Source organism: the organism of the source record quoted next, unplaced genomic scaffold, assembly GCF_019419815.1.
Source record: "Pyrus x bretschneideri cultivar Hongxiangsu unplaced genomic scaffold, Pyrus_bretschneideri_v1 Contig27, whole genome shotgun sequence".
Taxonomy (NCBI): Eukaryota; Viridiplantae; Streptophyta; class Magnoliopsida; order Rosales; family Rosaceae; genus Pyrus; species Pyrus x bretschneideri.
This window is the reverse complement of record NW_025999579.1, coordinates 3,420,499-3,481,659: the sequence shown is the minus strand read 5'-3', so window position 1 is coordinate 3,481,659 and position 61,161 is coordinate 3,420,499. Positions and strand designations below refer to the sequence as shown.

Genomic DNA, 61,161 nt, shown 5'->3' with positions numbered 1-61,161 from the left:
AACAAATTCTCATTTGTCAACTCATCGATTCAAAGAATGAAGCTTTACGAACAACTTGCCATTTTTAGATGTTGGGGGTTGACTTTTGTGCTGAATTGTTTATCTGAATTGATGAGGGTTGTCGGTAAGATAGATAAATCAGATGCCCACTTGTTCTGTTGTTTGCATAGAAAATTGGACAGATTATAAGAACCATATATTAGCACGACCAAAGGTAGCTGAAACTCTTCTCCCAAAACGCGGGAAATTAATCGCCGAAACAGTGTTTTTTTTTTTTGAATATATTGATATTTTTACATTAAGGAAATGGGGAGTTCGGTTAAGCCACACAATGATCAACCTAATTTGGTATCGATTTCTTCATCCATGAGATTCAAACTTAATACCTTTTACTTCCAAACGAAAAGGAATACTACCAGACAGTAGTACTAGTTGACTTTGAGAAAACAGTTTTAACTTTTAACTTTTACTTTTTGTTCCTGTTTTCTGGTAAAAGTCAACCCTGAAGCTTTCCGTTTGTTGTTGATGCTGGCAACAACAACATCTAATCTTTCTCAGCAACACTCTGTCTTTAATTGTCAGTTTTTGACTTTTTTCACTAACGTGTTTTTCCTGTTCGTCAGCTAAAGTAAGTCAACGACAACGTTGTTCAGAAACTAAGAAATATTAGCGCATGTACTTAAACCAAAGTCGTTTTCCTACGACTTATAAACATCCCGTGTCATCGATAAATTGGCACTAGGGCCGGTTGCTCGACACGGGCAAAACATTTGCCGACCGGCCTTTGTGATACTTTGCTAGCTTTGATCTATTTTGTGACATGGTTGCTCGACCGGCCTTCATGATACTTTACTAACTTTGATCTATTTTGTGACATGGTTGCATAATTAGTTTTTTTATGGAAGAATCGAGAATTAAAACCTAAGATCTAACCCTATTGACGTGTGTAAGGTGATCGGACAACAAAGACTAGAACTCGTTGGCACCAACTACAAAGACTAGAACTCGTTGGCACCAACTGCCACCACTAGTCGACCTACTGCCATGTCAAGAGACACAACGTCTTGTTAAGAGAACGACACATATAGAACTAGTTACAAACTTTTAAACAAAAACAAAGCTCGATAAACAGCACTAAAGCGTACTCTATATACAACTTACTGTCGTTTTAGTCACCGAAAACTAGAGTTTCTTTAGTTCGTTTACATCCCCTGTTTACTTCGGTGTTGAAACTTTGGTAAACGTGCGTTGCAAGTTTCAATTGTTAGGTTTATTTTTAGTCTTTGGGTTTCCTCAAACAACATATTGAAGAGTGAAGAAAAGTATTGGAAGCAGCAGTCCTGAGTTTTTACATTGCATAAAAGCAGCCATACCAAGTAAAGGTCACTAGGGTTTTACCGTTTTTCCCGGATCTCAAGCAGACAAAGGCAATACCAGGTTGCTTAACAAGAAGAAGTTGTGTCTGCTTCAGCACGACAAGAAGTCCGTAGTTCGCGCAATTGTAAAATGCATTTGGATTCAAAAACATATGGGGAAAAACTGCTCCGCAATTGCTTTGATAGTAAGAATCTTCTTTTAACCTCTTACGCTGCGAAGAAGAGCAAGCAACGCTTACCCCTTCGTAAGAACGAGCAGTGCGAAATTATTTTAAATAAAAGATTGCTACAAATTGTACATCCTGAATTTCTAACCCATTACACCCATCTCAACATCTGATATTGTTTTGAATTCACCGTGAAACGATGCATCAGGAAACTAAGTTGATGCCAACGGCAAGAAAAAGGAATACCACCGGTCTCCATCTCGACTTCAATAGCCTGTGCATTTGTGTTTCCTTTGGCTACACGCATGCCATCCTTTTTCGATGTTCTTTCTCTTTCTTCGTTTCTATCTTGGTGCTGACTAACCAGCTGGATGTCTACCTTCAAGTGCTCCGAGCACCTTCATGTCCTCCAGGAAAGCCATATAAGAGTCATCTATGCTCTTGCCTTTTGGTGCTGACGACGAGTTTGCTGACTCTGGTTTAACAGGAGGAGTTGCTGACTGGGTAGGTGCTGCTGTGGTTGGGAGTGAAGGTTTTGCTTTTGCTTTTGGGGCGGCCATCTCTCTCCTTACCCGAACAGATGCAGGAACCTAAATCCAGAACCAAGAAACAGGCTGGGGTCATGGAAGGAAATTGGCATCTTGCAATATTATAGAAACAAAATTATTAGATAACATGAAACAAGTGCTAACCCAATACCAATGTCTCATAAATCTACCGATTTTGTTGGCACTGACGAAGCTTGTCTATAAAATTTGATAGAAGTTTAAACTTACCACCTCTAATTATAACAACAATAAACCTCTAACCCACCACGGCCATCTCACCACTCCAATAATCTTCCTTTAAAAGGTTAAAATTTTAAAGCAGAAATTAGACACTACATTGCTTATCAAGTTAGGTGTTACTTGTAAAAACATGCAAAGCAATAGAGACTTGCGTTGCATCTTACTGACAGCGAAAGAGAATAAACTCACCATGGATGTAAGTTCTGGAGTGTGCTGACAATGGAAAGTGAAAGAACACTCCATCTTAGTATCAGTACTCTAGCAATAACCTTAGAGACAATTTATTTATAAATAAACCAAATAAGAAGCACTCAGATTCTCCCCGATGATCCCTGACAATAAAGGATTCTGTCCTTGCTTCTCTTATTCTAGTTCCATCGAAGTTATCTGAAACTCTTGCTCCTAGCCTGAACTTACGGCTCCTTGTCCAGCTTGAATTATCAGTAAAAGAAATCTCACCCACAGGTGCAACTCCGTCTTTAAGATTCAAAACTACCTCTCCTGTAAGAAGAGGTTTCTTTCCATCCCTCTCTCTTCTTTTCATGGGTGATGTTTTTGTGTTCTTCCCTCCAAATTCGTTCCTTTAATGGAAGTATATTATATCATATTTATATTAGTCTAGTAATTCTTCTAATTTGTCACTGTGCACACGCACAATTACTGTTTAGGCCTTACTTTGGGTTTTTTTTTTTTTTTTGTTATTTTATATTTTCGGGACACATGCGGAGGTTCACATGATGACAGTAGTATAAATAAAGTAAGTGGCCCCAACAAAATTTGTAACTCTCAAAAAGCTTCCAACCAATTTCCGCGATAAAAAATTAAGCTTCCTGACATGGACTCTTCCCTTCCGGAGTCCGTTGAGACGTCAACAGGTTCTTGGTTGGAAAATGTTGTTAATGACGCTCCGACCCATGCTCTGCCGGGGACCGTGAACCCTGAGTCGGAGATGCACCGCGAGCTCATTACCAATGAATAACCAGAGCCGACCGGCCAAGAATCGCCTGTGACGGCGGGCGCAGTGGCCGTGAACCCTGAGTCGGAGATGCATCGCGAGGTCATTACCAAAGAATCGCCGGAGGAGAAGCACCTCGGCCAAGAGTCGCCGGTGAAGGTGGGCGCAGTTGCCAAAGAATCCCCGGAGGAGAAGCACCTCGGCCAAGAGTCGCCGGTGAAGGCGGGCACAGTTGTCGTGAACCCTGAGTCGGAGATGCACCGCGAGGTCATTACCAAAGAATCGCCGGAGGAGAAGCACCTCGGCCAAGAGTCGCCGGTCAAGGCGGGCGCAGTTGCCAAATAATCGCCGAAGGAGAAGCACCTCGGCCAAGAGTCGCCGGTGAAGGCGGGCGCAGTTGCCGTGAACCCTGAATCGGAGATGCACCGCGAGGTCATTACCCAAGAATCACCGGTGAACGAGGGCGCCGTCGCCGTCAATATCCACAATCCGCACCCCGCGCCCCATGAGCCCGCCCGTGAAATTTCCGCATTCTCCTGGATTGTCCAAAATTTGATGCAAGCATCCAGGTTCTTGGCAGGATTGATCGCATTTGTGGAAAGCTGGGAAGCCTTTCCACAACTTGCCGCCGCAAAGGCATTCTTGCTCCCTAAACTGGTGGCGGTTAAAACCATCGTGGACCTCTTGCTTCTTGTGTTAGGGGTATAGGTGAGTAAAGTACTTCGTATGTCTTCTCCTCAAGTATTGTTTTCAGTAATAACATTCAAGCTCAATTTGCAAAGGCACACACAATACAATCTCAGGGAATTTGAACAAGTGCAAAATTTTGACGTATCATTTTCTGGTAAAATTCGACGGATACACAAAAAGGACACACCTGCTGGATATACAAGAAGGGACGAAGTACTTTTTACTTTCTTTTCTTTCACCTAGATACCCTATATGGACAAGAAGGTGGATACCTGAGGAGAAGACGGACGAAGTAACTTACTCACCTATACCCCTAACACAAGAAGCAAGAGGTCCGCGATGGTTTTAACCGCCACCAATTTAGGGAGCAAGAATGCCTTTGCGGCGGTGAGTTGTGGAAAGGCTTCCCAGCTTTCCACAAATGTGATCAGTCTTGCCAAGAACCTGGATGCTTGCATCAAATTTTGGACAATCCAGGAGAATGCGGAAATTTCACGGGCAGGCTCATGGGGCGTGGGGTGCGGATCGTGGATATTGACGGCGACGGCACCCGCGTTCATCGGTGATTCTTGGGTAATGACCTCGCGATGCATCTCCGACTCAGGGTTCACGACAACTGCACCTGCCTTCACCGTGCTTCCTGAGTTCTTGATAAGCACTGGCGAGAAAGAAGTCCTTCATCCAATGGTTATTGAGCTTAAGGCTATTCAAGACATCAACTGTAGTGCACAACGACTGCAGCTCCGACCAGGTACTCCAGTGCCAAGGGTAGCTATTAACAGACTCCACAAGAACTGTAAGAGCAAGACTCTTGCTGCCTTTGTCTTTGAGCACAAGGCCATACAAGTAGAGTCCAGAAGGATCAATATGGGATTCTTGCGAAGGGTTGATAACTCCCTCTCGAGAGAAACCAGTTCACCATTCACAACATCGCTCTTTCCTAGGGGCCCCTCAAGTTCCATCATTTCTTCCTCTTTCCGCTTTTCTCCAGCCTTCATGAAGCAATAAAAACAAAGAAAAATATACAATTATAAAATCTGAATAAGTAGGTTCATAAAAATCAAGGATTTTTTAACAAAAGCCTGTTGACTAACAAGCTTGTTTTGCACAAAGCATTGTGTGGCTTTCAAGTGCCACGTCAGTCTTGTTCACGGGATGTTCTCGGCCTAGTTTTTCTTTGGCTTTATGGATACACTTCTCGGAGAGTGTTGTTTAGGTTATTGTGGATGTTGCACAGCTTATTTGAATTGGAGAAACAAGAACAAAATTTCTCGTTTCTCATTTGATTTAGTGAGCGAGTGAGCTTGGGTGTATTTGGGTCATAGGGTTCTCGAGTGATACACACTCGTCAGTGCTCTCTTAGAAGACTCCGTCCTCTCCGACTGGACATAGGCTTGCTAACGCCGAACCAGTATAATTGTTGGTGGTGTTCTTGGTTAGATTACCTATATACTACGTATTCTCAACAATTTTAAACTTGTGAAGATTCAAATTCATGGGCGATACACATCGAAAAATCAAAAGACTAAAACTTTGATTTCCAGAGAGTGAAAGAACAGAGAAAGTTACAAACCAGATAAAGAGCACGACTTCTTTCCGTTCTGATCACGAAGCACATGAGCAGCTCTTCTGTACTCCCTGCAGTCAAAATGCCGTCCACAATGTCATCTTCCTCCATCACCGGAGTGGACACATACGACACGCCGGCAGCCGACGTCGGGGTGATGTCGTTGGTGCGGAATCTGCGCCGGATGCTGGAGCTCCCGCGCTGGAATCTCGTGTTCGCACGCGTGAACTTTACCGGGTCTTGCTCGATGATGCCGACGAGCTGCTCTGCCGCCCTGCATAATTATTGAAAAGACGACGCATCAATTGGATGTAAAGAATTGAAATTTGAAATGCGGATTTAGGGTTTTAGGGTTTTGGGAGGTACCATTTGGAAGCGGCGTAGAGGCAGCGATCGCTCAGCTGTCGAATCGCAGTTCGAAGCTCGATTCTGTACTTCTCTTTCGAACTCATCTAATCGACTGACTCGCTCACTCACTGACTCAGCCAATGCTGCAACAGTTTGCCGGGGGCATCTAACGTGCGCCGTGAATGACGGTCGCCGCTGACAGCTGCGCCACCCCGCGCTCTCTGTTTTCAGATTTTTCAAAAACAGGATTTTGGGTTCTGGGAGGGCTTTTTAGTATTTTAACTTGGATGGGCTGGGCTGGTATTTTTGTACCCGTTTCTACGTAAGCCTGTTTTAAATTTACAACCGTTCATATGGATCTAGCGGTCTAAAACGGGTACTCACCTCGACCATTCGTCAGCAGAAATTCTTAGATACAACCAGCGGACCTTCCTTTGCGATTTATTAGATAAAAAGAAAACAATTGTGAATTTTGAACCACTGATTGCCCGCAATTAAACACGATTGATTTCATTCGATGTTTCCCAGCTTGTACATGCATTTGTTGGGCTGCAAGCCTGCAATTCATTTTCTAGGAAGAAAATATTCAACCCTTAAATTAAGACATGAAAGCAAAGCTCAACGCGAATTAACTAAACATAAAATTAATTACAATATTTATCCTTAAACGTATATTTGTTAGATATTCATGGTTGGCTTTTACAATATCTATAAAATGAGCGCTGTGAACTATTTGCTTCGAAAAGATAACTTTTAATAGTTTTTCAAATATGTTATGTGACTCACTTAAACTGTTATGTCATACTTTTGTTAGTTTGATTGCTGACTAAAATATCCGGCTCAAGTACAATAAAACATTTTAAGAAAATGACCTTACTTTAGTCTAAAGTTGGGGAGGGGTAGCATTGGAATCGTAGAATTCAAAGCCAGATGGGTAGAACCGTCATTTCGACACTCCAGCGGGCCTAAGCGCTGGAGGCGGAAACAGACCCGCAAAGAAGGCCTGCAAAATGCATAGTCCGTCCAAAGCACAAACCCAGCCCCCCAAACCAATGGCAATTCCGCCAAAAAACTAAAAAAATGCCCATTTGTTTGGCTGCTTTAAGAACATGTTTGTGCTCATTTTCTTTTTTTTGGGTTATGCTCTTCTATCCTCTATGTGTCTCTGTTTTGTGGGGTTTTGGTTTCATTGCATCTTTCAATTTTTCTTTTTTTCCTCTTGTCTTCATGTGCCACTATTGTGAAATTCCGTTTCTAGATTTCGCTTATTTAATCTACGTATTTGTATTATTGAGATTTTATATTATTTTTCAAGAATTTATTTTAATTTGTTTGAATTTAGATTTTTTTATTAAACTAGTTATGAAAAGAGAAGTTTGGAAATTATTTATTTAAAACTCGTAGACATTTTGAGGTCACAATTTATATCTTTGGATAGAGCTCGATCTCACAAACGCGTAGACACAAACTGTTCGTGAAACGAAGCTATAACGAATAAAGTAGAGACGTTTTGGTATTTAAAAAATTAAAAAAGAAAAGGAGGGACTGGATGCTGCCAGATGGCAGCGGGAGCAAGAAGAAGATGAGGTTGTGGGAGAGAAAAGGAGGGGAGGAGTGACCAAAGAGAGGGGGGAGAAAGGAGGGAAAATGAGAGACCCCAAATGGGTCATTTTTGACATGTGAACCACCATTTTTTATCCGGCCATATCTCCTTCATCTGACTTCCGTTTTGGGTGATCTTGATGTCCATGGAAAACTCTTGACGAGTCCTACATCTCTGTAGTGTTAGATTTCCATTCGTGTTTTCCCATTTTTCTAGGTCGAAGCCATAAAGTGCCGAGGGGGCCAACGATGTGCTTCTAAGTTCAATTAGATGTCCTGAATTTGTATTTGATATTCGTATGACGTGGTTTGATCGTTTGAACCTAATTTCACTATGATACATTACTTGATCAAAATATGAACCGATGATTCGACTGTTGGATAGTCTCCAAACTTTCATACAAAATAGAACATAATTTTTGAGGATATTAGGAACTGACGGATTGGGAATCCGACTTACGGATCTTCCCGAATTGGATTTCTAAGTTTGCAAAACAAATTGTTAATCCCCCACCTAATTCTAGCAATTGGCGGAGATCCGACCGTCGGATCGTAGTGAAATTTTAGTATGTTGTTCTAGAAGTATAATGTGTATTTCAGGAAGTTACGGATCTGAAATCCGATGTGCGGATCTGTCGGATCAAATTACATAGGGTTGTGGGCCTCACCGACGATCGAGAGTTGACTTTTGGTCAACATTTCTCAAATCATTTATAAAACTAAAATTAGTATTAATAGAGGCATAGTGATGCTATGCGGGCTTATCTTGGTGAGTGACTTTAATATATGTAATATGGTGATTACCCGATTCTTTATATTAATATCTTTTGTGGATATGACTTGATTTTATAAATGTGCTTTCTGTTAAAATGTGATTTTTTATAATTGGCCATCGATCTATTTTTATTAAATGTGATTAGATTCATGGATTGGTAATATTGGTGAAAAAGTGATTCGAATTGCATATTGAAATGTTTGTTAAATTGAGGGCTAGTAAGGGACTATGACTCTGCTTGGTTAATCTGCGATTGGGGGGTCATTAGTGCACCTGCTTGGTTAATCCGCGATAGGGGACCATATTATTTATGGATCGTGCTTGGTTAATCCACGATAGGCGATCCTTATAGCCATGTATACTTAAGAGTGATCATGCTTGGTTAATATGCGATGGGTAATCACTGCCTATGACCCTACTCGGTTAATCCGCGATAGGGGGTCACTAGTGGTCGTGCTTGGTTAATCTGCAATAGGGGATCAATTTTCTATGGATCGTGCTTGGTTAATCCGCGATAGGCGATCCTTACATCTTTGATATGACCATACACACACACACACTTAGGGGTGATCATGTTTGGTTAATCCAGGATAGGTGATCACTGCCTAACAGATGCGTATGAGTGACTCTGCTTGGTTAATCCGCTATAGGGGGTTACTGCCTACGTGGTTGCTGCAGCGGTGGTTCTGCTTGGATAATCCGCGATAGGGGGCCACTTTCTGTTTGGTTACTTATGTAGGCTTCGGCCGAACTGCGTCCTTCTAGCCCTAGTTTTTAATGTACATATGAACAATTATTTTTAAGAATCTTGTGGTTTGAATTAGAAAAATCGTTGGATGTCTGGGTGACTCCTACGGAGTTTTCAACGACTTGATTATGATTCCATAAAGCATGATTCTATACTTGATGTTTATCAATTGTGATCGATGGTTTGTTTTAATTAAATATCATATACTTGTATTATTGTCACTCACCCGAGCTTCGCAGCTTATCCAAGTGTTTGATTTGCCTAATGTGCCATCTCCTTGATGTAGGCATGATTGTACAATGACAGGTCTGGGTAGATTACAAAGAGCAGCTTGGTAATATAGTTTCGTTGAGTGGTCCGGAACCCAAGATTGTTGGATTCTGTTGAGTGGTCCGGAATCGTTGCTCTTGCTCATTTCCATAAGGTTAGTCTAGAGCCCTAGGTTCGAGTGAATGGGAATTACCCCTAATAGATGTTGTGAATGTAAATTAGAATTTCCATGTTTATTACTCATAATCCAAGTAGGGAATTATATAGAGTTCCTTAGTTAAATTCGTGAAATGATACGTTATCGCATTGATTGATTAACATAAATAAATGCTAAGATCATGCATTTTTTATTCATGAATTGATTAATTGACGGGGTTGCATAATAACTTTGGAAATGGATGTTATTATTATTATTATTTTAGTTGATCAATGTGGCTTGAGAAGAATATTGTGCTTCATCATTGGTTCTTTGACATATTGCATGGTATGCATTGTGATATATTGTTGAGACATAGCGATTTATATGATGGATGCTCAAGTGTAGTGAAATGACGAACTACGAATGACTTGATCCCTATTGAGGGTAGGTAGGCAGTCTAACGAGAGGTTAGATGCAGTCATAAAGTGTACGAAAAATTACTACGCAATTCGAGGCATGGGATGTGCTTGGTACATATCCCGGAGGCGGGTATGTTAGATATACGGTTATTTGATGACGACATGCATCGATCCTGGACGTATGTCGGGATCGGGGCGTGACATCTATAATAGTTTTCGTAACTTTCCATTTGCACGTCCTTTTGATAAGTGATGTATAGGAGTTATGGCTTCCTACAATTCAAAGGCAGTGGCATTAGCATATACTTAGGTATTATGCTTGGGTAAAATGAATGTTCCAAGTGAATGAAATGAGCAATGCATTGTCCTTAGCACTATTGTTTTGTTTATTTTGGCATTAGAATAAATAGAGATATGTTCTCCCAAACGATTCTGATTTGTTTGGTGTGCATGCTCTTTGTCTGGATTGATCATAAGTTGTTGTAGGGATAGTTTCTTTGCTTCTCTTAATTATGTTCATGGCTTATATCTCCAATTTGATTGCATATAAGATTTATTGAAGCTTTGAATTTTCTGATATTTTCTTCTTTCCTAAAGAAATGAAATTTATTAATGTATTTGTGAAAAAGCTTTATATTTGTTTGGGCTTATGTCTTTATAGTTAGTTGAAATGATGCTGCCATTTCTATAGGTACTTTGAAAGAAACAAGGTTCATGGCGTGATCGTATACGTGACAAAAGGAATTGACATGGATGACTTGGGATAGGTCTTCTCAAATCCGGTTCATATACCAGATGCAGAAGTCATGTCGACATAATCTGAAGTCAAGTTGAGATCTGAAATGGCGATGAAAGGGGCGGACATGGATATCGGCATGGAACATTCTAATACTACCGTTTTGAGTTTTGATATGAAGTTACATGATGGAGTTGACAACGAGGATGCACTGAAGTTAGTGGAAAGAATCTTCTGCAGTGAAGTTAGAGGCCGAAGAACTTCCTTTGTGGGATCATTTATTCTGAGTCATCCCTCTGTTAAAAAACAGCACTTCCAGAGGGTATCCCCAAGTCCATGCTCCTTGATAGAAAGAGCTTGAGTATATTGCCTGTAGTTGACCAGTTCTTCATCAAAGGGAAATTGGAAGGGAAGATAATTGAGATACTGGCAATATATAAGAACGGAAGATCAGTTGGCAGATATCCTCACAAAGATTGTTTCAAGTCATAAGTTTTCAAGTTTCTTACACAAGTTGGGCATGTGTGACATATATGCACCAATTTGAGGGGGACTATTGACTTTTTGTGTATATTCCTGTAATCTTGGGATTTTTAGTTTAATATGATTTTATGTCAATTATTTCTTTCCTTATTTATAGGATTGTAACATCTTATAAATCCGTCCTTGAGAGATGAATAGAACACACAATTATTCCAAAATGGCATTCTCTTCTGGAAGCACTAAGGTTTTTAATTTTCGACCAGTTCATAATAAAAGTACTTCTAGTATTCAAAGGGGATGCCATTTTCCTGATTCAAACTCATTGTTACCATGCATTTTAATCTGAATTGGTAGCATGATTTTCGAAATCTCGAGGCCAACTCAGAATGATAGCCATTGTGGAAACATGCTGATTGAGTATACCTCTATAAATCTATCCAAAGATGTTAGCTTTGTGCAATCATCATGCATTTCTGTTTGCAGTTGTAGTGTCCCAGAGTATAGCTTTCTCGACACCCGTGGATTGGGGGGGCTTATGAAGGAAGAACCTAGAAGCTGTTTTAGAAGTACCATTTCCAATGAACATCCACATTTTTTTTATCTCGCAACGGAGTAGAATATATAGTCATTGACAGGCGAAGCAAGTATGATGAGTAATTTTGTTAGTGCACCTCAGGTATATGCATCAGACACTCTTTCTCTCGCAATCAAGCCTCCCCCATCGATGATGGAACCCCAAACGAGAGCGTCTCAGATGTATTCGTTCGGGTGACACAACTCATGTCCATACTCGAGACTCGGTACTCCGAAGACACTGCGATCATTGTCTCACCAGATTCAGACAATTTGACTGTCCTTCAAGCTGGTATAATTAGACTTGACTTGCGCAGGTAACTCGAGGCTCTCTTCCTTAACACGATCGCTATTGTCATAACAAGAATATGTGATTGTTATCGAGGATTGTAAATGCTAAGATGTCATGATTTTTTTTAGTTTCAGGCACAGGGTACTTTCTTTTGCACAAGGAGAAGTCAGATTTGTTAATACCAATAGTGTACCTCCTTACAAGCAACCTGCGTCAGTTGTGTATAAATGCCTAAAACCACCAAATTGTAACCAACGTTATTTCTTTTGATAGACTGAACTTTACCGGGCTTGCAAGAGGCTTGTATCTCATTTGGTTAAGAGTATTCACTCTTGCCCAGTTGCATTTGAGGTCCTAAGTTCGATTCTCCCATCCCCAATTTTGCTCGCATAAACAAGAGTAATGCCCTAGGGTTCTGATTTTAGACAATTTAGTAATAAAAATCCAATTATGATTGTCCTCAATCGTACTTCTCCTCAATTCAACTCCCCTTATTCCGATTCCGGATTGGTGAACCCCTCCACTCACGGCAGTGTGCGCTCATATGTTACTTCGTTGATTAGATTTGAACAAAAACTTAAAGTCATGACTTAAAACTATTACTATGGGATTTTTCTTTCAGAATAATTGGATATTCCTTTCTTTTTAATCCTTTTTGCTTAGAAAAGAATATGAAGGATGTTGGATAGGCCCGGGCCTATTCTTGTCTCTCTTTGGCACCACCAGTAAAGTTCACACATAGGGCCAAGTACAAGGCTCCGTTAAGCTATAGCATTGGGGGAGTTTTAGTTCATTAAGCTAAAAAAATACTAATTGTTTGACCTATTTTATGATTTTTTTAATTGTCGTAGCCCACCTAGAAAATGAAAAGTCTGAATCGTAGAAGTGTTTTTAGGGAAAATAAGAGTTAATAAATGATAAATAAACTCATCACTTTAACCAACACTAAAATTTAATGAATTAAAACTTCAATACAATAGTATATTCATTTGAAAGTTTGAAGGCTAGAACCTAAAAGCAGACTATAAAGTTCTTACTGAAATGAAACTACATAGCTTTAAGTAGGCAACGAAAAAAATTGAGCATTTGATTTCGTAGTAATAATTTTAACTTAGGCCACCAACCTAATAATTCCTGGCTCCGCCGTTCCGTCTCATCATCCCTGTTGCTGCTTGGTCTTCTAGAGGTCTCCCGTAGTTGTTTGCGTTTAGGATGTGGCGTCGGCCACCATGGGTGCATATATGGAAAGACAACTCGTCGGTAAAGAATATGATCATAAATGAGCTCAGTTTTCCAAACCACTTTTACCGTTTTTGCGCCAATGTTATACATAACAACGTATCCAGATACTTGTAGATACAAGATATCCTCATTATTTGGGTCAAAACCGAGATTCCTGATCTTTTTCTCCTTCGATTCCATGGTCAATGGATTTTGCGAAATCATCCAGTCCAGGGAAACTCTGCCTAATAAACACCAATATTTGCCAGCGTTATTGGCCTCTTCATCTTCCAAGTACTCCCAAACACTCAGAAAAATTGGACAGTTTCGATTTTGAGCGAACTGGCACATTCGCATACAATATCCTTTTCGAGTTCTTGCTTTAATGGAATCTAGGATTTGAAAATGTGAATGGATGGGAGTGATGAACTGATCATCTTGAGGCCTACGAATGCAACGCCATTTAAGATGTTCAATATCCAAACCGATCGCCCAGCCAGCATCAAAGTTCCACCAATACAGATTTCCATTGTAAGCAACCGCTGTGCGATTCAAACTACTAAGTGAAATTCCTAATACAATATGTTCTGTCCATTTACCAGTCTCGGAAGCGAAAATCTCGAGCTTTATTTTCGAGGGCTGCGGCAAGGATGAATGAGTTAATCGCACGATCCTGTACCAACTCTCAACGTTAAGTTGGAATGTATTACTTTTTTCCTTTCGGCTATCGTTGCCATCTTCCCTGCATTCCTTCTTATAGTAGTAGGGTTCGCAGATGAATCCGACCCACGCTTCCTCTTGGCAGCATTGATGAGAAAGGGAAGGAATAGCGTCCCATTGCTTGGTGGATGGATTGCAGACGTAGTAGTCCGAACTAGTCTTGGCTGCGCAGCATAATACTAAGTCCCGACATGCCGCTACTACAATTGGTTCCTTGTCTGGTGTGTCGACAGGCCTTTGAAAACAAGGGAGGAAACTCAAAGAAAAGCTGCAGCGGCGGCCTTGGTTTTCGGGCACCAGAGGCTGCTCGGAGATGGTAAAGAAATCCCTCGAATCCCTTGGATTCATGAAGATCAGAGTAGTTGGCTCCGGCGTCTGCTTTTTATCTTGGACACACAAAAAGCATAAACGAAAGTAATCATCAGAGAGGAGACTGAACCAACGCTTGGAAACACACCTGCATTGAACTGCGGATTCGAGGGGAAGTCGACAAAGGATTTCCACCAATACAAAATCAGGGAGATCATCAATATAAAACATGATCCTTATCGTTTGATCGATGTAGTTGTGATTGTGCAGATTGTTTGATTGATTGCTAATGGCACTTACTAATATATAGTGTGTTTGTAATCCTGGTCATCTTTGGAAAGGTATCCCTTATGAAATAGGATTATGAAGAACAATCAAATTAGAATTCAAATTGGAAACAACTAATCGAGGATTACATATTATTTATTTATTAGGCTAAACTAGATCGGAACGATTCGTCAAATCCTAATTCAATAAAAATTCTTCTTTGTGGGATTCTTCTTTGTGCGATCCTGTCAAAAGGGCATACCTCATACCCATAAGACCCAGTTGCAAAATGAAGTCCATCTCCACTGAAACAGCATCCAAATTTAACAAATATGCGATCATTGTTATACAACTCTGAAATTTTCTCAAAATTCAATTCTCTGAAAACACAGAAATTTTAATCCTCTCATCTCAAACATTCTAATTCGATTCCAAACCATCTTTCCCACAATTTTAACTTATATCTTGATCGGTATCTTCCCACAAATGGAACATATCACCATCCGAAAAAAATATGAAATGTTTGGATGATATTAAGCATGTTCAACTGAATATACAGTATGGGCGTTCATAGAAATTATAAGATGTAAAGACAAAGGGTAGACTACCAGTAAGGTCCTCCATGTTTGGTGGCTTCATATCAAGGATATTGAAACACTGGTCAGTGATCTCAAGATTCCACAAGTTTATTCTAAGGTCATCCGCAGAAAGAAATGCTTCACTCCTTCTTTAGACTGGGATGAATTTGATGAAACAGTTGAGTTGCAGAGAACCGGAACAGAGCGAGGCACAGAATCAACGGTGAAAAGCTCACCCGAAAACAGATCACACCTCTAAAAACCATGACAGAAAAGAAATCAGGAATTGAAGGTTTTTATGCATCATGGTCTCACTATAAGTACAGAATTTTAAAATTGGAAACTTTGTATTTTTTTATACAACCAATACTTGGATAAACGCTCCTACTCACTTGAGCTACAAACCTCTTGCGGAAACATAGAAAAGGGAAAGAAAAGGACTTACTGCACAAAGTACTGATTTCAAAAGGGAAGCACAGTCAGAATTGGAGATGTTCATGGTTTGGAATTGCTTCTGGATTATTGAATCTTCAGTGAAGTTGCAGCAAGCAGTTTCATTGTAAGGACAAAACTTGAGTGGATCACTCAGAGTAGAAGGTGCCCCTGCAATCAACTAACCATTTTAATACGAGCGATATTTTTCTTTGAACTAATCTAAACCGCTGGGAAGAGGATTCGAATGTAAAGCAGCAAACTTTGCAATACAAAATTAACAAAAAGGAAGTATAGAGAAAAACCCACTTGAATCAATACATAAAGGATGTGACGCTGAAGGATTGAACAGCAGCAGCAAGCTGCAAAGGAGAATGCCAATGTTAGCGCATGTGCTTAAACCAAAGTCGTTTTCCTACGACTTATAAACATCCCGTGTCATCGATAAATTGGCACTAGGGCCAGTTGCTCGACACGGGCAAAACATTTGCCAACCGGCCTTCGTGATACTTTGCTAGCTTTGATCTATTTTGTGACATGGTTGCTCGACCGGCCTTCATGATACTTTACTAACTTTGATCTATTTTGTGACATGGTTGCATAATTAGTTTTTTTATGGAAGAATCGAGAATTAAAACCTAAGATCTAACCCTATTGACATGTGTCAGGTGATCGGACAACAAAGACTAGAACTCGTTGGCACCAACTGCCACCACTAGTCGACCTACTGCCATGTCAAGAGACACAACATCTTGTTGAGAGAACGACACATATAGAACTAGTTACAAACTTTTAAACAGAAACAAAGCTCGATAAACAGCACTAAAGCGTACTCTATATACAACTTACTGTCGTTTTAGTCAACCCGAAAACTAGAGTTTCTTCAGTTCGTTTACATCCCCTGTTTACTTCGGTGCTAAAACTTTGGTAAACGTGCGTTGCAAGTTTCAATTGTTAGGTTTATTTTTAGTATTTGGGTTTCCTCAAACAATATGTTGAAGAGTGAAGAAAAGCATTGGAAGCAGCAGTCCTGAGTTTTTACATTGCATAAAAGCAGCCATACAAAGTAAAGGTCACTAGGGTTTTTACCGTTTTTCCCGGATCTCAAGCAGACAAAGGCAATACCAGGTTGCTTAACAAGATGAAGTTGTGTCTGCTTCAGCACGACAAGAAGTCCACTGTTCGTGCTATTGTAAAATGCATTTGGATTCAAAAACAGGGATACGGGGAAAAACTGCTCCGGCAATTGCTTTGGTAGTAAGAATCTTCTTTTAACCTTTTACACTGCGAAGAAGAGCAAGCAATGCTTACCCTTTCATAAGAACGAAATTATTTTAAATAAAAGATTGCTACAAATTGTACATCCTGAATTTCTAACTCATTACACCCATCTCAACATCTGATATTGTTTTGAATTCACCGTGAAACGATGCATTAGGAAACTAAGTTAATGACAATGGCAACAAAAAGGAATACCACCAGTCTCCGTCTCAACTTCAATAGCCTGTGCATTTGTGTTTCCTTTGGCTACACGCATGCCATGCTGTTTCGATGTTCTTTCTCTTTTTTTGTTTCTATCTTGGTGCCGACTAACCAGCTGGATGTCAACCTTCAAGTGCTCCGAGCGCCTTCATGTCCTCCAGGAAAGCCATATACGAGTCATCTATGCTCTTGCCTTTTGGTGCTGACGACGAGTTTGCTGACTCTGGTTTAACAGGAGGAGTTGCTGACTGGGTAGGTGCTGCTGTGGTTGGGAGTGAAGGTTTTGCTTTTGCTTTTGGGGCGGCCATCTCTCTCCTTACCCGAACAGATGCAGGAACCTAAATCCAGAACCAAGAAACAGGCTGGGGTCATAGAAGGAAATTGGCATCTTGCAATATTATAGAAACAAAATTATTAGATAACATGAAACAAGTGCTAACCCAATACCAATGTCTCATAAATCTACCGATTTTGTTGGCACTGACGAAGCTTGTCTATAAAATTTGATAGAAGTTTAAACTTACCACCTCTAATTATAACAACAATAAACCTCTAACCCACCACGGCCATCTCACCACTCCAATAATCTTCCTTTAAAAGGTTAAAATTTTAAAGCAGAAATTAGACACTACATTGCTTATCAAGTTATGTGTTACTTGTAAAAACATGCAAAGCAATAGAGACTTGCGTTGCATCTTACTGACAGTGAAAGAGAATAAACTCACCATGGATGTAAGTTCTGGAGTGTGCTGAGCCAGAGGCCTCTTCACAACAGTAGATGCTGCAGATTTAACATATGAAGGTTTCTGATGGGCAGCCACTCGAGCAGCATAATCATCTTCTTGATAAGTAGGAGGAGGCCCAGGTGGAAGTGGTGGTCTCATCATTGGGCGAGGTCCAGGGGGAGGACCGTATGGGGGCCTGGGGATCATTGGGACCATCATTCCCGGGGGACCTGGTCGAGTGGGAAGTCCAGGAGTGGACAATGGTGGCCGCATATCTGGTGGAGGTGGGGGTGGAGGAAAACGTGAGATACCTGGGGGCAATACATCGGGATGTAAATTTGGAATAAGGGTGGATCCAGGAACTGGAGGTTGTTGTCTTGGAGGAGGAGGAGGAGGAGGAAGAGGTGGTGGAACCATGTTAGTAAAATCCTTGGTAAGTTGAGCATTATTGGTTTCAGCGTCAGATGTTGCACCTCCCGACTGATTATTTGTTGACTTAGGCAGTAAACCTGGAGGTGGAGGAGGAGGAGGAGGAAGCATGGTATGCACCTACAAGAGGAGGAGGCATTAATTTCACAAATATAAAAACTTAATAAAAATATTTTTGGCCTACAAGTTTGAGATAAGCCTGGCAACGGCCACACCCTTTTTTTGGGCATACCAGTCATGTATATGCAAGTAACTTCCATAATTTGCTATAAATAATATCACCCACTATTTTACGCCTCTAATAATTCTTATTCCTTTTAAAATATAAGATATCGGTCAGTGGACAATAAAAGAAGCTTACCTGTGTGGAGTCCTTAGAGGTTAGATCAGACAATGAAGATTGATTTTGTTCCTTCTCATTTCCGCTGATACCAGGAGGAGGAAGCTGGGCGGACTGTTGAAAAGGTGGAGGGGGAAGTAGGGGGTGATTAGAAATCTGCTCTTTAGGCAGGGGTCCTGGAGGTGGGGGTGGTGGTGGTGGCGGCAATGAGATACCTGGGTTTGTAGCTGCAGGGTTAGGCGGCAATGGAGGCGGAGGAGGTAGCGGCAAGGACTCAGGTATGACAGAGCCATCACCAGGGCCATTGTCACCAGATTCAGCCAGAGGTACAGCGTCCTCTGACTCCATTTTAGAGGATGATGCAGCACCACTTGACGAAGCAGCAGATAAGGGAATTCTTGGTCCTGCAATTCAAATTCCAGAACTGAATAAGCGAGAGAAAGTAAAGCGGTCACAACAATACACAAAATTAGGGTGGGAGTGGGGCTGATCCAGACCTATTGACGATTTAAACATTGGAGGCTTTCCAGGTGGTGGGGCACCAGTAGGATTCAGGGTCGGATGGAAGTAAACTGAGTCCTGCAGGAGAAAAAAGAAAGAAATGTTGAGTTTTATATATTGAAAAAGAAAATGAAAGGACAGAAAATAGCATTTAGAAACCAGTAATATCTTACCTCAGGCATCGGATGCTTCGCTCTCTCCTCTTCTTCTGCAGTCTTTCGTCTTTTAGGCGGCCCCAAATGACTGACCAGAAAAAAAAAAAAAAACTATAGTTCATAAATCAAAACAAACAATTACAGAAAATGTATTTAGAGTTTGACCACTAGCACAGAAATACAATGGGAAAACAGAATGTTCACCTGAACATAACTGGGACCTCGCCCTTTTCTTTCTGTTTCTCTACATATTCCTGTACGAAAGCGTCTGATCATTGGATGTATGAAACTTATTCTAACAAAAAAGCCCACGGGATTAATGTGAAGTGAACATAGAGGACCCTGAACGACTCTGTGGCCAATCGAAGATCACAGCGCAGCATTATAAAACAACGTGTCTAGTTCAATTAGAAAGAAATACATATAATGAAAAACAACAATCATGTTGTAAGTGACAATTACCTTCTGCTTCTTTATAACAAGGTTAAGTGTATCCTCTAGTTGCCTCTTCTTGTGTTTTCTTGCCTTGTCAAGAGCGCCATCAGCCTCTGCGCCAATCAGTGAAATACATCAGTGTGTATGAACAGGAAAAGCAGCATGATATGGCTGCAGATCAAAATCAAACTAGTGAAAATAAAAAATCTAGACAAACTGAAGCAAGAAGTAAGGCATAATAAAGCATGAGCTGAAATTTTCCTCCAAGAAAAAATACATTCTTTTCTACATGAATACTATTCCGAGCATTCAAAGTTCAAACAATCAACTTTCAATAAATTTGAGCATAAAAAAGATCCAGTATTACACTCTATAGATATATAACAGCTATAAGTTATAATCATTCTTTCTATAAATAAAAAAGGCTCCATAACCAGAAGCCCGTAAGCAAACTGTGACTTACTCATCATTTCCAGCTTATCAATCTGCTCTTTCAAAGTATCGGGATCCTTCTTCAAGATCCCCACCTCTCTCACCTTCTTTCGTTCTTTTTTATTCTGTTTGTCATATACAAAGTCAGAAGTGTAAATAAGGATTTAATCAATGCAATATGCTTGTCAAGAACACCAAAAGAAACATATAAAGGGAGTTTATTTTGGAATTGCATAATTCTAAGAAGAGGAGGCACAAGCATACGCTATCAAACACACTTAACAGAAAGAAAAAAAAGTCTCGCAAACATAAGGTAATACTGATTAAGCATCATGGTCATGCATCCGCTTCCCATATACGTCTGCGTGTGCACATATATATACTATTCTCGACCTTTCGGCTAAGAACAAAGTGTGTGAAGCTGTGCAAACTGCCTGGTATAACTTTTAGATGGTAATACGAAATAAAAGCATCAGCCTTTCACGAACTTAATGCTATCAAGTCCATTTACAATAAGCCAATGCCTGCTTCAGTATGCTTACATCTTTCTTTCAGAAACAACAATGGTAAATTGGTAATGCTGATGCCAAATCCAATCCCAAAAAAAATTACATTAAAAAAAATTTACTAACTCTAAATTGTGGTAAAAAATTTGAAATTTCAATTGAAGTTTTACTTATTCTAATCTCATGAGAATTAGGGCAACACTGAAATTAGAAACAATGGAGTACCAAATTGAGAAAATCGAACGAATACAAACGAAAACGAACAACCCAATTGCGAATTGAGCACGGAATCAAGGAGTTAACAGAAGAAAAAGAGCACAAAACGGCGTAGTTTTCAGAGAAGTAATCGTTACCCGTTTCAATTCCTTCTTCCGGAGCTCCTTCCGGTAAGCGTCCGTAGGGTTCATCACCTTCCCTCCCTTCGTCGTCTTCATCTTGACTTCGCTTCAAAGCTCTTCTCTTTTTGCTGATTCCAACTCGAATTTCAGGAAATCTGCAGAAAACTCAAATTACAGAGAGAAGCGTGGATGATGAAGGGAAAATGTTTTGGGTATTTTTTGCTCAAAAGAGTGATGAATGAAACCCCGACGAGAGCCCAAACCCCCACCTTGTTTGTTTTCTGTTGATTTTGTTAGAGCAACTTCACCCCTAAATATGTTTAATCCACTCAGATAAGTAATGATTAACTCCAATAAACAAAAATTAGACAAATGTACCTCCATCCTTAAAAAATACGGTGGTATAAAATTAAAAAAAATAAGCTGTCACAAATGCATCTTCATTTTTATAACATACGTTAGCATCATGTCCATTTAAAATATTATTAATTTTTTTTTATAAAATAATAAAGAAAATTTTTAATTTTAATTTTGGATAGGATTTTTAATCAATCTTGTCACGATATGTGTCATTATCCGAAAGTACTATTTTATGGATAGATTTCTAATAAGATTTTCAATCAATCCCGACGTGCCACGTGTCACTATATGTTTACAATAATTTAGCCAAGATTTCCAATAAGATTTTCAACAAATCCTGACGTGTCACGTGTCACTATCTGTTTACAATAATTTAGCCAAAATCTCGATAAGATTTTCAACCAATCACTTAGTGCCACGTGACATTGTCCAGAACCTCATCCTTTCTTTTTTTGTCCATATAAACATACATCTATCATCATTCATACACCAAACTCAATCCTTCCTTTTTAGCTCAAAATCCTTATTCATCGTTTTTAAATCTTGAGTTCTTACGATGTCTTCTTCAAGGAGATTGTATGAAATCGATGAGCAAAAGAAAAAATTGTTGGCACAACAGGAAGAATTGTTCAATCTCAAGAAAGGTGAAGATGAGGCTTTCGCAATGGAAGAGGATGAGGATGATGAACATAAAAGGCAGAGGGCCTCACATTTCCGTCATGTCATGGAAGCTGTGGGTCAGATATCCAAACCCAGACGTGCCGCAAACTTGGATAGAAAGAGGTAAAGATCTCTTGGAAAATTATTTTATCCCCAACAGTTTATTCCCGGATCATATTTTTAGACGTCGTTTTAGAATACAATGAAGTTTGTTTGACAAAATTATGAGTGCTATTTGCAACCATAATCCATACTTTGTGCAAAAAAAAGATGCTTTTCATGAATGTCATATTCTTGAGCAAAAAATTACTACTATCTTGCGAATGCTTGCATATGAAGCATCTGTAGATCAAGTGGATAAGATTATGAGAATGAAAAAATCAACTGTTCTGGAATCCCTGATGCGGTTTTGCTCTGCAATCGAAACCCTGTACATAATGAGCACCTCCGGAAAAACTCACTCCTTTATCTCTAATAGAGGAGAGTGTAATCAAAAGGGTAGATTATAGGAAATTTGTTACAATATAATGTGCATATAGTACCAAAATTATGACAAAAAAAAGTTTAATTAAATCACTAAAAGACATGGATATTTGATATAGAAAATTCAAAACTAAGGCGCCTATATAAAAAGATCTCATAATTTATATGGAATTTATATCAATTATATTCCGATTTCAGAAATATTAATAAACAATCATCTCCATTTCAAGTCTTTATCAATACAATTCCTCTCATTTTGATTACGGATTAGTAAACGAGTCGTAATTGTGTTGGAGAGAAATCAGACTAAATCAGAGACGGGATCGACTGATGTATCAAACTAGACTGAAGCCTCCTTCATGCGAGGGCCACAGCTGCGGCGGCAACGGCACAGACCAATCCTAAATTGTAATGCAGTTGCCAAAGTCCAATCCCAAATAAAATTACACTAAAAAAATTACCAACTCTAAATTGTAGTAAAAATTTTCAAATTTCAATTGAGGTTTTACTTATTCTAATCTCCTGAGAAATAGGGCAACCAAAACGTAGGGCACAAAGAGCTGGCAATTGGGGGCTTCATCAATCTCTCCACCATCTGTTTCATCTTGTTTTGACAGCAACAAGGTCAGTGACAAATTGAACATGCAAAAGTCTAGACAAAGAAGTTGTCGTGACTAAAAGCAAGTACAATAATAATTTCATCAAAATCATACATTAATTTAGAAAAAAATAAAAATAAAAAGTAATTAGCATAGATTTTTGTTGGATTAGTATTCCAAAGATTTGCTACATAACTCCATGTCTATCTATGAGATCAGCTCTTTGGCATTCATTTTGTGTGTGGCCTTTTCGTAACATTTACTATTGGTCGACACTTATTAAGTTTATGACATCAAAATAAAAGCGTGTTAATTTTATTACCACGTATCAATCAATAATGAAGGTCACTAAAAAAAAAAAAAAAAAAAACTTCAAATGAGTGCAGAAGATTTGAACTCGTGATTTCCGTTGATCCATTTGGTGCGTTGGTTCGTCTTCAAGGTGGTGGTGCGGCTTGATATGGTTGAGGTGGCTGTTTGCTTTTTTCAGTTCTAGGGTTTTTGGCTTTTGTGTTAGTATGAGCTGCCTCTTTTGGGCCTATTTCATCGTAATTTCTTTACGTGAAGTTGAAGCATTTGCTTAGCTGTTTTTTTTAATTTTTAATTTTATTTTTTATATTGGAAACGCATTTGCTTGGCTGTTTGAACTCTTCTTTTGGATCATCCTTACCTTCTTATTACCTTTCTCTTTTGATGAAGTTTATTTTGATTGAAAAAAAAGGGCGAAGCTCCCAGTCATAAAACTATCTTCTCTTCATTATTACTGCTTTATTTTAATGCTTTTTTATTATACAAAATAATAAATATAAAAATTAATCAATAGAGACGTAAGTACAACAAAAGAGGGTTGTTGAAAGCTTGAAAGTAGCAGTGGCTTCTAACCAAGGACACAATAATTATATATGTGTACTACAACTGAAGGCAATGGAAAAATCAGAAAACAGCGACGAAGATGAGAACACACAAAACTCGCCGCATCATCGATCCTCCTGGAAACACAACCCCTAATTCAAGCCACACCATGGATAGCTGCTCTTGAAGCCGTCGATTACTCTGAATCCAACAGCCCACACATTACCACCTTGCAGCTTCATTTACTATACTCACCTGGGCACCAAGATGAACATTAAAACCCTAACCTAACCTCTTCACCCTCCTTCTCTCCCAGCCACAAGACAAATGCTTGGGTGGTTGCAAATATCTTCAACCATGTGCTTTCTATATATGAGAGAACAGAGAGGAAAGATAGTGTCTGATTGTCACCAGAAACTACAGAGTTGAAAACAAGTCTGAACTCCATTGAAATCGGTCTCGAAGTTCATAGTTTATGTTTTTTTTCCTTCCTTTGAAAATTCCACCACACCTAACCCTAGAGTCCTGGTGGTACTCTACGATCAACCCATTTGGATCAGCCAACTCCAAAATCCCATCATCCATCAAAACCCTAGAGGCTACATTCAGGGCTGGATCTTGAAGGTCAGTAATCCTCCTTTTTCCTTTTCCATTTTTTATTCTCCAGCAGTGCCCGATCTGACAGCAATGCTTCCATTCTTTCTTTCTTTTGTATAAATAATTAAATATGATTCTGTTTGGCCCAAAATACTCGGTCAGCGCGCCGTGTAAGTTATGTAATTTTTAGGATCAACAGATTCTTCTAATTTAATTTTTTTTCACAATCTTCAATCGTGGTGGTTTGGTCAACTATGTTTATGCACCTGTAAATCATATGTGGCAGATTTCGCATGACTAATACTTGTATAAGTTAGTGTCTTGCTTGACTAATTATGTTTTGTTTACTATCTAATCGTTAAATTAATCATTACAGTATGCATGCTATACATAATCTTCAAATGCCACCCATCACTGGATTCTTTTTGTATTGAGCATCGCCGCCTTTTCTTCCCTTTAATGGCACATAAATTTAAACAAAACCATTAACAACTCCAAAGCACACTAACAAAAACTAAAATTAACCTACTTTTGGGAACGATATGATTGTCCTTTAATCTCTAATGTGAAACTAACATAACACAATAGTGATGATACCGTATATTCACCAACACAAGCATATCAGTAGTTTTCTAAGAAAATTTGAGTGTTTGGCCACAATGCCAATTAACTAACCAACGTAATTGCATGCATGATCATTCACGAGAAGTTCATCAGCAGCTTGTCAATTGTATGTTTGCGTATGTAGTGTTAAATGTGTTCTTTAGCATGTGTAGTTATCATTTGTTAGTATGTGTAGGAAGATAATTGAGATGTTGGAGTACCTGCACAACAAAAAACACATGGAAGCTTACATAAAGCATCAGTTACGTGATTGTAGGTGGTGATCTGAACATTGAAAATGTAAATGAGAGCCAAAAGTTCCAAGATGTGACGGACTTTGTCGAATTTTGGACATGACGCATCTCTTGATTGTTTCAAAATTGATGGACCGGTTTACTTATTTAAGTAAACAAGTTTATTATGCAGTAAAATTATTTGCATACTAAACAGACAAATCATTCAAACTAAACAGCACATTGAACGCTTTCGGGGTATACATGAATCCAAAGAAACTCCCAAGATTTTTAAGTCTTTACAAATTCACCTGCTATGAGAAGCTAGATGTACACATGAAATCACTAGAACAATGAACAAACCATAAAAACAACACCTGATGCATGCTTTGTTCAGTGTATTTCCTCCACCTTCTTAATCCTTAAGGTTGCTTGTATACGACTCAGTAAACTGGGAAAGCACATGTTTATCTCCTCGTTGATATTGTCGAACTCTCCATCCTTGACATAGTGGACATAAACATTTTGTATTACTCGGATCAAATCCTCAAAGCTATTCCCCATTTAATTTTTCTCTTTTCTCTTTTTGTGTAAATTTTTTTTACTTGTCCAGATAACCATCTATGACTATCTTGTTGTCCCAATTTTTGAATTCTTCAAAATCAGGGCCTTTAATTTTTGTATCAAAACAAGGACCATTGAGCCTTGTTTTGTGCTTCTTTGATTGGTGAAATCAAAGTAACATTTGAGCATGCTAAACTCACTCTTCAAAGTTGGGTGACCGATGAGCATAGAGGCAAACCTGTCATAACTAGGAAACAGAAAAAACATGAAGTTTTCAGGTATAAGAATAATATGCCAAATAATTTAATTGAACAATAAATCGATCATTGGGAAGTGCTTTTAAAGAAAATGTTTTTAGATTCTAAAAGCACTCGAAGTGCTTTTCTTGGATTGTTTCCAAAATCATTTCCACAAAAAGTGTTTTCGATCATGTTAAAAGCATATCCAAACAAGCCTAAACTTGTTTACTTACTTCCACGAGTAAGCCGGCCCACCATTTTTTAAGCAATCGAGAAATTGTGTCCTATCCACTATCGTCAGTGGGAATGTATCAGTGATAAATTTGCCAAGATCTGACAAGTCTTGAAACCTTTGCATGTGGCTGTCATTCCCGCCCTTTATGTTAAAAATCATCACATCATCGCCTAAGATCGCATAGCTGGATGCTTTCTTTAATTCCCCATAAATCTGATCCTTCTTGTGCATATATTGTATCGTCTAGAGTGTCTTCCTACACAAGTAAGCAACTTTAATAAGTTCCAAGTACACGTATAGTCACACACAAAGAAACACATGAACACTTACTAACGAACATTCTCCACCTAGAATCAGTGGACAGACAGAAACAATTGCACTGACCTGTGGTGGAGAATGGTCATTAAGTAAGTGTTCATGTGTTTCTTTGTGTGTGCATGTGTGTGACTATACATGTACGTGGAACTTATTAAAGTTGCTTACTTGTGTAGGAAGACACTCAAGACGATACAGTATATGCACAAGAAGGATCAGATTCATGGGGAATTAAAGAAAGCATCCAGCTATGTGGTCTTAGGCGATGATGTGATGATTTTTAACATTAAGGACAGGAATGACAGCCACACGCAAAAGTTTTCAAGACTTGTCAGGTTTTGGAGAATTTATCACTGATAAATTTCCACTGACGATAGTGGATAGGACACATTTCTCGATTGCTTCAAAAATGGTGGGCCGACTTATTCGTGGAAGTAAGTAAACAAGTTTAGGTTTGTTTGGAAGTGCTTTTAAAATGACCGAAAGCATTTTTTGTGGAAATGTTTTTGGAAACAATCTAGGAAAAGCATTTCAAGTGCTTTTGGAACCTAAAAACATTTTCTTTAAAAGTACTTCCAAACGATCGATTTGTTGTTCAATTAAATTATTTGGCATATTATTCTTATACCTGAAAACTTAATGTTTTTTCTATTTCCTAGTTATGACAAGTTTGTCTCTATGCTCATCGATCACCTAACTTTGAAGAGTGAGTTCAGTAGGCTCAAATGTTACTTTGATTTTCGTCAATCAAAGAAGCACAAAACAAGGCTCAATGGTCCTTGTTTTGATACGAAAATTAAAGGCCTTGGTTTTGAAGAATTCAGAAATTGGGACACCAAAAGAGTCATACATGGTTATCTGGACAAGTAAAAAAAATTTACACAAAAAGAGAAAGGAGAAAAATTGAATGGGAATAGCGTTGAGGATTTGAGTAATACGAAATGTTTATGTCCACTACGTCAAGGATGGAGAGTTCGACAATATCAACAAGGAGATAAACACGTGCTTTCCCGGTTTACTAAGTCGTATACATGCAACCTTAAGGACCAAGAAGGTGGAGGAAATACTCTGAACAAAGCATGCATCAGGTGTTGTTTTTTTGGTTTGTCCATTGTTCTAGTGATTTTATGTGTACACCTAGCTTCTCATAGCAGGTGAATTTGTAAAGACTTAAAAATCTTGGGAGTTTCTTTGGATGCATGTATACCCTGAAAGAGTTCAAGGTGCTGTTTGGTTTTATGGCTGCATGCTGTTTTACGGAAGAATTCAGAATTAAAACCTAAGATCGAAACCACTGTTGCTGTCCTTCATCGGACGCAAAGAGTTTGGAGTTAAGCATGCTTTCGTACTTCAAGCTTGAGTTGTTTTAGAAGTGTATCGCGTCCGTTCTTTTTAGTTTCCTGGGTATTGCACCATGCTAGACAGGTTGAAGGTCTACAAATCATCGTAAAGGAAATCAAAGCGTATAGTAGCTTCGAGATTCTAATTCGGTCACATTACCAGCCACAATCTTCCATTTCTCCTCGAACTTTAACTTCCTCTCTACGTCCTCCCTCTCGCTATGTTTTCTCTTCTTGGAAGCTATTAATTTCCTCGGCTAAACCTTACTGCCATCGCCACGGTCTAGCACCCTCCACCTCCCTCCAGCATACGAATTCCTCGAAGATACAAAGAATGGAAGCAACCCATTTCCATGAACTGTGGGGTTTTCTATGTTCCTCTTCACACAGTACATGGCACATTTTATGTTATCTAGTTAAAAGATTGTTAGTCTTTTTAAGTTTGTGGGTATATATGTTCACTCAATTTTATTTTTTGCAAAACCTTATCTCACATCGTATTTTAACAATCCGACTTCGATCATTTTTTAGGAATTTCTTCAAAGATCACACATAAATGCAGAAGCATTTACCATTTGATTACGTGATTGTCATTTTTACTCGTGTTTTCTTGAAACACCGTACGTGTAGTAAGTTCTCAAGCTAATCAAAGAATATCATCTGTGTTAACTTGTTCGCATAATAGTGCATGATTTGCTTAAAAAATCGTCACAATGATTTCCATATTGCATGGAAGTTATCCTCAATCATACATGAACAAATAAATAAGAACTGAATCGACTTGCTTTCACTACCCCTCTTAATTTAGAACTCTTCCAACTAATTAATGGAGTTGATCAAAATTTACACAGATGTATGAACAATATGCCAAAAGAAAACTGCCCCTTCTACAAAAATTGAAACCCAACTTGTTACATATGTAAAACAATTGTACACCTACAACATCTGTAACAATAAGCCACGAATTCACAACAAAAAGGCCAAGAGATCACAATCTCAAACTACACTACCTCTTGCCCATCTGCACAAAATGCTCACGTTTACTGTTTCGGAGAAGAATGCCGCAGTCTCTTGAGCACGATTGTACGATAGAATCTCCTCGTCCGAAAGAACAAAGCAAGAGCTACAAGAAACCCAAAGAAAGCAACAGAAGCCATGATAAAAAACGACAGCATGAAGCAGTGAGTGCCGCTGCAGGAGTCATCATCTTCTCCGGAAGCTTCTCTATCATATATGAACCCGATTACTCTCACGGAGAAGATATAAGAACCAACAGGACTGGCTATTGCGATCGTGTTGAAAATAGTCCCCATGTGTCTAATTCCAAAGATTTCAGAAGTGATTGTGGGCATAAGTGACCACTGTGAGCCATAGCAAATCCCAACTAGGATCGAACCCACATATAAATTCCCAGGAAAGCCAGATGAAATCACAATGTGGCCGGCTGCCATGGTTGCTAGTGTGACAGCCATCAGCAATGGCCTTGCCCATCCTTTCTTATGTAGCAAGTAATCTGAGACATACCCAGCTCCAAACCGGCCTAGAAAATTCCATATGCTCCACAGGGAAACAAAAGAATTGATCTCAATTGTTGTGTAGCCAAGAGATTCCCCTATTTGACCCATGTTGTTTATGGTGGCCAATCCAGACCCCATCCCACATATCATAGCAATAAACAACAACCAGAAATCAACACAAATCATAGCTTTCAATAAATTCATATCTTCATGGTCTGTAGGGGTTTCTGATGCTGATACATTGGAGGATGCTAAAACTGGCTCGGGGTTTTCGAGTAAAGGATCATTGGGTGTCTCAGGGAGTTTCTTGGGTTGCAAGTTCTGTGCTTTGATGGCTATTCCGAGGGGCGAGACAAGTAAACACGGAAGAAGTGGTGTAACAGTGAGAACACTTGCCCATGATGGGAAAGTGAAGATGGTTCGGAATATGATTAGGACCATGAGATAAGCAGCCGTAAGCAGAGCAAAAGCAGAGAAGATGTTTAAGTACTTTTTGTCAATAGCACTTCTACCAGCTTCGTAGATTTTGACCAGAGGCATGAACAAGATGGTGACAGATGTGGGCAACAATGCCAGCAGGAGAATGAAGGTGCTGGGGTTGCCATTGCAGAATGTGTCATAGACTTGGACTAGAATTGCTGAACTTAGACCAAGAAATCCCTGCTTAAAAAATAATCATCATTGGAAAATAGCATGTTTTTTCTTTCTTTCGATACTCTAATCTACGAAGAGAGGAATCAAACTCGCCCCTGCCCCAATTTACTAGCCGAACCCACATATGCAACTATGAAAACATGGTTTTAAGAAAAAGAAATGCTACGGAGACTCGTAAAGTGAGACTCTCCATTAACTCTCTGTCATCTCATAGTTTTCCGTGCTAACGTTATAAACCGGTACTAAAAAAATATGAGGTGGCTAAGACTTCATGGAGAGGCTTATTTTTTAGAGTACTTCATGGAGAGTCTCATTTTTTAGTCTCCTCAACATTTCTCTTTTAAGAAATAAACCCTAATGATCATATGGTCAATAAAAACATAACCATCCAATTTTTTATGGAAGAAATATAACCATCAATATTAAACACATGCCATCTTTTTAAAAGATTGGAAAAATGCACAAATATAACTTAATACCACTCCAATAAAAAGTTACACTTTTTCACTAAAGATGCACAAAACGGACAATGACATGCGTTTTAGTGTCCGTATAATGTCACGATATTGTCCATTTAGCGTCTTTAGTGAAAAAAAAAAAATTTCCTGTATAGTATCAAAAATTTGTAAAAAATATATACATTATGCAATAATGTGAGATTCATCTATAACTAACTAACTAACTAACTAACTAACTATGTAAGTCTCAAATCATGCGTGAACAATGTAACGAAGTAAAGAAAAACAAAACGACGTCGTGCGAGGAAAGTAAGTGACCAGTGCAGTGATAAGCGTTACTCACCTTCATGATGCCGACGATGGTCCCACCGTAATCAGAGAAGTTGTGGACCCCAGTCACCACGTTGGCGGTGTTGAAGAAAGTCTGAGCGTGAGCCGCCAGCAACATGAACAAGCACACCACCGCGACCGGCGGCCTCTCCACCAATCCGGTGACAGCAGCCCACAGGAAGAAGTACCCCACGAAGCACTGGATTGCCCCCACCAGAAGCACCACCCAGGGCCCACCAATTCGGCGACGGTTAAGCGCCACAGCGGAGTACAAAATTCCCGATAAGACGCCGACGTTGCCGCCTATGTCTTTGAAGACGGACACCGTGTCGAGCGTTGATTGGTCGTAGCCCTGGCTCGACTTGATCGCCGGGGAGTAGATGCTGAAGGCGTAGGGAGAGCCGCCGGTGTACTGGATCAATATGCTCGCCGCCGTGGCTGTCCACTTGCTGCTGCTCAGCCTTTCCATCTCTGCCAGTTTTTTGGCTGTCACCTTCTTCTTTTGAAGAAATGAAATTTGTGCAATAAACCTCGAATTTTTATGGCGAATTTCCGAATTTGGTGTGCAATAAACCTCGAATTTTCAAGATTACCATCACACTTCGTCACATCCTATTTTCAGACGAAAAAAAAAAATTACCTTTATCATATTTTTTATACAACGTTTATACTACCTCTTTAATAAACGTGAGGCCCACTCATTACGGAACACTCTCACAGATCAGGGAGAGTGAAGATGTCTAAAACGCTGGCTACACACATGCATGGAGATCTACACCGACTCTCCTCCACCTCTCGCCAACCAAATCGTTAAGAAATCCTCAAAAGACCGTCACATGTATAAACATTTCTCTGACCTCGGGAAGGCTCAACGGCCACCGGGTGGATCCGCTCCTGATTAGAGTGTAAAGCCAACTACAAACACACTTTCAATGTTTTATAATAGATAGCATGTCGTCACCGTATGGCATCTTCTCAATTATTATGCTCTCAGAATAGACTTCACTAAGTACTACGGTTTGATGGTTTAGTCGAACTTCTCATTTTCTTAGTGTAAAAATATCGATGTACTTAAAAAAATAAAAAATAAAAATAAAATAAAAGAACAGATGCCACTTTAATAAATATGTTGGTGTGCTAGGACCAGGATGCATTGTGCTGTTGGACTTATTTTGTTTGTTCGAGCTGTGCTTGAGTAAGTCGTCTATGTTCGGGTGAGCAAGTTCTCGCAACTTGTTCACTTGATTATGATTTATGATCCTAAGAATTTATCTATTTCTTTTTTTGTATTGCTTATTTTCAATTCAATTATATTCTACATTTGAAATGAGAGATTTGATTATGTCACACAATGAACTATTCATAGGAATTAAATTTTGATTTAACTATCTAATTGAGTAAACCTAAGCAGACACGTTACAAGTAAAATGATAAAAAAAAATAACATCAAACTGTAGTGCCGTTCGTGAATTAAAAACTGAGTTTCTTTAAGTTCCACATTTATAACATAGTGGGGGCCAATACGGCTTTGGGCTCACTTTTTAAGCTTTTCACCTTTGGATATCATTCTAAATTTGTTATGGTCCAAAACCTTTTATTTTTGTATGGGTAATTGAATGATTATATTAAAAGAGAATCAAAAGAAACAACAAACTACAACACAATAATGGCAACAAAAGCTAAGCTAAAATAAACAAAAAAAAGCAGGAGGTTGTAAAAATCAACAATAACCCAACATAATAACCAGCACCAAAAGGAGAACTACATAGGAATTCTTCATTCTTGAAAAATAGGTACATCTACAGTAGAAACCGAAATCTACAAAGAACATAACCGTAAGCGTATAGAGTTAACAATGGCTTTAAAGGTAACAAAAGAGTGGAGAGATGTTCATTTATGAATTTACGGTTATTCTTTTCTTTCCAAATAGCATAGACAACAACTTGTAAGCACAACTTCTTAATGCAAAGATCTAACGACTTACTTGTCAAATTATTAGCAGCCCAAGCGATAAACTCATACCAATCCAAAGGAGGAGGATCACAACCACACTTAAAAAACACATGAGACCAAATATTGGTACTATGATTGTGAGACTCATTATCGGTCAAGCAAAGATAGCAAATAGGCGAGGCATGAGGGGTAAAGACCATCACCTGATCCATATTACATAACTTACCCCTTATCGCTAGCCGAAGAATGAAGCTTCACCTTGGGATGTGCTTACCAAACCAAAAAAGACCAGCCCATAGGACCTTCGGATGAGACAGTGGTATCAAATTTAATAAGTTTTTTATTTTCAATGTTAATTAAACGTCTCAAACATATGCAGATTTGAACTTAATTAAATTGGCTAGAATATAATATTTTTTCATCTCCGCTCAAATTTGAATTTTCATCCACATGACTTAGATGAGTACTTTATAGAAAATAGCTTGTATGAAAAAACAACTCAAACGTAAAGAGCTTTTGGCTTCATGATACTCGTGTTTATTTAATTAGAAAATGTGTCAAGTTCAATATACATTAACACGAAAATGATGGAGGTTTATGATATGCTTGGTACCATTTGTGCTGGAGCGGATTCACTTTGGCCCAAGGTGGGTTAGTTGATCATTCCAACCTCAGAAATCCTCTATGGAAAAGTTTTGTGCTGCCTTTTGAAATCTTTTGGGCTGTCCTTGAAAACTATCCTCTAACTACTCGATAAATTGTCTCTATAGACATTGGTATGGTAACTGGTAACTTTATGCCTTTGTATGCATTGATATGGGCATTTTTTATAAGCTTACTTGACATATGTTGGCATTTGTCGGCATGCTCACTCAAAGCTATTGACATCAGTCGACATGTTTGTTTAGAAGTTATTGGCATTCTGTTGACTGGTGTGCAATCTAACTTGACAAATGACCTTAGGCTTACAGGTAATGCTATGAGACCAAATTTTAAAACCAAATAGTGTAAACCAAATGATATGGTTGTTGGTGATTAGATTATTAATTAACTGTCAATTAACATGCATAGTTTCTATTAGTAACACATCATTTGATTTACAAATTTAATTTAAAAATTTAGTCTTTCTAACATTATCCTTCTTATAAAACCCCCATAATATTACTCAGATGATTGGATTTGCCACTGCATTTGTGACCATCCTTTCATCCTTTTGTGTTGTTAAAAACAATTAAACGTTTATATTTTGATTAATACGATTACTAATTATTCATTTTAACCATGATTATTGATGTTAATTCATGAATTTGTACTTTGAGTAAATTGTAGTAATTGTCCCTTAACTTTAACTTAATTGAAGCAATGATCCTTCAACTAAAAATTCATTACCATTGGTCCCCCAACCCATCAAAACATGCAGCTATCGTCATTTAACTAAAAATTCATTACCATTGGTCCTTCAACTTTAATCCAACTGAAGAAATGGTCCTTCAACCTTAACCCAATTGGAGCAATGGTCCATCGACTTTAACCCAATTGTTGCAATAGTCCTTCAACTTTAACTCAATTGTAGCAATGGTCTTTACAACATAACTCATTTTGACAAAATTCTAACGAATTTGACGAAAATGAGCATAGCTACACGTTTTGATGAGTTGAGAAACCCTAATTTTAACAATGATCTTTCCAACATAATTTATTTTGACAAAATTTTGACGAAGTTGACGAAAATGACTATACCTAGTTTAGGGAACAATGGTAATGAATTTTTAATTACATGATTATTGCTTTAATTTGATTAAAATTAAGAGATCATTGTTACAATTTACTTTTGTAGTTTGGCTTTTCATCATCGAGAAAAGTCGGGGTCGCCGTGGCGCCAAAAGCTGAGGCGGGAACGTGCAGACACATGGAAGCCACACGCCGGAGGCATTGACGCACGTGCACATCTGGACAAAAGGATTTGTAACTTCGACGGTTGACCAGCCGCACGTGACGACAATCCCCGCACCGAAACGCAGCGTTTAACTCCACAAGAAGACGGAGCCAGAAGCAGGACGGCGTGAAGAAGGCCGTTCGGCCCACCCCTGTCAAACTGATCTAATTACGATTAAACAATTGGAGGGCAGGATTCAGCGGTTGGAGGGTGAGGTTGTCAAAGCCACCCACTTTGGACTCTTGTAACGGGAAATATGTACACAAAAATGGAGACAAATAAAAACTTGTATCTTTTTCAATAAATAAAATCATCCGTTGATGCTTTCATCACGGTAATCTATTTTTTTAAGAGCAGGAAAGAGTTATAAAGTCATTTCAACTTTCCTTTTATTATCATTGTGATATTCGTGAACGCCAGTACTAGAGTAGGGTAGTTGAGATAGTAGTGTCAAAATATTATTGTCTAATTGTAAACTATAGAAAATTTATGGTGTTCAGAAGTATAAAATATTTTGAGTTTTAACTGTTAAATTTTGATTTTTGTGTTGTTGACTAAAGATCTAAACAGCTAAAAACTTTGCAAAACATCTAATATTTTGTAGCAAAAAATTCTCATACATTATCAAGAGTTTGACTTTTATACATAGTATTAGCAATATTGTCAATTACGCATTGTCATGTGTTTAGCTTTTATACGTAGCAATATGTTATTCAATTAAAATAGAGAAGTGATTTTTTCACATTCACTCTCTCATTTTACGTTATTGTTTTATTAAACATATAACTGATGCTCTTGTATAGTGTTACAAAGCAGTTAAGTACCAAAGGCATCACAAATCAATTAAGCATATGTATCATTAAAGCCAAATTCGAGTATTTGATAACCCAAACTCGAGCAAGATAGGGAAACAATAACATCCCTAACTGTAAGAGAAATTTTTTAATGTGCCGGACACATGATTCATTACAACAAGAGTTATAATACATCATATGGTTGGGTGGAATGACAAAAAGGCCCACAACTTTTTTTCCCGCGTGTTTTCCAGTCTCCGGTTGGCGCGCTTGTGGTTGGTATACTATGCAGCATTGGGCCTTCAGTACGACGTCGCAATCACCGGCCGTGGGGAAAAGTACTAAATAAAAAATTCACAAAATTTAAATTTTAAAAAATAAAATAAATTTGAATGTGTGTGTGATGGCTGGGGAACGGAGAGAGAGAGAGGAGAGAGAGGGAGGAGTCTTGTGGGAGCCTTCAAAACCAGAGTGCTTAAAATCCCAAGACCTTCGCAATGACGAACTTCCCTTTCTCTCTCTCAACCTTCATGGTTCTTGAACGACGTCGTCGTCTCACGGTGGATGGGCGGCGACGACGAATCTCCCCAATGCCTCCTCCTCCCTTCGCAAAACGATGCCCAGCCGGAGTCCTCCGCATCCGCGACACGTGTCCCGCTAGCTCAGACGCCGATCCTCCTGCTCGTCTGCTTCCACAAGGCGCTGCTGGCCGAGCTCCTCGATCTCCGCCTCGTGACCACCGCCGCCTTGGAGAGTGGCTCACGTGACCGCCTAGACCGCGACTTCGTTCTCCTGCTTCTGCGGCGGTTTGAGTTCCTCAAGCTCGCGTATGAGTACCACTGCTCTTCAGAGGACGAGGTCAGCTCAAAGTTTCCGAATTGATGAACAGTTCCTAATTTTTCGTAATTTAACTAATTAAATCAAATTCTTTAAAGCTGAATTCTTTAGTTCCGAATTAGCTAATTGTTTCTAATTTCTAATTAGAAATTAGAATTGCATAATTTGATTGTTTTAAAGATGAAAACATTAGTCAAATTTTGATTAGTTAAAATGTGAGAAGCTGCATTAAATGTGCAATGGAATTTGAATTTGAATTTTTAATTTCGTTGGCAGATAATCTTTTTAGCGTTAGATGGGCGAACAAAAAATGTAGCTAGTACATATTCACTAGAACATAGGAGTATAGACGGTCTCTTCGACTCGATTTTCAATCGCTTGGATGTTTTGTTAGAGGAAAACGAGAATGAGAATTTTCCCAAGCAATTTCAAGAACTTGTGTTTGGCATCGGGACACTGAAGGAATTCGTTTCCCAGCATATGCTGAAAGAAGAACAGCAGGTACTAGCCGAAATCTTTATTGAAGCAGATTCGAAATGTTATTTGCAACAATGTAGTTTGAGTAAATATTTGATTGTATTGCTTTGCGTTACCGAATTTTGAGTGTGTGTGTTGCAGGTTTTTCCCTTGATCCTGCAGCAGTTCTGTCGCGAAGAACAGGCTGCACTTGTGTGGCAGTTCATGTGTAGTGTTCCTTTATTGCTGCTTGAGGATCTACTTCCGTGGACGATCTCCTTTCTTCCACCTGATGAACAAGAGGAAGTTAGACATTGCATAAAAGCAATTGTACCTGATGAAAAATCACTTCAAGAGGTAGATCCTGACCGATGGTATTACCCTAGTATGAACGAACTTCTTGGTAGTTACTAGTTTAAATATTTGTGAAGGTGGTAAATTCTTGGCTTGCTAGCAATGAACAATCCTCCTTTGGGGCCTCCAAGAATTCTAGAGGAGCTCAACAAGCCGGCGAATATGCAGACATGAAAAAGTTACTGACGTCTCATTCGCCCAAAAGGTTTTTAGAAGAACATAAAAGACACATTAAGGCAGATTGCATCCACTCTGATATTGGATACAATCCGGTTGATGGCCTTCCTCTTTGGCATGGAGTCATTAGGAAAGATTTGACGACAATTCTGGAGGAGCTATATCAAATAAGAAGCGCAAGCAGTTTTTTGAATCTTGATTCAGTAGTTGTCCAGCTAAAATTCTTTGTAGATGTCCTTAATTTCTACAGGTAATTAATGTGGTTGTTGACGTCCATATGTGCTTTTTTCTGTTCAGTTAATTAATTCTTCAGCGAATATTTTCCGATTTGCTGCAGTGCATTGGAGAAGTTATATCATCCTGTGTTGAATGAACTTTTCAACGGCTGCCTTTACCCCTACAGTGAACAATTTCCAAATGAAAACCACGTTGAAGGTTTGCAGAGGTTGCTATACTATGAGCCTCAAGATGGAACACCTTTGAGCAAATTTGTTGAGAAGCTTTGCTGGGAACTGGAGTCTTATGTGGTGGGAATTAACAAGTACTTTGCTTTCCAAGAAACCAAGGTACTCTATGTTTGTTGAAGATTATTATAAATTGAAATATCAGCACGCTAGGCTCTCTTTCTGATGATATAGGGCATCTAGTTTAACTCTACTCTTGATGAAAAACTTCGAGAATTCTTTGTGGGGCAATATGCTACTAAATAATCATTAATCATTAAAAAAATATTTTCTATATTGACTGCAAATTAACATCTACAGTTTGTACCAGGTAGTTCCCATTGTAAGGAAGAATTGCAGTCATGATATGCAGCTGCAACTCTTGTATGCGAGCCTTCATATTCTGCCACTTGGGATGCTAAAGTGCATGACTACTTGGTTTTCGTCTTGCTTATCTGAGGACGAATCCAGGTCCATCCTTAGCAACTTGAAGGAGGGAGATTCTTTAATCAATAAATCATTTGCATCCCTCTTACATGAGTGGTTCCGCATTGGTCATTCAGGTAAGACCTCTGTTGAAAAGTTTCGTGAGGAGTTGCAGCAAATATTCAAGAGCAGATGCACTTCCTTAAAGCAATTCTATAATACTAGTGGATCTTCCTCCTTAAGTTCCATTATGAAACCTATTGAGGCATCAAACACTAAGCTAATGGAGCTAATCTCTTCAGATAAGGGCAAGAATTCTCTGTCATACTCTTCATCTTGTGCCTCTGACTCTGCCAGGAATTATAGGACGTCATATTCCAGCAGAAATAAACTTCACTTATATTTCACTGGAACAGTGAAAACATCGTATCACTTTCCTGAAAGTCTTAGTGGAGAGAACCATCCTGGTTACGCTCTTCATGAACCAAAACCAATAGATCTCATATTTTTCTTCCACAAGGCTCTCAAGAAAGATTTGGAATACCTTGTATTTGGCTCAGCTCAGTTGGCTGACAATGCTGATTTTCTCTCAGAGTTTTGCCGGCGATTCCAACTTATTCAGTTTCTAAATCAAATACATAGTGAAGCAGAGGAAGAAGTCGCCTTTCCAGCTTTAGAGGCAAAAGGAAAACTGCAAAACATTAGCCACTCTTACATGATAGACCACAAATTAGAAGTTGAACACTTTCACAAGATATCCCTCGTTCTGGATGAGATGTCTATATTGCATGTTTCTGCTTCTGACGTGGATTCAAATGCAGTGGATAATAAAATGCAGAAGCACCATCAGCTGTGCAGGAGGCTTCATGACATGTGCACATCAACCTGCAAGTTACTGACTGAACATGTTCATCGTGAAGAATTTGAGCTCTGGCCCTTGTTTAAAGAATGCTTCTCCATTGAAGAGCAAGAAAGGATTGTAGGATGCATACTTGGTAGAACAGAAGCAAAAATATTGCAAGATATGTTACCTTGGCTAATGGACGCTTTGACACAAGAAGAACAGCAAGTCATGATTACTCTATGGCGCCAGGTCACACGAAACACAATGTTTGATGAGTGGTTGAGAGAATGGTGGGAGGGATATGAGACAGCTAAGTTGGTAGAGGAGTCCATTGTACCTCCTTCATTGACTGAAGATCCATTGGAGGTTGTCTCTGCCTATCTGTGTGGATCGAGTGAACAAGAAGGAAGATGTTGTAACAAAAGTGTCAATTTTCCAGAAAAAGATTCCCATAGTGCTAATACCGAGCCATCGGAAAATAGTGAGGTGGGTTATAAGCCAAAAGGTCCCGGAGGTGACCAATGTATTTCCACTGATACAGAATGTACAAGACTTTGTGATGAAGGTAACAAGAAGAAATTACAAGAAGTTGAAAATGCCACAAATCAAATCAATGATATAGGTCACCTTTTGCAAAGAAGCCAGAAATCCAAGTACTGTGAGTGCCTGCTGACACTTAGTCAAGAGGATATGCAGGCTGCAGTAATAAAAATCTCCCGTGACTCTTCCTTGGATCCTCAGAAGAAACCACATATGATCCAGAACCTGATAATGAGGTTGGTCAATTCCTGTCCTAATTTTCATTCTGTTATTGTTTTCCGTCCTTGTTTAGGAGGAACATAGAATTCCAATTTATACATGTCAGAGTAAACTGAGTACACCATTGACATGGATATTCCTTATAAGAGGCAAAAATACCTTGGTATGTGTACAAGGTATTTGAGTATCATCAATTACCAATGTGTTCTATTGCTAGTGTAAGAGTCAAATCCTCTATGGCTACTAGGTTTCTCCTATTTGTTGAAGCAAGAGTGTCAGCTACATGATTTCTCCTATTTGTTAAGTTACCATCGATCCCAATTAACAAGAACTTAAGCTGTTAGGAAGGGTGTCCAACTATCAAGTGAAATCAACAACACGCACACATGTACACACACACACACACACACACGCACGCACACCCCTTTAGATGACAGCCTACAATACAACTTATTTAAGTCAGACCGCACACATGATCACAAAAATTACCAGAAACAGGGTTCAACAAGATTCTAACACAAGATCAAACAAAAACTGATACTATGTTAATGTATTGTTAATCCCAAAACTTAAGCTGTTAGGAAATGAGATAATAAGAATGTGTATGCAGCTCAACTTAACAACAAACACTAACGCTAATTGATAATTTTCTATAATCTTATTGATGGTCCTGATGACCAGATAATATATACTCTCTGCTTTTTGTAGCTTATTTGATTTCACTAAAGTTGCTAAGACTTGTTAGTGCTTTTTCTTACTTTGTAATATGTCTGTCTGCTACATGCCCGTGAAATGTGACATAAACTAAATGACAAACTTTCAATATTTATACTGTACCAGCCGTTGGATAGCCAGACAGAACTCTGAATTAACAGTTGCAAGTAATGGGAAAGAATTTCCTGGTCAGCATCCATCCTATCATGACCCTCTTGGAGTAACCTATGGTTGTAAACACTATAAGAGGAACTGTAAGCTTTTTGCTGCCTGTTGCAACCAACTTTACACTTGCATACGCTGCCATGATGAGATGGCTGATCATGAGATAGATAGGTATAAACATTATGAGTTATACAGTGCCTATGAATATTAATTTTATAGTTTTCGTTCTTGTTTAATTTTTTTCTGCTTATGCAGGAAATCTATAACAGAGATGATGTGCATGAAATGCTTGAAGATGCAGACAGTTGGGCCCACATGCTCAACTGCATCCTGCAGTAACTTTTCTATGGCAAAATACTTTTGCAGGATCTGCAAAATATTTGATAACGAACGGTGATTATCCTGATTGGCCTGCTTTATTGTAGCTCTTTTCTCATAAGGTTATATATAACTTGTTGAATGGGTGACTTTAAGTTGAACCATAGATGGTAGTATGCTGAATTGTATGCTAGGATAGTCTATAATCTCAGTACCTCATTAGGCGATTTTGTTCTATCTATGGACTTGTCACCACAATGACAACCTTAAAAGATTTAAGTATTTGGTATATAAAATTATGCTACCTTCCCATGCCAATTGGCTATCTTAATTTAAACTTACCGGTTCCAGATTTTTAATGGTTCTCATGAAGAAGCTGTTTAACAGGGTCATCTACCATTGTCCTTACTGTAACTTGTGCCGAGTTGGAAAGGGATTGGGTATTGACTACTTCCATTGCATGACATGTAATGCCTGCATGTCCCGTTCTCTATTGAAGCACACATGCAGAGAGAAATGCTTTATGGATAACTGCCCTATTTGCAATGAAGACATCTTCACCTCAAATTCTCCAGTGAAGTCCCTTCCATGCGGTCATTTGATGCACTCAACATGTTTTGAGGTATTTCCCTTTCATAATTTCTTGCCTTTCTCCCTAGAGGTTTTGCAGACTTCTTTAATGGTACTTCTGTTCCTGCTCCTAGGCCTACACCTTTACGAATTATACTTGCCCAATCTGTGGCAAGTCACTCGGGGACATGCAGGTCAGTTACCAAATACCTTATATAGTCTTTTGCAGTTTCCTTACTTTTAAATTGTTAGGATTGAAGTGGTGAGCTGACAATATGGAATTTATTTTGCCGCAATATATTCCTGCGTACTATGATTGGATGAGGGACTTCCAAGTACCAAGGAATTTTAGACTCAATTGTAAACACGCACTACAAGAACAGTACCAATGAACTACTTCGGCACTACAAAACTACTACTAGTACACTACAAATGCACTACAAAGACGCTAAACAAAGGACTTTCAAAATAACACCTTTCAAAGTTCCCTCAAATGTATTTCATCTAGCCATTTCAAGTCCCTCTATTTAATTTTTGCAGTGCAAACATGACAATTCTACCAAAGGTTCCGTGAAACTTTAAAGTCCCCCATCCAAATGAACTATTAGAAAAAGATATAAACTTAGGAAACAAAAACACTGGTCTACAAAATATGTGGAGGAAGATGTTAGAATTTTCACCAATCTTTGTGATTGTTCTTTATGATTTGAAGAAACTTTAACCATGTGAATTCTATGCAGACGTAACTCGAGTTTGTCTTGAGCTTAAGCTTTGAATTGTATCCAACTGAGTTGTGTGATGTCTTGTGGCCCTCGAACCATATGATTGTCTTGCAGGTGTATTTTAGAATGTTGGATGCATTTTTGGCTAAACAGGAAACTCCAGACGAGTACGCCGGCCAAACTCAGGTTTGTCATCCTATTTTTCTTGTCGTACTAATTAGCTTCTAATTGCATCCAAACCTAGATGTGCATTGATCTGCTAAACAAATTGCAGGTCATACTCTGCAATGACTGTGAGAAGAGAGGAACTGCTCCCTTTCACTGGCTTTACCACAAGTGCCCCTATTGTGGTTCATACAACACCAGGCTTCTATGATGCAATTCCAAACGGAACTGCTCCCTTTCACTGGCTTTACCACAAGTGCCCCTATTGCGGAGGCTTCTATGACGCAATTCCAAACGGTACCATGACTGTTTCAAAGCTATTTTATATGTAAATAAAAGCTCGTACTAGTATATAAATCTCACTAGTTATGAATATCTATTAAGTTTCCCCATTTTGAGGAATTTCATAAAATTTCCAATTAGAATTTGCCTTGTTATTAGATATATTACGCTATAGCTCGTAAAAGTTGAAAAACTAAGTAAAATATTCATTCGAGTAAACAATTTGTCAGTTATAAACTCAGGTGTAGAACATTGAAGCTAAAAGAAACAAGGAGCTCGGTATTGTGGGTTTTTATTAACAAAAACAAAAAGAAGAAAACAAAATTGTTGGTTTCTTGTGTGAATAATCAAATTCATAACACAGAGTTAAATGAATAATAGAAGAACAACAACCACACTGCTTTATCTAGTTTATGCTTACTGATCATCAGTTGACACTGGTTAGACTAAAGCATGCTGCAGCGTTCTTCAATGCATTCTCTGCATGCTCCATGGACCGTGTTGTGTCCTTGAACGATTCTTCCGAGCTGCAAGTCAATTCTCATCATTTAGTGAATTACAGTTGCATATCCACTTAGATTCAGCACTGCATCTCTTTGAATCGTAAAGATAAAAATTTGAACGGATACATAACCAAAGCGATAAAAAAAATGTACCTAGAATCATAAGCCTCTTTGGAATCAATGTATGACTGTCTATCATCGATGGTGTCAAAGAACGGATGCAACTCATCGTAATCTTGAACAACTTCAGGTTGGATAGAGAGCGGCTGAAGAACTCCGAGTTCGGATTGAATCGCCTCGGAATTATTATTGTTGTTGTTGCTGTTGTTAGTCATAAAAGGATTCGAAATCCACATCTGATTTCCAGCATCATTATTATTGTTGTTGTTGGTGTTGTTGTTGATGATGTTGTCTTTGGAGTCAATATTATAAGCAGCAGAGCTGTAGGCAGCATCACTGCTGTTAGAGTAAGACTGCTGTTGGTGCTGATCTATAGGAGCCACCGCGGTGGCATTGTTGTTATTATTGTGATTATAAGGGGGAGGATTGTGATTGAAAAGTGGGAGGGGATTGTTGGGCGGAGCCATCCCTAGCTCTAAGTGTGACGTCACGTATTCCGGCATGGACAAAATCTGGTGCTGGTGCTGGTGGTGCTGTCTGTACACTGCCAGCTGTTGATGAACGGCTTGGAGCTCTTCCTCCGCCACGAGGATTTGGTACTGGATCTGCCAGATCACCTCCCAGCACCCGTAGACCGGAAACTTGTCGCGCACGTTAGCTTGGTATATGATGGACCTCATGGCCTCTAGCTTCTGGCGAGGTTCGAGATTTTTAAGTATTTTCAAAATGTTGCTGACTCCGAAAAGCTTGTGTGCGTTTTGGAACATTTTGGGTTGGTCCGGCGGGAAATAGGGAGCCAAGGGGCACTCCGCCCTGCACTTCCTTCGCTGGTACTTGCACGCGGCGCAGGCCTGGCTGGTGGTGCCCTTCAGGGTCATTTTTTCGATCCCAAAATGAGATTGGAACCAATCAGAGAGCCGGAAAGGCGAAAAACCTCGAAAGCAGTTGGAGAGGAGAGTGATGCAGTGGTTGAGATTGAAGAGGATGAGGAGGAGAGTGGCGGTGAGTTGGAGGAGGAGGAGGGGGAGGAGAAATGGAAGTGGTGATATGGGGAACATTTTTTTGGATCTGAAAAGGTCTGGAAATGTGCGGATTTACTGGAAGCTGGGAGAGACTGAGTAAAAGAAAAGATTGAAGAGAGGAAGCGAAATTGGCGGGGAACTGTGAAGACCGTTGGGGACAAATGTTGGAATTTTGTAAGAGAAAAAGTGCTAAACTTTAGGGACTTTTTTTTTTTTTTAGTGGTCGTAGCCACTTCACACTGACCCCCTTCCTGAATGACGTGGCAAATCCCAACTTCTAGTTTCTAAATTTGATTTCTTTTGAATTTTGAGGTCACTATGGTGAAGTTACGACTCTATTGATACGTGGAACATGTCAAAATTATTAAACTATTATCTTGTTTGTCATGTTATGTAGACAAATTTAAATTACATTGAAGGAAACCGAACTCTGACTAGCAGTTAGACAAGTCTCTAGTCAAATGTATGTTAGGGCCTCCTTTGCTTTTGTAAGATTTAGAGAAATATCACGAGTCCATTGCCCCAAATAAGAGAAAGTCGGCCTTAGTGATCTAACAATGCCGAGCAGAAGTGTTGTTTTACTTTGGGGATAACATATCTTCCCCAAGAGTAAGAACTTAGACCTCCTCTACAAGAGAGTGAATACCGCCAAATCGTAGTTCTCGTAAAAACAAAGTTATGGGGAGGATAAAGGGCAATATATCTTCATTTTTAACCTAATTGTAGTATCCAAATGAAGCAACAAATTTACTGTGATCCGCAGTTCCAAAGACCCAAAAGGGGAAGGGCCATAAGGTGATCTATACTATACAAAAACCTTTTCAAAACTTGGGGGAAATTTTATATAAAAATTAAAAAAAGTCTTAAGCAAACACCTTAATTTTCTTAAACCTATATTCCCCAGTTACAACTGTTACATACTCTGAGAACCAACTGGTAATCAAAGCCACTTATCGAAACGGCATATAGTACGCTCCTTAAATTCGCATAAATACGCCCAGACAAGCCATAAATACGCATATATACGCCCAGAGAGGCTGTAAATTCGCATACATACGCCCAGACAGGCCGTAGTAGTTGTTGCTGCCTTCTTCGTCGAAGAGTCCAACCTTAAGGAAAGTTGCAGGACAGTGACCTGATTGTGCTGAAGACTATTCGAAGGTAAACGTACCAAAAGCTTAGACTTTTCGGCTCTTCGATGGTGAAACTCTTTAGATACACGGTTCTTCGTCAAGGACCAGCTGCTCCCACAAAAATTCTTGATAATATCACAAAACTGTTAATTCTATATCAGAACTCTGAACTTCGACCGGAACATTTATATCCTTCTTTTTTCTGAAACTGACGTTGCATACTTTACTGTCTAACCGGAAGGATGGAATGCGTTTGCTATGAACAATTCCTCGTGGTAGACGACGAAAGGATGTTACAACACCAATGCTCCCTTGCGAAGTCTGAAAACGTAATGAGTTCCAGAAAAAGCCTAGTTTACAGCTTCAAAGAAAAGAACCTGTGGTTGCAAATGCCCTCTTTCACACATGTTAAGAACATCAACCCAGCCACCAATCACCTGTAGACACATCAGACACAAATTATAACGAAGGCGGAAAGAAGAGCAAAATAAGGCATGATTTACACTAGAATAACCGACTTTACCTTGACAGTTTTATCATCGTACATAATCCAGCATCCACCGTCATGACTATAGGCAAAGCAATGGTAATGTTGTCCATAGTAGCAAACCTAAAAGTAAATAGTAGATATGAGATAAAACGAGAGAGCGGTATCCATAAATTCTTGCTGAGATTCAAAAGTTATGCACCGATAACATAGGAGCCAGTTTCCAATTAAACAAACGAAATTGGATATATTAATAATAAAAAGGCCAGAGGAATCTAAGTTTATGGATAAGAAGTGTAAGCCGTTGTCATTTCACAACCAGAGGAAAAATACGCAATGCAGGTTGCATTTTGGGAAAACAGAACGCTACTATGTGCATGACAACAACATTGAGGGTTATCCAAATATGCATACCACAGAAACCAAGTTGTGCGTGGTCTTTGGATCCAGGCCACGATAAAGGACGCTGATATCTATCTCAGTATTAAGAGCTGCCAATGTTGCTTTGATGTCATCAGCACTCTCGCATGTCTTCTGCCAGCCCAGAACTGCACGAAGAAACAAAAATGTTGATGAGTTTTCAGGGTAAGCCAGTTTCCCTCTTTACAAACATAAGTGAGCAATGAATATTCTCATGATAAGTCTTCAAGTCACCTGTTGTGAAAACATGTGGTGGGGTTGAAAGAATGTGATGGATATGGTTGAGCTTCCCGCAGCCACCAGCTTCAGAATCACAGGCTAACTGGTGATTCATCTCCACATGATTTAGAAGCTCGTCATAGGAGCTTTCTGCACACATAACCTGAATAGCAAAGAAAGATAAAAAGAGATAGATGCAATCAGTTACGACTGCCTGAAACACTAACAAGTTGCTTAGACTAAAAATTTCAACCATCAAGAAAATAAACAATCATAAAAATTGTTAACTGATACCTTCATTGTTCGCAGAGCACTGGCATTTATGTTATGGAAGAAGGAAGTATACTTGAGATGTCTGGACTCCAAACCACAATTGTAGCAATTCATTCGTTCGAAAATGTCCATGCCAAAGATGGAATGCACTATACAAGCATTGTTTGAACAATCCCAAGACCCTGGACAACCACTTTCCACTGATTCAGCATCAGAAACACTTGAACCAGGAGTAAATGACCGGTGAAGACAATCAAATATGACCACCAAAACTTCAGAAGCATCATTCATCTGAGCCTGTACGGTTGCTAAAATGTTAGTACCAGCTTCCAAAAATGAAGATAAATTCATGACATATGAGCCAAATATGACTTCAGAATAATTGTAGATTTGTACGAGAGGCAAGGGATACAATCAAATTCTCTAAATATACCTCCTGGAAGAAATTACTTTCTGGATACAGGTTGCTTAAAGCTATTCTCAAAGAAGTAGGGGCAACTGCTTCTCTACGAGTATCTGCAGATGCATTGCTCAGAGCAGTAAAGATTTCATACAATGCACAGACAACACAAGGACTCCCCACATGAACGTGCTTTGATGTTGATCTCCGGAGTAACTCATCTCGAAACAGTCTAATATGCCATAAAGACTGCAATAACAAGATTAAAAAGCAATGTTTCAATATCAATACGATGCTCGGGAAAAATGAACCAACAACATAAATTGACAAGCACTCTGTATTAATAGACCTGTATAATAACATTCAGAAAGCAGTTGTATTCACCAACTTCATTCTTTAACCCTGTGCCAAATATATCGGTTTCATTCGCATTTTCATTTATGATGTCATTGTGTAAAACACCACTATCTACATCTGGAGATATTCTTCTGGCCATCCTCAAATTTGAAACTACAGGAAACTTCTGACGCTCTTGGAATGTGTCTGCGAAATAGCATGAATAAAAAAGGTCAGACAGTTGCACAAAATATTATACCATATGGTAAGTGCTCAGAGCCTCACCTGATGGAAAAAAATGCATCAGTGAGACGGCTAGTAGAAGTACAACTTGACAAGGTTTAGCGTATTTTTATTAGACTGCATTATACACTCTCCACAAGCCCTCAATTTATCATCAAGGCCCTCTATTAATCATACTTAGATCACATACTTGCTGTCAGTATATCTTTTGTTATTCATGCATGATTCCGAACCAGATTATTGCACAGAATTATATTTCAAGACGAAGAAATGCTCTCAATACCTACTTAATGCTTTTTCCTGATGACAATAAATAAAATTAGTGCAAAATCTACCAGAGATGACAGCTTTTTGATTTTCCTAAAAAGTCAAGGTTACTGATCTGACTCACTTATAGTTGAACTCTAACATGAACAAATCTGAGACAACTTATCTAGTTCATTCATAGCCCATCCGACAGACTAGTCAAACAAATATGGAAATCATCATCTGTTAACTACAAGCATGGAGGTGGAATTTCTTCCTCACATACCTCAGCCCTACCATGGGTTGATCCTAGACCTCCTCTTTATTATAAAGGGGTACCATTGTGACAACCATGGTCAGAGGTTTATACATGTAAAGAATAAGTAACATAACAAAGAGACCACATAAATAAGAGAATAATTTTACCTAGGCTTTGGCGTACGGCCTTTTTAAGGTCAGCTTGGAACCTTTCTTCGTCAACTTCCTCTGCTCGTTGCTGTCTCAATTCCTTTGTTCCATTGTCTGCCAAAACAGTATAACCGGTTTTCACTTAACAAAACTCATGCTCATATTAACGCCAAATTTCCCCCAAAAAAAAAAAAAGATAGATGATCTTTGGTCATATTTGCAGAGCAGTAAAAACAGTGTGTTCAAATGAAAGAACATAAACTTCATGCTAATGAGACCATAGGACGAATCACTACGCATATAAAATTCTAATTTTATTATAAACTACTAGGCAACATTTTGGATGAGCAAGTAGAGATGAGGTTACCAAATAGAAATTCATACTACAAAAGAAATATCTTTTTATAAAGATATTACCAACAATCTTAGGTAAACATTTTCCCTTAACTATAAAATGAGAATACGCGAAAGGACAAAATTGGCTAGTCAACAAGCAAACAATGACAGGGCCACTAATGTTGACATTGTTCAACGTACTGTCAAAATAATCAATCATCGAAACTAGAGTGGAAACAGTGGAAACCATGAAGGATATGCAAAACTTACTGTTGTTGGTAAGAAGATTGTCATTTGAACCCTCCACACTTGACCTCCCAACTTCAACATTTTCCTTTCCAGATGACAAGCCTTGAGACTTTCCATCAAGCACTTTTGTGGAACTCCTCTGTCTTCGGTTTTTCCTTCCTGTCCGTCGATCAGAAGGCAAATAACCATCATCTTCTAGAATTCCTCCATTTGGCAGGCCTGCTCAAGAAAATACACAATGACAACATCTCCTATTATTAAATTAACCCCAATCTCATACAATGAAATCCTACACCAACCTTGGTTAACTTTAGCTTGATGAGCACTAGAAACGGTAGGAGAATTGACTGGCACTGCAGAAACATTTACCAGGTTAACAGGCACGCCTTCTAAATTGTTGGTGAATCCAGTCTTCTGTGCCAACTGCTCCTAGAAAACATTTTCATTAGTTTTCCTACTTTCTCTAAATATCCTCTAATTTAGACAGTATTCCTCTTCAAATATCTTTAGTATTCAGTTCAATATACCAATTATTTATTAAATTTAACCTAGAAAGAAGGAAACAGATACGAGAAGGGCACAACCTAACAATGATTACCTGGACAGAACGCTTGAATGGCTCATTAACATCTTGACCATTAGCACAAGGCTCCAAGTTAACATCATGCGGTCCCTCCACCACCTTCTCTGAATGCAATTGAGTAGATTTCTTATTTTGCTCAGCAAGGTGCTTCTGCTTAGCTTCCTTTTCAATTTGTCTTTGAAACTTTAATGTTTCTTCCAGCTTTCTTTCCTCTTCTTCAAGTTCAATTCTCCGTTTGCATTCCTCTTCCAGCTGTTTCAAGTCATTGCCATTCAAAGAAATAACCAGCTCAGAATCTGGAAATGCACTATCAGATGCCCCTGGAAAGGAACTGCAGCAAGAGACGCATCAGATATACATCAAAAATAAACTATAGCCAGTACCCAGCAATTATAATGGAAGGATAACATTATGAGGATAGAGTCAAAACAAATGTGCATGTTAGGAGCAAGGAGACATACAGCTCAGAAGTCTCATCATGATGATAGTACTCGTCCGAAACCCCACTACCCTACAGAAGTAAGAAAAAAAAAATCGGATATAATGATGTCTTCATGGATTTGTAACATACATATAAACACCACAAAGAAAATAACAACCAGAAAACAGGATTAAAACCTTTGAATCTTTTGCTTTTCTGAACTCCTTGTTCTTCTTCTTATCCTTTGTTTTTTCCTGTGAATGTCTCAAATTATCGTTTCCTCCTCTGACACCTTTCTTAGAATCAAGTGCAAGTTCTGCCAAAAATGCTTCCCTTGCAGCATCGGACTTTTCTGTGGCATCTTTCTCAGCCAGATCCTCCAAATGTGCCTATAGATATAGACACAAGAATACATACTGTTAAACTCAGAAGCCTTAAACATGGCACAAAGATTAAATTTGTTTAATACATACCCGCAGGTATGACTTCACTAGAGGCAAGAGTATCGACCGATAATCATGGGCAGAAATATGTTCAAGCTTAACTTCCATTTGCTGCATTCCAGTAACATTTTGCATAATCCGTGCATCTATTTTGCTAAGCTGCATGAAAAAACAGCTGAGGTAAAATGGCAACGATCAATATCATTATTTTAATTAAAAGGTAAGCCAACTTAGAATCTATCAACTGACCTCTACATATAATTGTTCTTTCCGTCTCTGAATTGCAACTTCTACACATGTGTCCACCTGCTGTACATAATCCTTGGCTCTCCGATCATCATCTTCCCCAAGTTCCAAGTCACATAACTGAGAAGTCACACCACCATAAGTTTCCTCATATCCAAACTGATTAATATTTAGAGCTTCAGATTCTTTTAACACATTTGATATGGCATCTAATTCAGTCCTATTGCTGAGGAACATCACATCATTCTCTCTCCTGAGAAGCTCTTCTCTCCTCTTCTTTAGAATGGACTCAAAGCTTCGGTGGGCAAACTCTGTGACACTTTCCCTCTTCTTACCTTCTTCAATACAAAGATCCTCCACTGCCTGTAATGCTTCTTCATAGTTTAAATGCTCACACTTTTTCTCACAGAGAGACTGCAGGTGGTAAAACTCCTTTTCAAGCATCTGAAGGATTTCCATCCCTTGTTTTGTTTTCTCTTCTTTTGTGTGTACCCAGGATGTCAGTTGTTCCCCACTAGTTGGACCTGCAAATATCCAGGACAGCAGAGCATCGGAATCAGGAGGAACCCCATTTTCATTACCAACGACAGCAACAGGAGCAGCGTCAGTGACAGGATGATGACCAACATCACATGTACATTCAGATGACAATAGACACTCATCCAAAATGAGGCAGGATGCATCTCCATTGAGAACAATCCTCTCCTTAATCTCTACACCCTTAGTTGCGTTATTCGCATCATCCGCAGGACTGCTACTTTTGTCAGAATATCTACCTAAACCACAAGCATGGGACAGGTCCTGCAAGAACTTGAGGATTTTCCTAAGCCGGGTAGCTCCTAGAAAGCAAATGCACATAGGTGTTTGCTCCACACCGTGGTTGAGAAGCTGAGAACAGGAAGCCTGTAGCTCATCCATTGTAAATTGTATCACCCTGTTAAGATGGCTTGCAGCAAGATATTTGTGCCTGATAAGCACCTCAAATAAGGCATGAATTCTTTCAAGAAGCTTTTCGCGCTCAGAATCATCAGATACTGGCCAACCATTAGCAACAGAAGAATAAGCAATCGACCCATTGTCCTCCTCGCACTCCCCACACTCAACATGGGCAAGTTTCTTATGGTTATTTCCCTCAACAGTACAGCCACTAGGACTATCCCCAAGCATTTCCTTCTCAGGCGAAGAATCCCACGCATCTTTGAAGCACTCATCACAATCCTTGTTATGATTCCCAGAGTAGAAATCCTCAACCACCTCAGGCTCCTTGCATTTTCTTTGATCCGTAAGCATTCCAACTGCAGACGACGCATCCAACGGTTTCCATGAACTACTAAGCAGCATCTCAGTCCATTCATTTTCAACCTTTTGAGGCAAAACTGACTGCATTTTGGGGGTAAGGTTTCCCACATGCTCTTGCACAACATGGTGCATATGGGACTCACAATCCACAAACTTCTCATTACATCTACAACAAACCCATAACTTCCAGCTCCTATTACTCTCCGCAAATGTCAATGCCTCTGATAAAACCTCATTTGCCAAACCATCCTTAGACGAACTAAACTTCGCCTTAAGATCGCTAACTCTAACCTTAAGTAACTCTTTCTTCATATCAACAGTCAATGATTTCCAAAATGACCGAACCAAATCCTTCCTCTCCGCTGAGGACCCATTTTTCCTCAAGTTCCCAAACTTTCTCCTCTCACCACCTCTCTGACTAGACCCCGATGACGAATCTAATCCCCTATCACTCTTCTCACCCTCATTTCCCAATTGAGGCACATCAGACTTCTGCTGCAAGAGCCTCGCCGCTGCCACTCTCACTTCAATCTCTTTCCTTCTCTCCTCCGGCGTCTTAGTGGCCTTCTTAATCTCATTAGGCCGCCTGGTCTGCACCAGCCTCACCTCCATTGGGTCCTCCGTGGCCCTCCGAATAGGAATCAACCGAAACTTCTCCTCCCCATTGCCCAAATTCTTCATCCAAGTCGAAATCGAAGCGATATTGGACTTCTGAATAAGCTGCCTCAGCTCATTCTGCACGTGCCCAATTCGAGCATCGGCCGTTGATATCTTCTGCTGGCTCTCCTCCTGCAAGCTCTCCCTGGCGGGATCGACCGGCTTCTCGATCGCCAGCGCCCGCTCGCACTCCGCCACCACTTCCTCGTACTCCTTCCCGTCGTTGGCCGCCTCATAGAGCAAATTGGCGTAGAAGTGCGCGAACTCGATCGAGTTCGGCGAAAGCTCGACGGCTCGGCGCGCTGAGTCCATCGCGTTTCGCAAATGCCGCTGCTTCGAGTTGGGGTCGTCGATAATCGAGGCGACCTTGACGCACACAGTTCCCTGGACTCGGTGAATCAGCGCCGAGTGAGCCGAGTTCTCGTACCGCTGGCACGACTCCTTCATCAGCCGCAGCGCCTTGGTGTGGTTCCCCCGCCGCAGAGCGGTCAGGGCCCGCTCGCATTCCACCTTCGCCGCCCCGCCGTCCGATTCGATCATCGGCAACGGCGAGGATTCGATCTTGTTATTCGAGAGGAGTAGGGCATCGGGCTCAGCTTCGACAAGAGCCAGAGTGGTGTCTGATTGGGACGAAAAGACGGCGTCTCCATCGGTCACCGGGAGTGGCTGAACAGCCGCCGGCGACTGCTTGGGTCGCGGAGCAGCGTTTCGCTTCTTATTACCCATGTATCGAACTCTCTCCCAATCCCCAACTCACATGCATATGTGTGTGTGTGTGTATATATATATATATATAATTCTCTCTCTATTTTATCTGTATATATGTGCACCTATACATATATGTCGATGTATAAAGTTTTCAGGGTTCTTAAAGGGGAGGATGGTTGGGGAAGGACTGGAATTTCACAAGGGGGACGGCGGCGATGAGTGATCGGCGGCGATTTTTAGAGAGACAGAATGGGGAGAGTGAGAGAGAGAGAGACGCTACCTACTAGTAGAAGTGGCCATGGAAGAAGAAAAGGCCATTAGAGGTTTGATGAGGAAATAAGCAAAATGGAGAAAGGCGGATTAAGGTTATTTATGTTATATGTGTGTGGGGATTGTGATTAGACTCTCTTAAAAATGTTGTTAATTATGGTTTCGTTTTTGTTTTGGTTTTAGAATATGGTTTGACCAACGCTATTCGCAAAAGTGATACTTTTTATAAATTATCTATTATTTTACTGTTTAACATTATTTTTCATGCTAATATTATAAAATATTAAGTTAAAAAATTAAGGTGACAGAAAGCTCTTTCAATTTTGAGAGATTCAGTTTAGCATTTCTCATATGATTTTAAACGGGATAGTGGTTACAAGTTGGAAATTTAGGTAAACTATAAAAACACGAGTCTCGCGTAATAATAAGATTTGAATTGTTATTAATAAGGAAAACTAATGAAAGAGTTTGAAAATTTTAAGTTTTAACGATAAAGACAAAATAAAAGGTAAAGTGAATAGTATCATGATTAACTTTTTAATGTAAAAATATAATTTTTCATTAAAATGAACAGTACTGAAAATTTTTCATTAAAATCCCCTTATTTATAATGTCGAACTTTGAACTTCTTATTATTAATTTAATTTTGAGCTATCGCAAGTGAGTACACATAGCTTCTCAATAAATAGTGTCTTTTGAGTACTTCCTTGAGAAGGTTAATATTTTTTTTTTTTAATCAAAAATATAGTTTAATTGCCCAAGAAAAAGTAGGATATGCAATAATTGATTAAAAAAATATATATATGTTAAAGATTAAAAAAAATAAATCTTTTGATTACTTCCTTGAGAAGGCTATCTTTACTTTTCTTTATTGTTGGGTGGAATCTTTGTAAGTGAGGTCTTTGATGACTTGGAAATCAAAATGACTCAAGCTCTTTTATTTCTGCCCACAAGTTAAAGATTGAATGAGTTACAAAACATTCATGGGTGAAATAATGACTTGAATGAGTTGCGTAACATTGATTTTGAATTTACGTTTTTAAAATAATGTAAAGATAAATTACATATTGAATCGGATTTGTGAGAGTAATTTAGATAGTAAATTTAAGTTTGAAGAGATATCTGATACTTTAATTTAAATTAATATGAAACAGAAAGTAGGTTGAGAGTAAAAAGAAATTATATGAGAATAAAGTATGTAAATCTTGATTAGGTGCACAAACTTTTGTGTGCTCTGAAGTACCGATTACCAACCATTAAATCTTAATTGTAGATATTTATATAAAAATCTAAAGGTTAAACTCCGCAATACCCAAAAAAGTCCCTTCCATCGTACATCTCTCGATTTATTATTTATGTGATAAAAAAAGATTACGAATATGCATCCGGAAATAGCTAAGAATTTGTGTACACAAGTCCTCAGCATTTTTATCACACCTTTTTTTTATTTTTTATGTTAGTCTCGACAGAATCAGACCACACCAACTTCAGTCCAAAAGAAAAAGGAAGCTCACCAACTTAACGGTCAATCTGAAACTACCAAACACTTGAAAACATTTTTCAACTGGTTTATGTCCGTTGAATCTCTGCCGGGGTGTTTGGTGAGTTGAAAAACCATCCCTAAAGCATGTCCTGTTCCACTACTTAACAAAATCCAAATTAGGGTTTCTGCTAAAACAATTTTATTTGATCTGTAAACAGCTGCACATGAGAACAACATAAGTACATTGTCATAATACATAATGAGGCCTCAATCAACCCCAACCTGCTCATCATCTCATCATCTTCCCTGCCGAGAAGGAAAACAAAAACCGTTCGGTAATGACAGAGCGGAAGAAGCGCTACCGCCTACAGTAAATGCATTCGCTCCACATAAGATTGGAGCAACCACCTGTTAAGAGGCTCCCCACATCCTATAAAACAACCAGAATTGCCGTTTTCAGTGAAGAATGGGAAGTGAAAAGCATTCAGCAGTTCCTGCACTGCCTGCCTAACCAAAGAAGATCCTGTAACCCTACTCCGCCGGCCCCATCCTGTCACTATATCAATCCGGCTTGGACAAATCCCAGATATTAGCATTTGTTGGCGAAACCAAGCAAGTGTTCTTGATAGTGTTGTGACAGCAGTACCGTCAGACATAACGTGCAGGTTTATAAGCCAATAGCATGAGCTTTTCTCTGTGATAGCATCTGGATAGACATTCTTTTGTGCAGCCACCTCCCAGACAGAACCCGCCTCCTCCTTTAGCCCCGCCTTGTGAAGAAAATCCACTACCGCATCTACTAGTCCCCTCTTGCTTTCTCTATCCTCGCTATGCATCAGATCCAAGAACCTGCACATGTGATCTCGCACGTTTTGACCATCTGGTCCTGCCGATGGCATAGACAGTAAGAATGTATGTGCAGGATGGCCTGTGACTGCCATAAGCTCACCGCAAAATCTCTTGTCATATGGTGATTGTGCTTCTGTGCAACAACTGATAAGCAAGGTATATGTCTGCAGAGAAGGGTTTAGACCTAAACCCATCATGCTTTGCAGCAAGTGATAGGCATCTGACAACTGGTGCACCCTAAGAAACGCACTGAGCAGAGAATTGCAAGTAGGCACATTAGGACGTAAACCTGCATGAAGCATTGCTTGATACCAATTCCAGGCTTTTTCCACATTACCGACCTTACCCCACAAATCCACCAAAAGACCATAAACAGGCTCATCAGGTACCCAGTTCTTCCGTTTCATTTCATGAAAAACCGCCTCGGCTTCCTCAAGATATCCACAATGGCCAAGGACCTCCATTACTATGCTATAAGTTACTTTATCTGGTTCAAATCCCGCACCCTGCATGTCACGGTAGAGCTTTAAAGAAGTCTCATAATTCCTTGCCTTGGCCTGCAAAGCTATCATGATATTATACGTGACCAAATTGGGAACACAACCATGATTAACCATCTCACAAAATAGCCGATGAGCAGCAGCTAAATGACCAGCTTTCCCAAGACAGTTGATCATAACACTGTACGTGAATGTGTCAGGAGCAAGACCAGCCTCTTGCATCCTGTCATACAATCCTAGGGCAACATCAAGAAACCCAGCTTTTGCATGGATGTCAATTAGTGTGCAGTAGGTGACACGGTCAGGTTCACATCCCGCTTCTTGCATTTGATTAAACACATTCCTTGCTTCTTTTAAATAGTTTGCACGGCCATAACTATGAATTAGACGGTTATATGTCACAACATTTGGCTGGCAACCTTCTTTCACCATCTGATTAAGCAATTTGTTAATGGCACCAAACTGCCTGGAACGGCCAAGGATCCCAACCATGGTGGTATAAGTGTGCCCATCATGCTTGAATCCTGCTTGCCGCTTAAGCCAATAAAAAAATCCAAGAGCAACGGAATGATCTTGAAGTTGCTTTAAAATTTGGTTTGCTTGATATGCATCCATTGAACAGTTGAGATTTCCAAGAGCGGCCTCTGCAGCTGGACCCCATCTCATCTGTTGCAGTATGTGAGAAACATTATGAACAACATTCCCAGTGTGAGCATACTGTCTGTTGATTTGCGGAGCTATTCCTGTTGGCATTTTCACATCTCTTGTGGGCCTGTCGAAACTTTTAGAGGCACGACCGATGGTCTCTGCATCGGAAGCCTGCACACTGGAACTGTAATTTGGAATGAAGTTTGAATGAGGTTTTGATTTCGGTGCCATAGACCTGTTCTGATGACGGTCGGAATATACAACATGAGGTACCGCTGAGCTTTCTGTCCTAGTACATGGAACATGATTTAGACCTTTAACGAAACTGGATTTCTCACCTTTGCCCTTTTGACCATGATTATTACTTGTAGGCTTTGATGCAGCTGATACCTCAGTAGATTCTTTTGGATGTACACTAGTGAAATGCTCTTTTTTTATTTGTTTCACGTGTGATGGCTTGATACCACTGAGGGGTCTCGTCGGATCAACCATACAGTTATTAAGGATTCCAAGCCCATCAGATAAAGGAAGCTTGCCATTTACTATATCAGACAGAAAATTTACAGCAGCAACTCCTGCCTTAGCAAACTGGTCTGCAACGAGAGGTGATGAGTGCACCACATCTGTGGTACTAGCATAACTTACAGTCTCCGATCTCCCAAAAGATCGTGGTGCTGTTGCAACCTTATTAATAGAAGCTGTATGGTCGACACTTTCGGCTTTACGAAGACCTGCCACTTTTACTGCATCTCCGAAAAGGATGGTTCCTGCCCTTGCTGAAGGTTTAGATACCATGGTCAATGGATTTTGGGCAAGTGCTAGCTGCCTTTGCGAAACACAAGTTTCATCTTCAGAGCAAGAGCATGAATTTCCATCTGTGGCACTACATCGTGGCCCGGTAAGGAAGAATGACCTCGCACCACTTGAAAGGTTACTTAATTGCTTTGCTCGCAACATAATTTACTGACAGGGTATCACCTGCATAAAAAGAATGGATATGAATTAGTAACATAAGAACAATTCTAGGTTTCTAACATCTTAAAAGAAAAGCTAGTGAGTACTGAGTAAGGAGTGACCGGCAGTCAACCACAAGTCAATTCCAGCTTTTCTAATCTACCCAACAGATAATTGATGTGAATCACCTTGGTCAGACACGATATCATATCAAACTTGCATCAAAACTACATAGTCGATTATCGTGAACCCTTAATACCTGGAATGCACGTCCCTAGATAAGACGAACTGCTCCACAGGGAAGATATCACTCATTCCCGTCAATAAGAAATGAACTCGTTAGATAAGAAAATTAATAGCATGGTCAGACTTCATTTCCAATTTGTTAACAAGTAGTCTTGAAATCCTCAAAGTGCTCAGTGATCCCAAATGGAGGTTGCACTCTTTACCATTCCACTCCAGCAATGGTAATGACTAAACCAATTCCTTGTGATTCTGAGATCATTGGTTAGTAGAACCTCTCAGAAACACGATGTTAGATTTGAATGTGATTTGTAAGGACTTCTTCAGGAAGACAAGTGTGAACAAGACACTCTATATTGTAACAATTCCATGAAGCACGTCCTGCACAGAATAGCACCAAACAAACTTACTTCAATACTTCTATCAGCAATAATTCTTCTTCAAGCGTATTTACTCAACAAAAAATTCCTAAACATACACATGTTGGACTTTATGATCAGCATTTCCATAGATTACAAATACACATGAATATAAGAGCTAACTAAGAATCTATCGAATTAGCACAGACAAGTGAGCAAGCAAGAAAGAACCTGATGAAGCCACTGATGAAAACCGAAAGATAAATCTTCTACTCACTCAGAACCCTTATGTTCAATCCAGTAGATAGGACTAGTATCATGTAAGCGAACGTATTTTTCTAACGAGCAGGGACTTATCTTACATTGACATAACCATAACCGCCTCCTTCCTATCATGGGATTGTAGTTGGTTACCGTAGAGTCTACGTTTTCTAACCAAGCCGTCCTATAAATCCTCCAAAAAAGGCAAGTGATCAACAGCTATATTGACTCTAATTAACATGTAATTAGGGTTCCAACAACACAGAGTCTTCGGCATCTCTTTCGAAATCAATAAACTGGCTCGCTCTGAATGTTTCGCGGGCGGAACTATATATACATTTCATCATTCAATTATACAACATCTCACTAGCATACCTAAAACTCAGCAGATACTATAGTTGCAAAAATTTCATTTTCTCTTTCTACTGTTAACATTTCTAGTACTAAAATTTATTTGTTTTATTTTCTTAATGACAAACAAAAGATCAACACATACAAGCAATCCATAACCTTAAATCCACATTTTCCAATGAAAATCCTCAATTCCCACACACAAATGAACACAAAGATTGAAACTTCCAGACCAGCAAAGCCACCCTCCAACGTTAATCAAAACAAAAACGCACAAAAACACAGAAAAAGAACTAATCTTCACGACATCTCAGACTTCTCCAACAAAACCCATGTTCTCAATTACCACAAAACACAGAAAAAAAAAACTAAAAATTCATCAGAAAAACCAAACAATGAAGAAAAAAACTCAGAGAGGGAGAGAGAGAGAGGCACCTGCAATGGTGAACGGGCTTCTGGGTTCTTAACGCGTGTGTAGTGAGAGAGAGGAGGGAGAGAAAGAGAGAGAGAGGGGATGGCAGCGTCTCTGCTCTCTCCGCCGTCAAGACTGGAGCTTTATTACTTTTCCAACCAAGTTGGGGAGAAGGAGGCTACCATACCATCAGCTGTTTTTTCTCTTCGCCCTACTTTGTATTTTCCCCGACGCGTACTGTGGGATGTTCGGGACACGTGTCAGAGCCTTCATGGTTAGTACGTGACCTGAATTCGGATCCCTGCCGAATTTTCTTCGTGAGAATCTCAGATATTCGTGAATCATATCTGTTTATCGTATATCGTGTGATCAGAAAGTATTTTAAATATTTTTATTTAAAAATAAATATAAACAATACTTCATAAAAATTAACCACATGATATACGATAAATGAACACAATTCATGAATTTCTAAAATCATCCTCAAAAGGATCCGGAGAGGATCCGGTTGGCTGATGAAAACCCTACTTCTACAGATTTCCTTCGGTTCAGAATTTTTATTTGATTTTAATACTTTTGGGAGGATTCAGTCTGGTTGGCTGTTCTTGTCACCATTCTTCTCCTGGACATACTATTTTTATGCTTTTTATGATCCATAAATAATTATAAAATAATATAGAAACAAATAGACATAAAATTTGGTTGGTCGAACGGTTATGATGGTGCAGGTGTAAAGTAGAAAGTTGAGGTAGAAGCTGGGGATTGCACCTGATGGCTGTGTCTACGTGGACGGAGACACGCCCCTTAGAGCACTCCCACCGTTGCATTTAGCTCGGGGGACCGGCTCCAGAACAAAGGCCCGAGGGCCGGTGGACGGCGTCCAGCGTGACGCAGGCCGGGGGACGGGGGAGGCCCGAGGGCCAGGCCCGTGAGGGATTGCCAGCCCTTGAGCCCGAGGTGGGAGTGACGCAAGGCTGACGCCAGGATGGCGTCAGCGTAATATTTTATTTTTTTTGTGTCAGGCGCGTGCACCCCACCCGCGCGTGGGGGCGCGTCCTGACACGTTAATCAGAAAAAAAAAAAGTTTGTCTGTTACCGTTGGGAAGCCACGTGGCTTCCCACGGTACGTTAGATCCTAACGGTCACTTAATGTGGACCGTTAGATCTCAACGGTAAAAAAAATTCAAACTGTCAGATTTAATATCCACCGTTCGATCTGAGATCAACGGTGGATATTAAAATGCTTTAAAAATTAAAAAATAAATGAAAAAATAGTTTTAAAAATCTGAAAAGTTACCGTTGTGACACGTGGCACAATCTGGAGCGT

General features: G+C 39.4%; 8 protein-coding genes and 2 long non-coding RNA genes across 17 annotated transcripts; 2 read left to right on the top strand and 8 right to left on the bottom strand.

Moving 5' to 3' along the window:
- Positions 1-1,622: 1,622 nt before the first annotated feature.
- LOC125478895 (protein EARLY FLOWERING 5-like) lies at positions 1,623-2,884 on the bottom strand. The gene is made up of 2 exons (XM_048587645.1): positions 2,521-2,884; positions 1,623-2,133 (listed from the first exon to the last, which is right to left on the bottom strand). Exons 1-2 carry the CDS (start codon positions 2,572-2,574, stop codon positions 1,903-1,905), a joined length of 285 nt encoding a protein of 94 aa, XP_048443602.1. The 5' UTR covers positions 2,575-2,884; the 3' UTR covers positions 1,623-1,902.
- A 217-nt stretch (positions 2,885-3,101) lies between these two features.
- LOC103942756 (anaphase-promoting complex subunit 8) lies at positions 3,102-6,368 on the bottom strand. 2 transcript variants are annotated; one of them, XM_048587643.1, is made up of 3 exons: positions 5,910-6,368; positions 5,550-5,817; positions 3,102-4,968 (listed from the first exon to the last, which is right to left on the bottom strand). In XM_048587643.1, the coding sequence occupies exon 3, from the start codon at positions 3,958-3,960 to the stop codon at positions 3,118-3,120; it is 843 nt and encodes a 280-aa protein (XP_048443600.1). In that variant the 5' UTR covers positions 3,961-4,968; positions 5,550-5,817; positions 5,910-6,368; the 3' UTR covers positions 3,102-3,117. The 2 variants fall into 2 exon arrangements, with proteins under 2 accessions (XP_048443600.1, XP_048443601.1); XM_048587644.1 differs by having other exon boundaries at positions 4,104-4,968; positions 5,910-6,240.
- A 5,201-nt stretch (positions 6,369-11,569) lies between these two features.
- Positions 11,570-12,267, top strand: LOC108866934. Its single transcript, XR_007259661.1, has 2 exons — positions 11,570-11,953; positions 12,057-12,267. It is a non-coding gene; the product is annotated as an uncharacterized LOC108866934 (long non-coding RNA).
- Positions 12,268-14,958: 2,691 nt separating this feature from the next.
- LOC125478896 lies at positions 14,959-15,809 on the bottom strand. The gene is made up of 2 exons (XR_007259660.1): positions 15,469-15,809; positions 14,959-15,278 (listed from the first exon to the last, which is right to left on the bottom strand). It is a non-coding gene; the product is annotated as an uncharacterized LOC125478896 (long non-coding RNA).
- Positions 15,810-16,779: 970 nt separating this feature from the next.
- LOC103935406 (protein EARLY FLOWERING 5-like) lies at positions 16,780-21,100 on the bottom strand. The gene is made up of 9 exons (XM_009345172.3): positions 20,814-21,100; positions 19,986-20,079; positions 19,550-19,635; positions 19,292-19,341; positions 19,106-19,175; positions 18,929-19,010; positions 18,453-18,835; positions 17,663-18,211; positions 16,780-17,275 (listed from the first exon to the last, which is right to left on the bottom strand). Exons 1-9 carry the CDS (start codon positions 20,892-20,894, stop codon positions 17,060-17,062), a joined length of 1,611 nt encoding a protein of 536 aa, XP_009343447.2. The 5' UTR covers positions 20,895-21,100; the 3' UTR covers positions 16,780-17,059.
- A 7,577-nt stretch (positions 21,101-28,677) lies between these two features.
- Positions 28,678-31,454, bottom strand: LOC103935402 (protein NUCLEAR FUSION DEFECTIVE 4-like). The gene is made up of 2 exons (XM_048588004.1): positions 30,851-31,454; positions 28,678-30,055 (listed from the first exon to the last, which is right to left on the bottom strand). The coding sequence occupies exons 1-2, from the start codon at positions 31,304-31,306 to the stop codon at positions 28,919-28,921; spliced, it is 1,593 nt and encodes a 530-aa protein (XP_048443961.1). The 5' UTR covers positions 31,307-31,454; the 3' UTR covers positions 28,678-28,918.
- Positions 31,455-35,907: 4,453 nt separating this feature from the next.
- LOC103935401 (zinc finger protein BRUTUS-like At1g74770) lies at positions 35,908-43,642 on the top strand. Of its 5 annotated transcripts, XR_665451.3 has the most exons (13): positions 35,908-36,378; positions 36,634-36,858; positions 36,976-37,170; positions 37,245-37,594; positions 37,679-37,910; positions 38,119-39,833; positions 40,657-40,866; positions 40,951-41,088; positions 41,401-41,635; positions 41,718-41,777; positions 42,420-42,491; positions 42,580-42,767; positions 43,506-43,642. XR_665451.3 is itself a non-coding variant. In XM_009345167.3 (12 exons), the coding sequence occupies exons 1-12, from the start codon at positions 36,085-36,087 to the stop codon at positions 42,679-42,681; spliced, it is 3,825 nt and encodes a 1,274-aa protein (XP_009343442.2). In that variant the 5' UTR covers positions 35,908-36,084; the 3' UTR covers positions 42,682-42,895. The 5 variants fall into 5 exon arrangements, 4 of the variants coding, with proteins under 4 accessions (XP_009343442.2, XP_009343440.2, XP_048443614.1 ...); XM_009345167.3 differs by lacking the exon at positions 43,506-43,642 and having other exon boundaries at positions 37,682-37,910; positions 42,580-42,895; XM_009345165.3 differs by lacking the exon at positions 43,506-43,642 and having other exon boundaries at positions 42,580-42,895.
- LOC103935421 (LOB domain-containing protein 27-like) lies at positions 43,041-45,712 on the bottom strand. The gene is made up of 2 exons (XM_018644531.2): positions 43,409-45,712; positions 43,041-43,279 (listed from the first exon to the last, which is right to left on the bottom strand). The coding sequence occupies exons 1-2, from the start codon at positions 44,431-44,433 to the stop codon at positions 43,180-43,182; spliced, it is 1,125 nt and encodes a 374-aa protein (XP_018500047.2). The 5' UTR covers positions 44,434-45,712; the 3' UTR covers positions 43,041-43,179.
- Positions 45,713-45,738: 26 nt separating this feature from the next.
- Positions 45,739-53,850, bottom strand: LOC103935400. Of its 2 annotated transcripts, none has more exons than XM_009345163.3 (15): positions 50,844-53,850; positions 50,625-50,753; positions 50,349-50,540; positions 50,192-50,241; positions 49,746-50,061; positions 49,447-49,576; positions 49,169-49,366; positions 48,581-48,676; positions 47,679-47,872; positions 47,363-47,578; positions 46,951-47,226; positions 46,672-46,819; positions 46,432-46,565; positions 46,054-46,140; positions 45,739-45,967 (listed from the first exon to the last, which is right to left on the bottom strand). In XM_009345163.3, exons 1-15 carry the CDS (start codon positions 53,520-53,522, stop codon positions 45,881-45,883), a joined length of 4,932 nt encoding a protein of 1,643 aa, XP_009343438.2. In that variant the 5' UTR covers positions 53,523-53,850; the 3' UTR covers positions 45,739-45,880. The 2 variants fall into 2 exon arrangements, with proteins under 2 accessions (XP_009343438.2, XP_009343439.2); XM_009345164.3 differs by having other exon boundaries at positions 49,447-49,570.
- Positions 53,851-55,433: 1,583 nt separating this feature from the next.
- Positions 55,434-60,041, bottom strand: LOC103935399 (pentatricopeptide repeat-containing protein At1g74750). 2 transcript variants are annotated; one of them, XM_009345161.3, is made up of 3 exons: positions 59,858-60,041; positions 58,468-58,832; positions 55,434-58,232 (listed from the first exon to the last, which is right to left on the bottom strand). In XM_009345161.3, exon 3 carries the CDS (start codon positions 58,209-58,211, stop codon positions 55,623-55,625), a length of 2,589 nt encoding a protein of 862 aa, XP_009343436.2. In that variant the 5' UTR covers positions 58,212-58,232; positions 58,468-58,832; positions 59,858-60,041; the 3' UTR covers positions 55,434-55,622. The 2 variants fall into 2 exon arrangements, with proteins under 2 accessions (XP_009343436.2, XP_009343437.2); XM_009345162.3 differs by lacking the exon at positions 58,468-58,832.
- Between the last annotated feature and the right edge of the window lie 1,120 nt (positions 60,042-61,161).

Bases quoted from the DNA above. Each gene is read 5' to 3' on its own strand.
- LOC125478895 (XM_048587645.1), bottom strand. From the start codon at position 2,574: ATGGAGTGTTCTTTCACTTTCCATTGTCAGCACACTCCAGAACTTACA. The intron at 2,134-2,520 runs GTGAGTTTATTC...TTCTGGATTTAG, and splicing joins CTCCAGAACTTACATCCATG to GTTCCTGCATCTGTTCGGGT.
- LOC103942756 (XM_048587643.1), bottom strand. From the start codon at position 3,960: ATGGTTTTAACCGCCACCAGTTTAGGGAGCAAGAATGCCTTTGCGGCG.
- LOC103935406 (XM_009345172.3), bottom strand. From the start codon at position 20,894: ATGAAGACGACGAAGGGAGGGAAGGTGATGAACCCTACGGACGCTTAC. The intron at 19,342-19,549 runs GTAATTGTCACT...GCTTTCGTACAG, and splicing joins TTGTTATAAAGAAGCAGAAG to GAATATGTAGAGAAACAGAA. The intron at 19,176-19,291 runs GTGAACATTCTG...TTTTCTGGTCAG, and splicing joins GAGGTCCCAGTTATGTTCAG to TCATTTGGGGCCGCCTAAAA.
- LOC103935402 (XM_048588004.1), bottom strand. From the start codon at position 31,306: ATGGAAAGGCTGAGCAGCAGCAAGTGGACAGCCACGGCGGCGAGCATA. The intron at 30,056-30,850 runs GTGAGTAACGCT...TTTTTTAAGCAG, and splicing joins CCATCGTCGGCATCATGAAG to GGATTTCTTGGTCTAAGTTC.
- LOC103935401 (XM_009345165.3), top strand. From the start codon at position 36,085: ATGGGCGGCGACGACGAATCTCCCCAATGCCTCCTCCTCCCTTCGCAA. The intron at 41,089-41,400 runs GTGATTATCCTG...GCTGTTTAACAG, and splicing joins AAAATATTTGATAACGAACG to GGTCATCTACCATTGTCCTT. The intron at 41,778-42,419 runs GTCAGTTACCAA...ATTGTCTTGCAG, and splicing joins AGTCACTCGGGGACATGCAG to GTGTATTTTAGAATGTTGGA.
- LOC103935421 (XM_018644531.2), bottom strand. From the start codon at position 44,433: ATGTTCCCCATATCACCACTTCCATTTCTCCTCCCCCTCCTCCTCCTC. The intron at 43,280-43,408 runs GTACATTTTTTT...ATTGACTTGCAG, and splicing joins AAAGAGGCTTATGATTCTAG to CTCGGAAGAATCGTTCAAGG.
- LOC103935400 (XM_009345163.3), bottom strand. From the start codon at position 53,522: ATGGGTAATAAGAAGCGAAACGCTGCTCCGCGACCCAAGCAGTCGCCG. The intron at 50,062-50,191 runs GTATGTCTCCTT...CTCTTGCTGCAG, and splicing joins CATGATGAGACTTCTGAGCT to TTCCTTTCCAGGGGCATCTG. The intron at 49,577-49,745 runs GTAATCATTGTT...AATGTTTTCTAG, and splicing joins CATTCAAGCGTTCTGTCCAG to GAGCAGTTGGCACAGAAGAC.
- LOC103935399 (XM_009345161.3), bottom strand. From the start codon at position 58,211: ATGTTGCGAGCAAAGCAATTAAGTAACCTTTCAAGTGGTGCGAGGTCA.